Here is a 72089-nt window from a genome sequence, read left to right on the forward strand (position 1 = left end):
GCCCCGGGTCATAAGGTGGTAGGCGCATGTGTTATTAGTAATTATTTATTCATCCGAGTTGCCAGTAAGTTTGTAATTACAATAATGGGTAAAATTTCATTTCTTTTCTTGTGATAAATGGCCATCGGTTAATTACGTAAGACTAATAAGACGAAGTTAAATCTGTAATTTAACGTTATTGAAATAAAATTTAATGTAAAAAAGAATGAGAAACATTTACTATTAAAAGTTAACAATGATTATCAAACCTTCATCAAATAATTTACAGTTATTCATAAAAGCTTGTAGTTTTCTTTATTTTTTGTCAAACCTCTATAAATGTATCTTTTATTTCAGAAACATTTTAACTTATACGTGTACAGTACCAATGCTTTACGTGACTAAAGTCAGTTATAAACTTATGGAAAAAAAATTATTTTGCACGGTATTGTTCGAGTACTTCTCGTACACATTCACAAAATATTTAAGGTCTAAATATTCAGTATAACGTTTTTTTCAGAAAACATGATAAATTTCGGGGATGTCAGTAAAATAATAAGCAGAACATTAACAAACGATTAATTTAAAAATCTAAGATATGTAGTTAATGGATAGTCGACTTCTTGTTTTGTAGATTGAAATTAATATAGTAAATCCTGAAAGATGGTTGTTTATGTTTAAACACAGTTTCTTCACCACACTCCAATACTCCTTGAGAAGGGGCTGGGCGACCATCTTGTATCAAAGATACCTACTCTTTCTCCACCCCCTTTTTGTAATAGAAGGACTCTTTTTTTTTCCAAAGCGTTAACACACATATACAGCAACAAACACTTTTTTTTTAGTTTGACAATTTGTAGAAAATTTTCCGATCTCATATTTTTGATCGATCAAATGAACTTACCTGTAAGTGATGTTCGATCGTAATTATATTAAAGAGACTCGTTCAACGATTTATCAAATGCATTTTTCTTTCTTTTTTGCTATATATCACGATTTTTAGAGTTAGTACTTAATTTTTCCACTAAAGGCCCCAGGGCCCTGCACTGATAGGTCGCCTGTGAGATACGTCATTTCTATTAGAAGAAGTTAGTTTTTTTTTTTTTTTTTAATTTGCCCAATTCTTTAGGTTGTAGGTAATGATCGTCCGTTATACTTATGGGTAGGATTGGTACGTCTTCGAACGAGTCTCTTTAATATAATAACGATAGAACAGCACTTACAGGTAAGTTCGTTTGATCGATCAATTTTATTTCATTCGTCTCGTTTGAAGACATACCAAATGCAGATGTTTAAAGGCAAGGTAAATTTACACTCTACACATCAATTTTTTTCTTCTTTCTCCTTTTTTTTTTTTTTCTTTAAGGTCGCGTCTTACATGAACCGAAATGCCATACACGAACATACTTACCTATAGAGACAGTAGAGAATGATGGTGCAAGTACTGATCTTCCTCTCCTTCTCTTCTTATGCGTTGATAATTTTATCCATATATCGTTCGATGGAATTCGATAATCACTTTTTGTATTATTTTTTTCTGTCTTATCTATTCATAAAAAGTGGACGTGAAAGCCTCAATGTTTTTATTTATACATTTACTCAAGGGTTGCTTAATCAAATTTGGCAGCAGAATTTTTGCATCTCTATCCGTTTCTTTTCTCAACACTATTATAATATCAAGGGCTGTCAAACCACAACATTAGGCAAACTATAACACCACTTTTTTAATCGCATTGACATAGCAAACGAGCAAATGCTCAAATTAGTATCCCTGCCATATGTTCCCAATAATAACAGCAATATATAGAAAGATAAAGTAGAAATATAAATTATTCCCACTTTTTGCCACGAGATGATGCTAACAATTCTAAGAATCAATGTACGTCTCATTGTCTCTAGCCATTATAGTGATAATAATAAGGCAAGACTTTTGGCTGCTGAAGCCCATGGTATCCTTTTCGAGTGGTTCATTCCATGGCCAGATCAGCTTAAGGGATGAACCTACAGCAGTAATCAGACTCAGCACGTGACCTAGAGAACCAGGTCAGTTTCGCTTACCAAAAACTTAATTTTAATGTGGACGTCTGGATCTTGTCTCGAGTCACAAGAGTAACTACTTAAGATAACAAAATTTAAAAGTGATACTTTAAACTTTAAGTAAACCCTCTCTTTTTATTGCATAAATTATATCATTGGGTGCCACTTGAGTCGGATATTGGAAGCCAAACAAGAACTTAAACCAGTGAGCTAGCTAAGCCCTTGAGATTTATTATAAAGTGTATTCATCTATCAACACAAGTCAAATAACTCATTAAGACAAGACTTTACACAAATTAAAACATAAATAAGTCGAATAAATTCTCTTGTAGTTTATTGAAGGTGCGTATAACATACATTTCTTTTCTTTATTATTAATCGTAATATATTAACAAATATAATAAGTAATACCAACATGCTTACACCATGACACTTACACAATTCAAGCAATTTAATTTAGCACTAATCAGCTGTATGTGACAGATGTAAGATAGTTCCAATAAAAAAAACACATCCTAAACAAAATAACTCTAATTACTAATCATTTATTTACGTGCATATTAACTCAGTACATTTTTTACTCAAGTACACAGCATAACATTATGAGATTTTTGGTACTACATAATATGAACGATTAAGAATATATACTTTAAGTACTTGAAGATTGTCTTGTCTCAATAGTTATACATATGAAATATATTATTCTATGTATGAAAATGGGGCCTGTAAAGCCACTTTGGTTGGTTGGAAAATACTCTCATTCGAACTTTGATTCTCTATTGATTGCAATAACTGTAACACCTGAAAATATAATGATCATTTTTTATCTAGAACTAAGAACGATTCAAAGTGTATTGTAAAACTGTATTAAGACTGTATATTATTTGTTAGTCAAATCATAACTAGTGATGTAATGAGAAAATTTATGTAACAATGACACCTTAAATAAGTTGTACCCAAAATGAAGAAACAATTTTTAAAATGTTAAGGTTTGATTAAAGAGTTTATTAAAACAGAAACTCTGATAACATTATCGCTTCTTTAATAGTGGGTTAACAAATTTTTAAGTGCTTTAATAGCTAAAAAGAATCTGCCGAGAATCTTCTTCAAACAAACGTTGCCATGTCAAAAGTTCTTAGCAAAAAAATTTTATCAAAACGAAAATACCGTATGTATGTACTTTGGCGGTTAAACATCCATCTCCGATAAATTCGATCAAACGCTCCGTGATACCTTATTTAACTTTCTAAATAGATGGGGTGAAAAAATCGTCTCAGACGCAGCGCTAACGAATACGTCCTTGGTAAGTTGATAAGGGTCTATATAAGGGCATGGGATATGAAAAAATGATTCAAAAAGTTTTAATTGAACGACAATTAGCCATAAAATTACGATTAATACAAAATTGACCGGTAGCATAACTATTACAAAAAGGTTTAAAAGTCTATCTCTGACTTTATGCACGTTTTATTAAAAAATAAATATCCTAATTTTTTTTTGAGACACATTATGATAGTAAGCTAATTAATTTTATCGAGATATTATATAAAAACTGTATAAATTAGTAGTAATGTAATGACGTTAAATGTAGTTGTCATTTAGTGCAAGCAATTAAATATATTTGCAAATATATCAAAAAAGGATCAAACCGTGCCACTTTTTCAGTTAGAAACATTGACGAAATTGCAAACTATGCCAATGGGCGCTATATTTGTTCCTCTGAGAGATTTTGGCTTTTTTTTACTTTGAGATTCACGCACGGTATCCTCCAGTCTTACATTTAGATGTTCACCTTGAAAATTATCAAAGAGCTCACATAAATCAGCAAAACATTCAACAGATTCTCGAAAATCCAAGAAAAACAACGTTAATGGCGTTTTTTGAACTTTGCGTAATAGATGATTTTGCTAAAACTCTTTTGTATTCCAAAGTTGCCGCCTATTACCGATGGGACAGTAATAAGTTTGTGAAGAGATAACAGGGTAAAGATGTTCCAGGCTGGCCAAAGATTCAGCTATAGGTAGAGTTTACACGATTCATCTCACCCAGTTAAAATGCTTCCATCTTCAAACGTTACTTTAATATGTTCGAGGCCCAACTTCATTTGAGTACTTAAAAACCGTTGATAGTGCTACTTACGCAACTTTCAAAGCTGCCTGTTACGCACTTGGTTTATTGGAAAATGATGATAATCAATGGAAAAATATACTTGCAGATGCTGCTTTGTCTAAGAATCCATCCAAATTACGTGACTTATTTGCTATTATTTTAGTTTCTTGTGAGCTATCGCAACCTCAAATTTTGTGGGATGTGTTTAAACAACAATTATGTGAAGATATTTTTCACTCTCGACGAATTCAACTCAACGATTTTGAAGTTAAATTTTTTGAAGAAGTGTTTAACAGAGGTTTAATTGAAGTAGAAGACAAGATCATCTCTCTTTCAGAAAAAAATTTGACCGCATTCGGGCTTAACTCACCGATTTGAGATGAACTCTGTACTAATGATCCTTTGGAACATTCCATCAGACATGGTTGTGATCATAACTATTTATATAACTACGTTGAGCAAAATCTTCCTAAGTTCGTTCCAGACCAACGACAAGCTTTAAATCGTATAATTGATAGTATCTTAAAAAGTAGTGGAAAAGTCTATCTCCTAGATGCTCCTAGAGGCATTGCAAAAACACTCCTAAATAATCTTATGTTGGCCCACGCACGATCGGCTGGAAAACTGTCCCTTGCTGTTGCATCTTCTGGAATTGCTGCCACTTTTTTGAGTGGAGGTAGAACAGCTCACTCCACTTTCAGACTTTCATTATGTGTTTTTTCCGGAGAAGACTTCACGTGCCCAATACGCAAAAATGGCCCACTTGCAAAAATTCTTCAAGATACAACGTTTATTGTATTGGATGAGTGCACAATGAGTCACGGAGCTCACAATGCAGCAATTAATAGAACATTGCAAGATTTAAGATCGAACCAAAATTTAATGGGCGGCATTACATTTGTTTTTGCTGGTGATTTTAGGCAGACGTTACCAGAAACTTTGAGAGGAACTAGAGCTGATATTATTCATGCCTGTTTAAAATCATTGTATTTCTGGCATTATGTAAAGTCTTTTTATTTACGTACTAATATAAGAGCACATCTCTGTGGAAGAAACACGGAATTTTCGACACAGCTATGAAAAATTGGCGATGGCACGATGGAAAATAAAAACAGTTTCATTACCCTAGATCAATCCATTGGAAAACTGGTTACAACTGTCGATTATCTTATTTCTAAAATTTACCCAGACATTGAAAATTTATCAAACAAATCATACCAATGATTATGTGAGAGAGCGATAATTTTACCGAAAAATTCTACAGCAGAGGAAATTAACAAAATTATTCTTCAAAAGTTTGTGGCTAATTCTCGAGAGTACCTCTCTATTGATTCAGTCGTCGCATCTGAAGATTTTGTTAATTATCCTCAGAAGTTTTTAAACTCCCTAACTCCATCAGAACTTCCACCCCATAAGTTGAGTTTGAAAGTTGGCGCTCCGATTATGCTACTACATATCCTTCAACCCCCGAGCCTGTGTAATGAAACCAGACTGCAAATTTAAACTCTTCGAAATAATGTTATAGAAGCTACTATTTTGACAGGTCCAGCATCAGGGCAAATAGCCAAGAATTCAGATGATACCAACTGATTTACCTTTTCAGTTCAAGCGTTTACAATTTCCTGTCAAAGTTTCGTTGACGATGATAATTAACAAGTTGCAAGGACAAACTTACAATTTTGTCGGGGTAGATTTACGTTTAAACTGCTTTTCACATGGACAATGGTATGTCGGGCTTTCAAGAACTAGTGATCCACATCATCAGATTGTTTTAATTCCTTCAGGAAATAAAACTAAAAATCTCACGTATACTGAAATTTTGTGAATGAAAAAATAATTTTAAAGTGTATATTTGTATCTTTACAGCTTTAACAAATAATTCTTTGTTATATCACAACGTTATCATTTAAAAATCAACGGCCCTTTCCAGAGCCAATACCTATTTTTTGACGTAAAGAATGCTTGATACTTTTTACCATCACTTTTATTCCTTTTTTTTCCGATATTTTCAATAAGAAGTTATTTGTTCCAAAAAGTGTCAAAAATAGATGTGAAGTTTTTTAACTGAAAACGTCCTATATTATTTGTCAACACTCATGTGTTTTATTCAGCGAGTCTCGGGCGAAGCCGAGACGGGGGGCTGCTAGTATATATATATATATATATATATATATATGCAGTAGCCACAAATGGTTGACGCAAGTCTGTGTTAATCTTATGGGACGAAGCAACCAATCAGCAACGGTCCTATCGGTGTCTCATCACACCCTTAAAACTCGCTAGAGCATTCTGGTAATACGATTAAAGCATTTTATAACAGAAAGTATATCTGTACTTACAGGATCATGTGTTGGTTCAAATGATCGTAATGAACATTAAACTGTTAATAACTTTTGTTAAAAAAATGTTATCGCAATAATTTTTTTTTTAATTCGTGTAAAGTATACTCTATCAAGTGGTTACAACACAGTAAATTATTAAACGTCAGAGTTATATCGATTTGTATTTTTTAATTTGAATTTTATAAGACATCGGGGTCAAAATTGAAAAACAAAATTGTTTTTTCTTATGTATTAAAGTTCTTAGTATCCTTAAAAAAATACATTTTCAAAATTTGATCCAGCCATACTGTGAAGTTCAGGGCATCCAAATTAAATTTTAAATTGGTACGTGTTTTGTGACGTCATTTAAAATGTCAGACATAAATCATTGTACGTGGTTCAAGATCTCCATACTAGGTATTGAACTCCAAAACTTAAGGAAATTTGTATGAAAAAATGTATAAGTTAGTAATGTGGCAAAATTAAAATTTGAAGTGGCGATTTTTAAACGTTTTTATCCTATAGCTTCGTGAAAGATAGATTTCATATAAGTTTACCAGTACTGACCAATACATAATTGTGTAACGAACGAATTATCTTTGGCTACTTTTGCAATACGATGTCCTAAAAAAGAGTTTTGAGTGAAACCCACAGAAAAAATCTGGTTGATTTTAACTATTTGTTTAATAACAAAAAAAGCTGACACGATCAAACCCCAACACTGTTTAAGGAAGTGGTACCAACAATTTTCGTAGTGGCAAAAAATTTCTTATGGTATACTTCAGGTGCACGTCTGGTAATGATAGTCAAAATTATGGTTTGACTTTAAGATTGTAGCAAAATGAGTTATGCGGTTTCTATCCACATTATATACAGAGATATATTAATTTTCCGAGAGCTCATCCCGTTTGGAATCACCAGAGTTTGCTAGAAGAAATTCACATAGGGAATACGCCACCAAAAGAGACTTATTGTAAACGACACAAAATTTTTTACAGATACGTATAAGCATGTTGTCATAAGCGCTCAATAACATCATACAACTACAACATTTTTCTGTCTGATTGTCATGACTTTTTAGATGAATAATCGATATTTACAGTGCTGTAAATTAATATTTTAATTATCAGTTGGAATCAATTATCTGGCTCTACTGTACGAACTGGGATACCCAAACTGTTTATATTAATGATCGCTTTTGATTATGCAGTATAAAGAAAATGATAAAGTAGAAATTCTTAGTACGTATTTTGAATGGATAATTTAATGTAACAACTCCTTAATTGTAATTTTTTATTTTCTGCATTTTCTTTGATTTTGAACTTCTGCTGCAGTTTTGGTATATTTTTCTATCAAATTCTGTATTCGCCACCTAAGCACCGTTTAACCAAAACTAGCAACAGTCCTTTACTCGCAGGTAAAGCCCCAGTATTGATTATTTTTGTACGCTATAAACCGCTGTGTCATCACAAACGTAATTCAAGTTATGATCAAATAATGAAATAAAAACAGAGTATATTATAGACTATATTATATTATAGAGAGTTCTGTATTAATTCAAACTTTGTAAACACCTAAAAGTTCAGGAATCATGCTGGTACATCAATGATTTTATCAATATATCGATACCTCGAAAACTAAGCAAGATATCGATATGAAAAAACCTCTAGAATATTCAGCATCCTAGATTTAGTCCTTATAATCACTCTAACCTCGACCCAAAAGTGTCTGTGATATGGGACAGGCCATGGTCACCACCATAGAACTGTTATTATTGTTATTATTTCGTACAAAACCGATATTTGTATTCAAGCTCAATGTTGAGAAACCAAAACTTACTTCAAAACTCACGCTTAGTGTCAATATTTTCAGAAATCATGAATATTATAAGCCAGTTGCAAGTTACTGTCAGCGCCACCCCGGGGCTAAATGTTTAGTCATGGTAATGAAAGGAAAACTAAGAATTGCACCGTTTATTATAATAAATAATTGTATATCCTTAAATTTTATTTTTATGTTAGTAATTTTCTGGAGATTTAAAATTTTTTTTGGTTCAAAGCGTGCTGTAAATAGTTTTAAAAAATTACTTTCTACCTTTGCTACGAATCTCTTAAACTGTTTTATTATCTGTTTGACCGACGGTGATCTAAATGACTGTCCAATATCTTGTCAATCGGCAAAAAACAATTTTTTGCTTACTTAATGAACGTTTTTTGCAACTTATTGTAACATTCTAGTAAACTAAAAGAAAATGTTATCTTAAAACATCATAGATGAGGATTCTTTAACAAATGACTAACACAAAAATAGTCCATGTGAGAATAAAAAATTGTTAATAGCGTCAAACTATTTCTTTTTATTTTTTCATCGCGATGACTCAATATTTACCTGCGGGTCGGTGCTGATGTCAACTTGCACATGGGCTGTTGATAAAACATTTTTCCATAAAATAAGTCTTGTAATAACGTTTTTCCGCATTTGGAAATTGTGTAGGGCAAAGACCTCATTGTTTCTTTATAAAAAAAGCTTAAGTTACATTGTAATTATCTTGATTTTAAAGTATGAATTATTTACTGCAGTATTGTATGTTATCGCATAAGTTACGACTTGTAAGGAACCTCAAATGTGCTTTTACGCTACAGGATTTATTCCAACAAATCTAATTACAGTTTAGAAGAACGAATGTATTGATATTTTTTCTCTAATTATTTAAAAAAAAACTATTGTAAGGGTTTACTCGTATAATTATTATTTGGTCAAAAGGTGAAAAAGTAACGACAGTTTGGTGTAATTAACTACATTCGTTTCTAAAACATCGCTATGGGGCTGGCGAGTTGACAAGCTCAGCTCAGAGGGCACTAGAAAGAAAAGCCTCTTGAAAGTACATCTTTTTTTCATTTTAAAGTGTACTGACCTCAGGGAGGTATGCAGAAAGTATATCTATGTATATCTACGTGGCGCTGCATATACAGATATACTTTTTGTTCAGAAATCTTTATTTTTATTTTGCTCGCAAATGCGATAAGAGCAAGAAATAAGGAAATACCAGGAATAAGAGGAACAACAGCGAAAATAAGCGGAATAAGAACAATAATGATCACAATCACAAAAAATCTGTGGCTATCGCTCGTATCTAATATGTTACTTTATCGTTACAAAGCAACTCTAGATATTTTGGTCACTTTTGTATGTTTTTCTGAAACTTTTTTTATGTATTATCTATCTAATTTGAAGCAGAATGTAAAAATCGCAAGGTAAAGTTATGTATTAGTAAAAAATAACAATACTCTAATTAGAAAAAGTATGGTAAGCTAAGTACATTAATAATCACATCAAGTTACTGCGACTTGATGCGTTTACAATATGTTGTATCTTATTCTTCAAAACCAACTAATAATATTACTTCACGGTACTTTTTGCGATTAAAATATATTTCAACCAAGTACATGGTGTTACGTAGGATTATATAATAAATAAATTAAAAAAAGCATTTTTCTTACATGCTTCTGATAAAGTACATTTTTGTACACAATTTTTCTTTGTATAATTTTGCCTCTCAAACTTTTCCCATTCATAATGTGGACTCTGATATGCATTCCAACGAAAATTGTATTATATTAAGATTCCTAATAAGCAAAAAACTTCCACAAGTTATTAAATGCACTTATTATCTAAAAAAAGTGTATATTTTGACTGTAGAATTAAATAATTTATCACCTTCTACGTTTGTTATTGAAAGGATACACTGTATTCTATTCTATTTTTAAGACTTACTTTTACCAAGAAGTCACGCAGTATTCACTAAAAATATTCCAGTTTACCTTTAATTATTTGGAGGTAATCAAAATAATAGTAATTTACCTGTACTTTACGATGAAGTTGTTTAAATAAAAATACGTTTTGTGCTATAACGCAAAAGCTGTAGCGATAGTTTTATATTTGTCATTAACTTTATTGAATTTTTTTTCAACGGTTTGTGGCATTAACAGCTGTATTTATTGACGACGAATATGAAAAAAGAATATAATGAATTGGTTTAATATTTATCAAGACACTATTTACCTAAAATGAAATTCGCTGGATATATTTTGCCGAATAACGATTTGCCAAAAATTTTTAGTTGTATTCCAGCAAAAAAAATTTCGGAAAAATACTGTTCGGGTTGCTATACTTTCTACAAATTCATTTCGGCAAAAAATTTTTCGCCAATTTCATACATCGGTTAATGTTTTTTCAGCTAATCATAAACCTGTCATCGTTGCCATTTAACTGGGTCCCTTCATGAAAGTATACGCAAACTGATCCGGGGATTTATCGGCTATGGCCAAGGCATTTTCCAGTACCATGCGTTCTACCCTGCATCGTTGTATTACTATGTCTTCATAGAGTGTTTTCACCTGTGGTCTTGTATGTCTTTCGACGTAGACAAACTTCGAGTTGATGTACGTAAAGGGATATACCTCTTAAGGATTTAATTTGTGGTTGTTAACGACTGCCCTCTTGCCTTGAAGATAAGCAGTGTGGGATGTTCAGTTCAAATTATATTGTAGCCATACATTATTACGCCTCTTAGCTGCGAGAGCAAAGGTCATATCGGCAGATAAAAATAATTATATAACTTCTTTCTTCTCATCGGTGGAGTCTTGGGTTTTGTCCGCTATTCTCTCGAATAAAATGCTGTATAACTAGAATTTGCAGTTCGAGTAGAGCAGGATTTTCCAGTATGTGCTGTTACCGCCTTAATCTGTACACTTTTATGTACTAAATTGGCACCGGGTACCTAAAAGAAGTATTAAGATACCTTCCTGTAAGTTGACATGGGCGAAAAACTCCTGTAGCTTAATTTGGACTGTATCTTCGACGGTGACATCGCTCCAAGAGCCGTATTTATCTGCGTATGATGACCCGAAACAGGTTCTGTCAGAGGTTGTGAACCTGCGACAATTGCTGCCATATTAGCAGTACTGTTTATGCTTACTCCACTCGTGACTAGCAAGTCACATCTGTATATTCCATTGTGGTACAGTGTTTAGCAGTCATCGCAATTCACGCTTTCGATGATACTACCTACTCCATTGTGCACTACGGAGCAATGTGAGTGCACGCTGCAGTAGTGAATATTTCTTTGGATAACAACCTTACACTGAATTGTTTGTGTTTTTACCTAATCGTTAACTTGCAAAAGTTGAACGTATCGCTTCGTTGCTTCTACCGTCTTTACTGGGGCTTCACAAGGTTCCACATCCAGTAGTTATAAAGTAGTAACTTTAACGAATTAAGCCATGCGTTTACACCATTAATTCTGGAAATCTGTGGGCCAGAGGGTTTCAGCGCTCTAGATCTTGGGGTGATGCTTGAGTGGCACTCAGTACTCTGGCGTTTCCCTGCTTTGTTCGTTCGTTGTATTGTCTTTTCTGGTACTTCTAAATAACATATCCAACATTTTTGCAATATGCGCAGGGTTTGCGTTCGTCTTATCGCGTTCAGCATTCCCGTACAAAATTTTGGTGGGTATAATTTATGTACAGTGGTTTGTAAATCTTACGATAAAATAACTTATACAATTGAGTTGGGCGAATCAGGATTTTGAATAAAAAGGAATAATGAAAATCTTGTTGTTTCAGCTTAATTGGCTCAAACCGGGTGATTCTATAGTTTTCATAAATTTGTATCGTATTACACATAAATGTACATATTTATATGTTCCTATGGTCGGCGTTGCAGTTTTAGGAGGATGGCAACTTGGGGTTCAATGGCATAGGATTACGATATTACTGAAATCATGTAAAACACTTCTCATTAATAATTCAGTGCTCGATCACTATCAATTTCTTGTGATGCTGTTGGGAGTGCACGTTCTATCTTTACCATGGCTTATTTATTGTTTTTGGACCTACTTGGTGAAACAGCGTAGTTAAAAGCGTTTGGTAAACATTTAATTTTTAATTAGTTTGAAATTTGAGTCACTGAACTGAAAAATTTAACTGAAATTTCAGCATGCGTCTCCGACGTTACACCTGCATGAGGTACGTGCATCTTGTCCACTGATGGTGGTGGAACATAGAGGCTGTCCAGCTCCTTCCATCTCTCCCACAACAAATCTTAAATCTCAATATCATCAAGAATCATGACCAGTTTGTGAGACATTGCCCGATAATACTCGGGCAGTAAGTTTTGTTGCGCCAGTTTTACCACAGATCTCGTAAAAGGCGGCCGAGAATCGCGAGACAATACATGTCAACTTCGATAAAAATACCGCAATTTTTTTTGTCTTACCATGCGTGCGCCAACACAAGTCATCTCACAAACCCTCTTCTTTATACTCTCTTATGTTCTGCCTCTTGAATGACACTTTACACGCATCACAATCTTTTTACTTCTCTCTTACCGTCCAAAACCAGCGGTTTGATCCTTTAAATAATATGCATTGTAGTACACTTACAAACTCGTGGTCACTGAATTCCACGCTTCCTCCACAGTTCTTTAACTGCTCCAAAAACTCCTCAACATCCTCTTCTCTACCTTCACCCAAAAACTTCCATCCCTAACCCTTCAGGAGCTTGACGGGTTAGGACCAAGGACCGTTTACTCTAAATCCCTTGGTTGGGCTACCTCGTGAATTCGGAACCTCTTTGACCCTGGAGCTACGCCTACGCTACCAATGATCGTTTGTTTCCCACTCGTTACCCTTCAGTCTATACCGATCTTGATGCCTCTCCTTGAGGAAGCTTACTCGTCTCCTCTAATAAAGCTGTGGTTCCGGCCAGGATTTTATTTTTTGGTAGTGAGAGTGACCATCTCCCACAGCAGAGGGGTTGCCGCCGAAGGCCATCTCTGAAAGCCGGTTTTGCAAACTTGGCTCCTTGTAGTTCTTTGGCTACACTTTCCTGTTATGAGAGGGCGGGGGTGACTTTCTCAAACTATGCCTATCATTCCCGAGTCATCCTGGTCTATGTCTTTGGCCAGATTCCTCAGCATCCAACTCTTCACTTGTTGGTCTCTCACTATAACTCTAATTTTTCCTAATATGCTCCCACTTATTTAGAAATCCTCTTCTTAAATCTCTTCTTCTGTATTTTTCCTCTAACTTTCTTCTAATTCTAGGGCACTTTAACCTATTATCTTCTTTAGCACGGCGGCCCCATTCACTTGTAAGGGTCGTAATTATATTAAGATATTTTAAGCATAAATTCAACAACTGTTATTTGATGGTTCTTTTAGGTAACGTGATATATTTATGTCAGTTAGTATTAGTGGATATACTTTTAAGAAGGATAGAGGACCGTGGGGACTCGTGGGTACAATGTTGGATTTGTATTGCCCCCAACTTGTATCTCGAGATACTTCAGTCGATGTGTGCAGGGACGTAGTCAGATTCGCAATGCCCTGGACCCGTGGTGCACACGTCTGGTGGTCTTATATATTAGTGAATAAAAATTTATAGGACTCTCTTGAGTTCCTGTTGGGTGCGGTAAGTCACCGAGGAATCGGGATTGCTCCAGTTCGTATTGCCCTGAAGGTCCACCAGTTCGTTAGCTTTCTTACCTAGAGGATAGCTCCGGTTCGTATTGCCCCGAAGATCCACTCCTCACCCGAGGAACACAAAAGAGGAGTAACTGGTGTACGGGGAAGACTGTAATAGCCTCTTCGTTGCCCTTATAGTCAGTGCAGTATTTAAAATGAATAGTATAATATAAGAAATGATAATCAAATATATATGTATAAATTTGCTATTTATTGCGATAATATTACAACAGTGCTTTGAAGAGCAGAGCTCCCTAGTCAAAGCGCCGGACTTGTTGCTCATGGCAAAAAAGTCATTAACGTGGGCTTGCATGGGCCTTTTATACCCTCCAGATTCGCAGCGGCGTCGGCGGCTTTGATTAGGCGGCTCGAATGACTTGCTCATTTCGCCGCGATTCACAATCATTGTTCGTTTCGGCATACATATAAGTGTTTTGTATAGTCGCGTTATAGGCGCTTGTTTCATCCATCTCACGTATTTACATTCTAGCAAACTGGGTAGCAAGTGTTTTAGGGGTAGCATCTTGAACTCAAATTGGTGATAAGCAAATAATTACTTACTATATGAATTAGACCCTCACACACTGTCCCTCTTTTTGGTGTCGTACCAACTCTCATTTGAATATCTACGTTCAAGTCCTATTTGGCAGTGAAATATTTACTTTGATTAAATTTATTTAGTAGCACAAAACTCTATGCCAATTTTTGTAAAAATCGACTGTTGGGCAATTATTCTTGTCTTGGGATCCCCTACTTTTTTTAAGGGGTGCTCGACTATCCATTATAGTAGCCGGATTTGTTTCTCCAGCTCGCTTATAAGCTCGTATTAAATCCTAAATACCTTCTGAATCGGCTTGATTGGCTAACTTATGTTCCGATGGGACCCTTAAAAGGGCCTAGTTCTCCTTTGTTGACATTGAAAGGTTTTCCATCAGGTACTCCAACATCTCCTGGGATAATTCCCATGTCACGGGAATTCCCCTGCCAAAGGTTAGGTGATCGTACTGAAAGTTTGCTCATTTTAAAGACCCTTCATCAGGAACCTTTGCAGGTTAGAATCAGTTGGACGGATTTTTTTGTAAATGTGTAAAAAAATACTCAATCTACTTGTGCCCACTGCATTAGAAGTGTAAAAATCCTTATTTTCAGTGTACCAACTTTTTCCTGTAATATAATGAAGACATAATTGGTTAAGATTTGTTGATTGAATATGTTCAATGATCGATACTATATTAGTAACTATATAATTATGTAAAATAATTGAGTGGCGTTAGCTCAGTGGTAAGCATGCTTGTTACTAAAATAACGCAGTTCTAGAGGTCATGGGCTCGATTCCCGGTAAAAGCAGATTTTTTCGAAAACTGTTTTCATCGGGAAAAGTTCCTATGTAACCCTGGCTGTCTTGGGGCAGGTTTATTCGTGGAATTTTCATTCAGAGTAATTCCAGATTTTTTTTCTTGCCCCACAGGTTTTCGGGCTTGGGTGAATGCAAAACAGTGATAGAGCTATAGGTAGGGATTAGCGGACCTGATACCATGCGTCAGGCAGGGATCGCCAGCCTTACCGGCGAGGAGTGGTCCCTGAAACATGGGGCTTCTTAGGTGATGCTAATTAGACTGGATCTGATGCTTCGGCAGAGAGCGCTGGCTTCACCAGTGAGGAGTAGATGTCCTGGAATAATGGAGTCTTCTCCGGGGGGAGTCTACTCAGTGGCTAGTGGACCTGATGCACCATTGGTGCAGAGAGTGTCAGCTTAACTGGCAAAGTGTTCCACTGGAGATACTCACACTGTGCCCATGGATTCAGGTATAATACAAGGAAAAAGGTTTGGAAATGGGTGTGGCAATACACCCCCAGATACAGGTGGTAAGTGGGTGGCCTCCCGTGACTTGGCCAGTAGGCTGTTGTGGTAACCCAGAAAAAAAAATTATGTGAAATATCTAAAATTTACACGACAGCTACTGAGCTTTCCTTTCAATGAAGTTGATAAAGTGCCCTCAAAGTGTAATTCAAAAAATACATAAAAATAATGCAAAATTTTTTCACAATAAAAATTTAGTTACCAGTCTGTTATTAAAAAAAAAAAAAAAAAAAAAAAAAAAAACTAATTTTTTGTACCTTATCTGAATATTTTTTTTTAAAATCCATGTTTTATCATAAAAAACGCAATATCGTTTGTTAGGAAAGAAAGTATGCAAAATTGACTCAGATATTTCCAATTATTTGAGTTGCAAAATAGAATTTCAAAAGAAAAACGTCAAAATTTATAAAAATCAATTTGTTTTATTTGTTATAACTACTAATATTAATTACCAAATCTTTATCAAAGCGAATTGTCGATAAACTGACCGTAAAGTTTGTAATACAACTTCAAATTTTTACATAAAAAAATTATGTAACAAAAATATAGAAATTATTCTTCGATTTCATACGTAGTTGTTTATATGCAACCTTATAACTATTCCATTAGGGTTATGTCCGAATTATCGTGATAGTTTTTTTTTTTACGTCAATCAAACGTTTTTTGGTATAAAAAATGTCTTATAGAAAATTAAAAGATAAAAAGATTCGTGATGAAAAAGATTATCTAAAAGAAATGGAAGCAAAGATATAAGCAAAAAGTTAAATAAAAAATTGTAATTTTTTCATAAATTTTCGAATAAATAAATGAAGCACATTTTTGATTTGGAGAGAATTGTCTTTTCATTTTCCTGAAAACATTTGAAAGGTAAATGGCCAATTTTTTCTCTACTGTAAAACATAAGATTAAATCGATTTTTTTGTCTCTGGGCAATGGATTATTAATTAATCAGAATATGTCAGTCCGAAAAACTCATTGACTATCATAACGATTCTAGACAAAGACTTGATGATTGCAATTTTCAACTTCAAAAGAATCAATAAAATTGGTACTCCACAAAATTCTATTGAAGAAAACTTGAGTAACGTTCGTCGTAGGGTATACGATATAACGTGAATAAAATAACGAATCTTGAAATCTAAATTCTCACTGATTCTTATAACTTAAAGAATATTTATGTTACAATAAATTTCTATTAAAGAGCTCATTAAACGTATAAATGAAGCAATGGTCATTCATGAAATAAGGAATTCAGCAATAAATAGCTGAATGTGTAATTAGCCGCCAGTTTATTATTCCGTGTACGGGATACAGCAGGTTAGTTTGGAAAAACTTATATGCCTCACATGCTGAACCCCAACCGTTAAATGTTCTCGTTAAAATATGGCAATTGGGTACTACTCTAGGATAATATTATCAACCGTTACATATTGCCGTTGAATTCTGGCCATTAGGTACTACTTTAGAATAGTATTTACTGTTACTGGCCATATAAAGCTGATATATTTTTTTACTCAGGCAGAGTGGTATTTCATTACTTGTGCAAGGAAAGAAGGTGATATTGTTATCTACCTCCCTTATTCTTTAATTAATAGTCACTTGACTTAGAGCAGTACTCTTCATCTAAGTTTTTTCGCATTTATTAGTTATCATTATACCTTTCACGTAACTATTGTCACAATTAGAAATTTGTTATTTAATTAGGTAAAATTATATGTTTACGTTAGTTTGTTTTTCTAAGTTTTTTTTAAGTTTAAGTTCATCGACCAATAACTTTTTTTATCCAGTTTTTTTAAATTAATAATTATAATGTTAACCTGTATCTTTCTTATTTTGTGAAACAGTGTTGCTGACGACCAAGTTTACATATAAACGAAAAGCTTCAGATTTAACATACCATGCAGACATGCCTGCTAAACGGGCAAACACTCGCGAAGGAGCTCCAGAATTTCCGCATAGTGAAGGTACGTAAAAAGTTTTATTAGGCAGATTGTCAGTGTATTTTTTAAATTCTATCGAATTTGCATCAAATCGCTGTGAGACCCTATAGAGTAAAAAATATATTTTAACTCCACCTTATGAAAATATCCCTACTGGTACGGTTATAATTTTCACTTCTCTTTTGGCATCAAAAGCGATAGACAATTTTAGTAAAGCGTTCATTCTTTTATTGGCAGCGATTCCACTCAAAAATAATAAGAATCGTTTTCTCTCTACAGCTCCACAACAAGAAATCAACCCTGCACCAGTAGTACCAGTCAGGCAGGCCCTACAATTTATGTGTAGACCAAAGCTGGATTTTTCGGAACCAGAAAGTATGTTTTTTTTTTTTTTTTTTTTTTTTTTTTGGAACAGTCTTTTTTCAGCAGACGTCGAAAATAATTGTAAAACATGTAGAATATGTAATAGTTTTCGCAGTCGTTAGAATAGTCAGATTCAAATAATTTAATAAGAGCCTATACATGAACACAAGTACTCTGTTTATCACCTACTACTCCAAACTAATAAAATTATCCAGTAAGTAATTTTTTTTTTTATAGCTCCACTGGATAAAAGTTCTCATTTTTTGGCCTCAGAATGGACTTGCAGACGCTAGCTAGATTTTTCAGATGATGATGATGGTAAGAAATATTTTTGTAAAAAAAACTTTTCATCAGGTGTCGAAAACTATACGCAACCAATTTTGCTGAAATTTTTCATTCCAATTCTACATGCTTCCTAGATGGCTTAAGTTTAGTTTTGATCTTGAAAAAATTGATGGCATTGGCAAATAATAAGTTTGAAGTTTTTTAAAAGTACGCTAGCTTTGCGCTTTAGTTTAGTTGAATATGCTAGGTGGCGTTGAAGTAAAATTATAACTACCTGCAATCAAATGAAATAAGTGTGGTTATAATAGACCCGAGTAACGTACCAAATATACATCAGTCGTTCTCCAAACTCTGTCCTAAACCACCATGATTGACGAGTAGCCACTAATGTGGGTCTACTTGAAAATTTTATAGGTTTTTCTAAAAGTAATCTTTTGTACCCAAAAAATTTAAGAGATTCCTACAAATCTTATAAATGTTATTTGATGTAATTTTTTTTATATTGTTACATGTTAAATATCAAATTATTTAAATGTATGATGTACAAAATAATAGTACAGTCAAACGAGCTGCAATTTTTGTGGATATTTTTTATGCTATTTTAGTATACGTTTGACGTTTAAAGAATATCTGTCAAAAAAACCTATGTGTGATGAACGTTCTGAAAGGGACTTCTAGGATACGCCTTTCTTACAGCACAGTATAACTTTTAAAGTGACAAAATTAATGTATCATTTTTTCTTTCTTCCTAATAGTGGTGCCTGTAGTAAAATTCGAAAAAAAATCAGCTTTGAAACGGAAAGCCTTTGAGACCGTCAATTATCAAGACATGCCTGCTAAAAGAATTAAGACTTCTGGCCAGGCACTGGAATTGCTGCAACATCATGGTGCGTAAATCGCTTAACACAACAGATTTTATGTAATTCATAAGAAAATATATTTAGTCTTTGATGCAACCTATATCAAAATGGTATAATAAAGTTTAAAAAAGTGTATTAAGTAGATAGTATTTTATAATTAACGTAGTTTTACTTTTAAAGAAAAAAATCCTGAACACTAAATAGTTATAATTTTAAAAATTTGTTTTACACAAATGTCAAATTTTCCGGAAATTCACATATCTATAGTTTATATGTATATATATATATATATATATGACTTATTGAATTTCGTATCATTTTTCATGGATAAAATGCTGCATCTACGTGCAACCTCAGAATTTGATAGTGTAAAGTGACGAACTAACTCAAAGTATTATCATTAAACACTTACAGTATGTTGAAAAAATATAGTCTACCTTAAGCATTTTTGAAGGGTAGGTCGGCTCTCGGTAGAAAAAGCAGTGTTCAGTGTTCAGCACACAAGTGACATGCGTCTGGGGCTACTTAATGGTTGCTCAGACCGCAAAATAGCCACAGAAGTGGTGTCACTTTTGTGATAAAAACTACTATTTTTGCCTAAGAACTTTTTACGATCCAAAATTTAAAAAAGTATCTGTAGAAGATTAAGGATAACGAATGTACTGTTAGAAAATAAGTTATTAGTAAAGTGATACAATATTGACAACATGTTGGAACCTTCTGATCACTTCAGCTCCAGGTACGCACGATCATATGGATTGGGCTAAAGTATGGAATAAACCTTGTGGGCGAAAACTGGAATTTCCAGGTGCGTAATCTGTTCAACAAAACTAAACTATTTTTAATTTATTACTCATTGTTATTTAAAGAGAATGGAAGTTAAATATTTTTTCTCGATTTTTGCCCTATAGTGCAGTCTCAAAACAAATCACTGAATCAACGCAAACCTCCAGGTTTCGTAAGCCATCAAGATTTATTTGCCAAACTTCGGAGAATTTCCAGATGGACTCCAGAGTTTGTTAAAAATAAAGGTACGTAAATTGTCATTATGTTAGAAAATAATATGTAAATTTTGTACTTCTACAATTCAAATATTTAAAAGATATTCTTACTTTTTCACCTTATCCTTGTCAGCTATAGGTGACTCCGAGATGATAGTGTCATAACATTTTTTGTTAACATCAGTTTAACTTCCTTTTTTTCATTTCGATACTTATTGACTTCAAACACTCGTACATTTCGTGACAACACTCTAATAAATAATTGCTTCTGTCTTTTGGTGAAAACTTGTAGTTTTTCAAGCACTTTTCTCATTGGAGTTTTATCGAGCTCAACTATGTTTTTGTCATTTCTGCTCTACAGAGACGATAGAAGATTTTTATGCAGCAGCACATGAACGGACATTTTATGCGCAAGAATATCTACGTATGGTTATAAGATGTTGTGAAGAGCATAGACGCTAAATTCTGCAATTTGATGGTAAGTGGATTTCATCAATTATTACGAGTAAATTTATTACTTTTTTTTCATTCATTGTTTTCGTACTTTGAAATAGACAAGTTAATTTGAGTAGTTTGTTTCACGCAGTTTATTGAAAGTTGTGCGAAAATTTTTTGTTTGTAATATTATACAAAACTATTCTATAAAATCTTTTTTTCTGCACATATAAATCTAATGCAGATAGTAGAATATAAGACACCTAGCAAAATTATACAAAAATTTATAATTTCTCAGATAATCCGTTTATATTTTCCAGATCTAAAAGTAACAAATATTGATTGTAAAGTTAGGAGGAGCAGTTTCATGCGAACGCACAGCCTATTAGATACCACGCAGCGGTGTTCTGGAGGTTTCATGCAACGTGTAGCACAGGTATCTGAGTATCCTAAGACTTCTATGAATAATTTTTTGTTCAGCGTTACTGAAGTTTTTAAGTTAGTAGTTTACGGCATAATTTTTTCAATATTATTTCGTATTTTTTAAAATTTTGTACATGGCTTGATCAAGCACTTTCTGTAAATATGCTTCATAGAATTCAGGAATAGTTAATAGTGGACAATTCACCAGATATTAGTACACAAAGAATTTTATTTCTGTTTTGAGATACTTATTTCCGTTAACGAGTGTTACTTGTGACAGATACGAAATAGCTAAAAAATAGTGAAAAATAATATATATTGCATCTCAAACTGTATTTGTTGAGTATTAAACTAAATAACACCTCTTTATATTTGAAAGTCAATAGCCGAGTATAACAGCAAAATCGTAAAAGTGATGTCTTACAATACCAAATCCTACATTGAAAACACTTAAGGAGTCTCTTGCGTGGTTCTTACACAACTAAAAAGTAATTTTTTGGTAAAAAAAAAATTTGTAAAGAAGCTTACGGCATTAACAATTTTGTTTCTTATCGTAACAAATTTCAAGCTATTCGATGCCCGAGTTGATTGAACATAGCATTTCTCTTATGGACCCGTGCTTCGAAATATTATATGTTTGCTGTAACTGTAACCGCACGTTCTGTTTCAAAATAAGATAAGTATTTTACAGAACAACTTTTTCTCTCACAGATTTTTTCAAGTAAAATGTAGGTTATCTCAGAAAGAATCTAGGTATTTGTGTTAGAAGTAAGTTGCTGTAAGAGTCCGTACGGTAAATGGATGTACACAAAAACGTGCCCTTTTCTGATGACTTCAACTTTTTAAACCGATATTTTTAGAATAGATATGGGCAAGTCGCAGAAGCCTTCTGGAAACTGAGACAAGTAACCTATTCATTCAAGTATTAAAAAGAAAAGGATTTTTATCACTACCACAGTAATATTTGCAGGCTCATAAAAAATTTCTAATCTCTCTATAACAGTAATATTGATTGAGCAATGCATAAAATTTACCAACCGTATTTTGTACCATGATAACTTAATTTTAAGTTGTATTTATGTGAAAAGTACAATTGTTACAATCTTCTTGATTTGCACTAAGAAATGATGGAATACTCTTGTTGAATCTAAAAAATTTTAATCACTATTAACACTGAGTATAGTTTTTCTTGAACTTTTATGATTTTTTTAGATCTTAATTACAAAATAAGCATCAGCTTTCAGTGTTATAAGCGAATGGACTTGTTTTTAAATAGCGTCTATGCTGATGATGTCTTTGGAAGGAGTATGAAATAAAAGTAGAATTATTTAACTCAATGAATAATGCTTGCTTTTAATATTTACTTTGTTAATTTATTAAAACAAAAGTTACACTAATGTTTTTAACATATGCCTTGAACTATAACAAGCTTATCATATGTTAACTTTATTTATGTGATTAATGCTCTTATTTACCTAAAATTTAAAAAATCACAACGTCTTATGTATGTGTATGTATATATATATATATATACATTGTAATTTCTTGTACGGAGATTATCCTAATTTAAGATTGTACATAAATAATTTGAGTAGAAAACTTCGAAATGTAGTAGTCTGATGGAGTTTTTTATACCTGATTATGGTATTTGAAAAGCTGGTTTTTTAGTTGAAAAATTTTTAGATAATTTTTTTCCTCGTGTGTTTATTCTGTATTTTGATTATTCTGTAGTATTTAAACTTAATATTACGACTTCCCTTTCTTTGAGTATAACCCCGGTTAATTGGTGGTGGTAACAATCGGCTAAGAATATTATCTGTACCGAGAAAACTCTAAGATTAGGAACCAACACACAAACAATGATAGTGTTTATATGTCGGAGGGCAGGTTCGTTGCCCTGTGTAAAAGAGCGAAGTTGCTCAGATTGCCGATTATATACAATACTTAAAAATAATTATTATCAAGTTTCAAAATTTATTTGTTGAATAATCAATTAATTCCTGCACCATATACAGCAATTGTTTATTGATTATTACTTTATGAAATTCTCCTGAATATTCCCTTAATTTAATTAATTTAATAATTTAATATCTTTTTCAACTTATTCAATATGTTTCTAATCTAATATATTTTTTATTTTATTCCTGTCTCTTTTTAGGGTCCAGATAATATTCTCAGTTTATATAAACGATTTCAAATCTTAACAGTTATTTTTCTAGTTTTTATCTTAAACTATAAAAGGAACTCGCAATCTTACGTGGAGGAGAAGGTTTGCTTAAATAAGTACAATCAATTTATTTTCAATTATCTTATATTTATTCAAATATTTAATTCTAAGGAAATTGTATTTTCATGTATTAATTGTATTTGAGTAATTGCTATTATTTACGTTAATAACGAAAAAAGGAAATATATAATATACTCGATAATATACTGAAAATTTATCCGCCCTTTGAATAGAGAATTTTACATAAATGACAATTTGAATTTTCCCTCCTTAATATCTCTGCTTAAACACGTTAGGTTAGACTAATACGAATTTTTATTACAACCACGGAAAGTTAGTGTTAGGTAACTACCTATCCTACCAAGTCACGAAAGATTAGGCCGTTCTCAGGGCCCTTGGGTGTCTTGAGCACTGCTCAAGTTGTCGACCCAGGAACTTCGCCTAAGAACGTGATCGCTAACCCTAGTGCCTCGACTACTTGGGGATGCGTCGTCTCCACGCTTAAAGCGGTCGAGCACCGAATAGTCCAAGTAGATACCGGTTAGTGGAAGTGTTACCTGTTGGTGGTGTACAAACTTACTTTTTAGCTATCAGCCTTCGCACTTCGTCTCTTTCTCTCTCTTTGTGCTCGTCGCGGTATTATACCGGTGCACGGGAAAATTTCAGGTCTGGGTGAGCAACGGAGTTTCCGCGTCCCAGGCTCGCTGGAAGAGAAACTCCCCTTTTTATTGCGCACTGGTTCCTTTTATGCTAACGTTATTTCCTTTTCAGTAGCAGGTTTTAACTTCTTTGGGTGAACGCGCTCTAGCGTTTTCTTCACGTACTAGACGGACATTCCCCGCGAGCAGCGTTCAAATTTAAATTTTCGTGTTTCACATAGGAATTTTTTATGTATAAAAAAAATATCTACCCTTGAATTGTCTATTGGACGGATTTTTTATTAGAAGAAAATAAATATAAATGTAAAGCGTATGTTATGAATTCTAGGTGATAGAAGTCCCCCCTTGCAATATCTTCTGCCAGTAAATGAAACATAAAAAGCTTTCACTTTAACCGAATCTTATGTTGTATGAAATTAAAAATGGTTGATTCATTCCAAGTAACTTAACAAATTTTTTGTGAAAAGAGAAATAAATTTAACGAATCTCCTTTACGTCTAACTTTTTGTTGACATTGTCACGAAAAATGAAGTGAAAAATTTTATTTGTGAAAACAACAAAAATTTTTCATTTGTTAACAAAATTTATCAATTACGTAAAGTTAAATACGTAAACGACAACCCACTAAAAATTTTGTTAAGTGTTCTAAAATACGTTGAAAAACTTTGATGGAGTTATCCTTACTAAATAAGTCACTGGATTCTATTTGACTCCTAGACTCCAAGGGTTTAGAATATTTATTAGTAAAGTTATACTGGCAAAAAATTAAACTGTATTGGCTATATTTAGCGTGATTTAGCATTAAGCAAAGTGAAGTTTTGTAGCCCTTCCACCTTGATTTTCATTCAAAATATTACGAACTGGTCTTCCATGCTTTTCTTCATTTGATCACTTTTTAGCCATTTTGGCTCTATAATTAAGAAATTTTAGTTATTAGATCGCAGAATTTCTATCTACGTTTTTATCAATTATTATAACTTAGTACTAAATATCAAATACAAGATAAGCCTTTGCAGATTATCTAGCTTCCCTTCCAACTTCATTATTAACTCTTACGAATGCTTTAGATATCTGCAAACTTTAACAAAGGGATCTAACTAACTCTCTGACCAAGGGTATATTCTGAAGATGCATCTTACTATTTCCAAAGCGCTTATTTTATCAATGTATTCATATAAAGAAAGTACTAATGTGTAACTGCATTTGTCTCGCTTTATCTTGTTCTTAGGAATGTTTTTGGCTCTCCCATGTCAGTGATATCAAATTTGGACACTAACTTGTCCTTGATTTTTTCGAACTTTTTAAGAATTTGACTTGATTTGATAAAACAGCACTGCAGTATTACCTACATTACCTATGAACGAAAAGCTCAATTTTTTAAAAATCTTTTTAAGTCTAACAATACCTATTTAGGGTTTTTGATTTAATGAGCCATTTATTATTTCTTAACTTCTCATAACGTATTTGATGTAATAATATTTCATATTATTCAATGTGCATATTAAAATTTGCAAACCATAAAATAAATTTAACTTGCAGCTTTTCGTGTAGTACCTGACACAAGTTATTAAAGTTTGAAACGTGCTAAAGCGCTTATCATCAATTTAATTAAGGACGTTCGGTAGAGATAGCGGGGGGGGGTTCCATTGGCGAGGGGAAGTAGTGATGAGTGAAGACTTGGCATCGCCGCACGGATCTTCAGTGTGTGAGTGTTCATGTACAAACATATATACACACCTCAGGTGGTATATATATTTGTAATGTATTTGTGCTAAAGATGTAAGTATTTGATTTTTATTCGTTAAAGCAATGTAATCAAAATGACTAAATAATGAAAAAGACTTGTGTCAGATATATGTACATACAATTATATTCGCAGCTAATGTAAATAAAATTCTTGAATTCTTATGTGACTTGAAAAGTCTCATTGAAAGTGATATGTTTAATAATTAGGACATACTCTAGTCTCTGCGATTACTACAAGCATGTGATTTTTTTATCGAGTGTAAATTAAAAATTTCATTAAGAAAAATAAATATGCGTTATTATAATACATTGTTTTGTTATGGGTACGGGTGGAACCTATGTATATACACTCACACACACTCACACACACACACACACACACACACACACACACACACACACATATATGTATATATATATATATATATGTACATATAAAAGGCATTTAAATAATTTTTAGAAAACGTCAAGCATACATCACCCAAATAAAAATGTACTGCTGTCTATGGTTCGTTGGTCATCAAGTTGCGACATACAAGGAGGTGACCAACTTGTTTGATCTGTCAAAGAGCAATTTATTTGACATAATATCTAACATGTCAGATTTCATTGGAAGTCTAGCTTCAATGTTTATTACATGGCCTACCGAAGAAGAATCTTTGTCCACTAAACAACACTATATTCAGAAATATAATTTTCCAGATGTTGTTGGATGTGTAGATGGAACACACATTAAGATTGACAGGCCCAAGGAGAGTCCCAACAGCTATTACAACAGAAAAGATTATTTTTCACTGCAACTGGAAATTGTATGCGAACACAATCTTCGTATAATTGACATGTATAGTGGATACCCAGGCTCAGTGCATGATGCTAGGGTTTTCAGAAATTCTTCAGTGTTCAAAAGAGTAACAGAGACTGATATCAGTACGTAATCATTTTACACTTCTATAAGATTTGAAAAATATACATTATTACGCATAAATATATTTAAAAATCTCTTACAGATGGACATTTACTTGGTGATGCAGCTTACCCTTGCCTAAAACAGCTCATCACTCCTTTTAAAGATAATGGGCATCTAGAAAGAGTCCATAGAAGCTTCAGTTAACATCTATCCAAATGCCGAGTATCTGTTGAACATACAATTGGGGTTCTGAAACAAAGGTATTTATGAAACATATATGTGATGAAAAATTATTTGCATGGAAGTGCTAATTTGTTAATTTATGCAGATTTAGATGTCTCTACCATCTGAGATTGAGACCAGGTGCTAGAAGGTTGCAACTTATTAGATCTTGTTGTGTATTACATAACATGGTCTTACAAAGAGATACAGTCCACCTTGAGCCAGCTTTAGAAGTTCATAACAATTGCCAAGATGGAAGTTGTAACGATGCAGACTTCATAGACGATATTCACTTTGATGAAGATGAACGTGATAAGAGAAAGAATATTTTACAAAGATTTATGTGAATTCAAATTATTTATTTTACTAAGTACAAAAAATACTGATATGACTCTCATGATATGTGAAAACAATACTTAGAATAAACATTATTTATATTTCAACATTGTTTTATACCAGATTTTTTTTTCCTGGTTTTATCTTATTAATCTTATAATTGTATTGGTTTTATTTCTTATGATTGTAACTGGTTTAATCTTCTTAATCTTGTAATCACAGTCACGTTACATGCATGAAAGTTAATGAGATCAATAATGTGTTAAACTGGACAAAGAATTCAAGAACTTTGATTTTGTCCCCAGTGTTTGATTAAAGGTAACTTACATACTGTAGACAATAGTTTTGCTTTGGTTTTCTACAGTTTGACTTAATAGACTTTATAAAATTAAATGCAAGTTCTGAACACAATAATTATCATAAAATTTCAAAAGCAATAAATATTAAACTACAAAAATACTATAGATTATCATTGATGTCAAAATAAATAGATGCCAGAGAATATTTTTAAGCTTTTAACTTCAATTTCATTTTTTTTATCTTCAAAATTTGCTGCCTGTAATTTTCCTTAGCTTCGTACTCCTTTCTCTTCATACTGATCAATTCGTCTTTTTTTTGGTTGTTTTCAATGTGCCATTGCTCTCATAGATCTTTTTCCGATGCTCTCAATGTTACACTATACTTTGAAAGAGTTAGGGAGTCCTGCTCCCTTTTTGTTTTTCTACAAATATCCACATAATAGACAATGTAAATACATAAAATGATAATGCATCACAATTTAATAAAATCGAAGTGACAGGGTAATGCAACACTTACTTGTTTTCATTCGGTGCAATTTCTTGCATTACCTCTTCTTCACATAAATTGCTATCATTCCTTACTTCTTGTTGCGTTTCATTTAATGTGGAGGAGTTAGTAAATATTGTGTTTGCATCGATGGTTACTGAAGGATTTACTGCATGATCACTATGAAAAGCAATGACACTGAAGTTCGGAACGTTCCGGGAACGAAATTTGATAACTAAATTAATCACTTTAAAATAGAGCGAAAATGAAACAGAACCACTAAAAACAGCATAAGACACTGCCAATCATATATATAAGTCGTAAAAATAATAATTTTCCATGATTATACCCGGACCAAAGAATATCATACATGTGCCTATGCTAACTTCCAACTCATTCAAACTTCTGAATTTCATAACTCGAAATCCAGAACGAAGGCCCAGCCAAAAATGATGCACATTGTTTATTATTACATAAACAACGTATAAAAATTTCAATATCAGAAAAAAAACGAAGGGGCGGGTAGGTTTTCAGCGATTTTCAACCTCACGCGTATATCGAGAACGGCCAAAGTGCGACTTCTGGATTTTATAACTCGAAATCCAGAACAAAGGCCCTGCCAAAAATGATGCACATTGTTTATTATTACATAAACAACGTATAAAAATTTTTATATTACAAAAAAAACGAAGGGGCGGGAAAGTTTTCAGCGATTTTCCACCTCACGCACATATCGAGAACGGCCAAAGTGCAACTTCTGGATATCATAACTCGAAATCCAGAACGAAGGCCTCGCCAAAAATGATACACATTGTTTATTATTACATAAACAATGTATGAAAATTTTAATATAAAAAAAAAACGAAGGGGCGGGTAAGTTTTCAGAGATTTTCCACCTCACGCACATATCGAGAACGGCCAAAGTGCGACTTCTGGAATTCATAACTCGAAATCCAGAACGAAGGCCCCACCAAAAATGGAACACATTGTTTAGTATTACATAAACAACGTATAAAAAATCTTATATTACAAAAAAAACGAAGGGGCGGGAAAGTTGTCGGCGATTTTCCACCTCACGCGTATATCGCGAACGGCCAAAGTGCGACTTCTGGATTTTATAACTCAAAATCCAGAACAAAGACCTTGCCAAAAACGATGCACATTGTTTATTATTACATAAACAACGTATAAAAATTTTAATTTCAGGAAAAAAACGAAGGGGCGGGTAGGTTTTTAGCGATTTTCCACCTCACGCGCATATCGAGAACGGCCAAAGTGCGACTTCTGGATTTTATAACTCAAAATCCAGAACGAAGGCCCCGCCAAAAATGATACACATTGTTTATTATTACATAAACAACGTATAAAAAATTTTATATTACAAAAAAACGGAGGGGCTGGAAAGTTTTCTGCGATTTTCAACCTCACGCGTATATCGCGAACGGCCAAAGTGCGACTTCTGGATTTTATAACTCAAAATTCAGAACGAAGGCCCCGCCAAAAATGATACACATTGTTTATTATTACATAAACAACGTATAAAAATTTTAATTTCAGGAAAAAAACGAAGGGGCGGGTAGTTTTTGGCGATTTTCCACCTCACGCATATATTGCGAACGGCCAAAGTGCGACTTCTGGATTTTATAACTCGAAATCCAGAACGAAGGCCCCACCAAAAATTAAACACATTGTGTATCATTTTTGGCGGGGCCTTCGTTCTGGATTTCGAGTTATGAAATTCAGAAGTTTGAATGAGTTGGAAGTTAGCATAGGCACATATATGATATTTTTTGGTGCGGGTATAATCATAGAAAATTATTATTTTTACGACTTGTATATATGATTGGCAGTGTCTTATGCTGTTTTCAGTTGTTGTGTTTCATTTTCGCTCTATTTTAAAGTGATTAATTTAGTTATCAAATTTCGTTCCCGGAACGTTCCGAACTTCAGTGTCATGAAAAGCATTGAATAGCTCCCTGTACATAAAACCTTTTTATCTTTCATCAATTGCAAAAACTTTTAAATGCTTAACTTTCTTTTCATAAGGTATTGTTAGGCGAGCTCGTCCTGATTGCTTGGGGCCCTTATTATCTATTTCCTTTTTATAGTGTGTTATGGGGTACTGCCGACGCGGAGTAGCGAGGCGGACTTGACAACTTTGACCGGGCCTGTGTTGCCCGGGCACCCTCGACGACACCTCCGATAAACTTTATACGCGGGTCTCGCTCTCCGAGACGCCGCAGGTGACGAGTATCGCGACGACTTCAATACGACACACGGGAATCGGGCATGCACAAAAGGAATCACTCGGGATCAAGTTTGAAATAAAACGACATATTCAATTAATTAAAAAGGATTACACTTCGTTTTCGCGGGTGCCAGTGTAGTTCCCGCACGTCGAGCGCGCTGGCTTGGCGTACTCACGGCGCGAAAACGCGAACCGGGCAGACCTACGCGGGCTAATCGAGGGCCGCTGCCCTTTACAACAGACTGCCTGTTGGCAGGTACTTACGCGGGGCGGGGTGATCGCTCCTCGTAGATGCCTTGGGTAGGCGGAACTAGGCGCTGATCGTGCTGATAACGCAAAGGCCAGTAGGCGTCCCTACTGGCTGCGTGTGGAGGTCAAGGTCGTCAGGCCTGGCCTTGGTCTGACCTTATCAACGGGTTCAGGATCCTGGTCACGGCACCAACACTTTCCGTGACGTCGACTTATTTCCAAACGCGCTTACTTCAACTTGAACTTTACGCACCAAAACAACAGGAAAACAAAAAGAGACGGCAACGAAGGAAAAACTCGCTTCACGCGCGTTCGCTGGCCCAAGCTAATCTGCCGCTCTCTCAGCCCTTTCTCCTGTTCCCCTACTTTCCCTTCCCGCTTTCCCACTTCAGCCCTTTAACGCTCTTTCCCCCTTTCCCTGCTTCCCTACCTGCCCTAGCCTGCTAATGTGGCCTAACGGTGGGGCACCGTTACACCCCCCCGACTAGACGTTGGATGCCGGGGTATCCAACTCTACCTCCTAGGCGCCATTTAGGAAGGCTGGGGTTTAAACTAATAGAGGGAGAAGGAAAAAGGCAGGTAAAAAAAAATACAACGTCAGCTATATATTAAACAAAAAGGGCACTATTTATTTCCGTGAGTGGAAAAAGAAAAACAGAAAAGGAATGAAAAATGAAAAGAAAAAGAAAAAAATAAGAAAATAAAAACAAAATCATATTGGGGCTGTCAATTCGTGGCTGGTTGATCCTAGGACCGTATCACTTACAGGTCCAGCCCCCATTCACGTGCTCGTAGTGAAAGTGTTCGGAGCGCCTTGGGCACTCCTTGGACCGTTTTACCCCCTGCAGTCCACACATATAGCAGCAGACGGGGCGGGCGGTGGTCCCTGCCGCCTTCGCCTGGACCGCACGGGCCCTGGTCAGGAGGCGTTCGGCCTCCTGGCGGAGTTGCCGAGCCTCGGCGTCCGCCTTCTTTTTTTCTTCTTGGCAGCGGGCCTCCTCGATGCGGCGACGCTCTTCCTCTGCGAGTTGTTGGCGCGCCTCGACCCAGGTGTCATTGAAGGCCGCAAAACAGTTGCGGCCGATCAGGGCCGTCCCCTTGGCCTTGACGGTCTTGGTCGTGGAGCCGTGCTCCCGAAAAAAGGCCTTGACCTCCGTGAAGGCGGTGAGCGCCTTCTCCCGGCTCGCCACGACACATTCCCGGGCCTCGTTGAGCCGCCCCAGGATGCCTTCCCTGTGGCTTCGATGGCCAAGAGCTGTGGCACCTCCGTGGCCTCTGGTGTTGGTTGGACCGTTGACGATGGGTCGGCCTCGTCCTCGCCTCGGGGCTCAATGGCCAGTCGCGGAGTTATTCCTACTTGGGATCTGAGGCCTCGTTGAAAGGCCTCGATCAGCTCGGTCCTCTCCTGCTCATCAGTGACGTGCCTGAGGCGTCTGATAAGACCGCCCAGGCTAAGGTGTGTTGCCTCCATCTCTGTAACAATACTGCCCTCAGAAAATAAAAGAACCAAAAAGTGGGGAAAAAGAAGAAAACACAATTAGTTTGGATGGAGGCGCTTACAAAATTAAATTTTTTCTATTCTACGGGGTTGCAGCCATCGCATATCGCTCGGCGTTTGACCCGTTGTTGGGCATGTTCGGACGTCGTCGCGTGGTCTGCCTTCAATTGCAGGCGTCGTAGCCGCGGCGGATGGCTTTGACGCCACTGTCGCTTTTCGCGGGCGGCCTCGCTTTGGCCTGGCTGATCCGGCAGCCTCGCTTACATCGGATGGATTCGCTAAAGGCGGGTCGCGCTTTGCCTGTTTGCCGCTTTCCAACGGTGGTTGAGGAGCGCTAGCCACTTCTTCTTCGGACCCCGAATCTTCAGGAGGGTCTTCTCCCGCCGTCGCTGAGGGTCTGCTCACGTAGGGCTTCAGCTGCCTCACGTGAATGGGGCCTGATTGCGTGCCTTCCTCAGATTCCAACTCGTACGTGTTGGAACCTAATGCCCTCCGGACGGTAAAGGGGCCGGCGTACCTTGGGGCCAATTTCGCTGCCACACCTTGCGTTGCCGAGGACAAGACGTGGTTCTCCTGCCATACCTGGTCGCCGGGAGCGTAAACCACGTCGCGATGCTTGGCATTGTAATGCCGAGTGGCATTGGCCTGTGCCTTATCGCTTCGCTGATTTGCTTCTACGTGCAGCATCGGCAGACGCTCCATGCGCTGCTTCCAGCTCTCTATTGCCTAATCCTTTAGGCGTTGCTGGGCCGTCGAATCGACCTGTCGGCGCATCGTACCTGGGGCGTACGGTTCTCTACCGATGTTAAGCATCGCGGGGGAGAAGCCTGTGGAAGCGTGCCTCTCTGTGTTGTAAGCGAACACATGTGCGGGCAGCTTCTCGTCCCATGACCTATGATTGGCTTCGACAAAAGCTCGAATCATGGTCTTGATGGTACGGTTCAAACGTTCAACCGGGTTTGCCTGCGGGTGATACGGCGGCGTAAGCATGTGCCGTATGCCCAGGCTCTCCAAAAACCCATCGACGTCTTTGTTCCGGAACTCGGTGCCATTATCCGTCAACAACGCTTCCGGGGTACCATGTCGACAGATGACGCACTCTCTCAGTGCGCTGACAACAGCCTTCCCATTGGCTCGCCGTAGCAGTACGACTTCGGCCCACCTCGTAAATAGATCCTCGATCACGAGGATGTATTCGTGGCCGTGCATTGTCTTTGGTAAGGGGCCCATCATGTCAGTGGCCACTACTTGCCATGGAGCAGTGATGATTTTACGCCCCACAAGTCCTGGGGGTAGCCTCTGATCTACCTTGGTTTGTTGGCAAACCAAGCAGCTCCGCACGTAACGGGCAACATCCTGGTAGTATCCCGGCCAGTACAACCGGGAGACACGCGCGAACGTCTTCTCGTGGCCAAGATGGCTGGCAGATGGTGTATCATGACACTCCTGAAGCACTTGGTCGTGCTGGCTTTTAGATACCACCAGTTTCCAGGCTTCCATGTCACCGAGAGTTTCATCAACCGTGGAATCGGGGCGATATGCATACAGGTATCCCCCGACGATTTTCCATCGCAGTTGATCCCATCGGTCGTCCCGTACCTTCTGTACCATCTCCTGGTACCAAGGATCTCCAGCCGGGGGTTCCCACATGAGTGCTGCCACAGCGCCACTCTCATCATCCTCATACAGTCGTGACAGGGCATCAGGTACGCAATTTTGCGTCCCTTTCCGGTGTTCAACCTCGAAGCCATGACTGTAAAGTTCTATGGCCCATCTTGGCAGTCGTCCAGTCGGATTTTTAATACTAACCAACCACCGGAGACTACTGTGATCGGTCACAACCTTAAAGCGTATCCCTTCGATATAGGGGCGGAACTTTCGCGTCGCCCATAAAACCGTGAGGCATTCTCGCTCTGTCATACTATAATTGCGCTCAGCCGGAGTCATCGAACGGCTTGCAAACTCCAGCACTCTTTCCTGCCCGTTGACTATCTGGGACAATACGGCGCCTAGTCCGGAGTCGCTGGCGTCCGTTTGCACCACGTACGGACTCTTGGGGTCGGGTCGTTGTAACACTACTGAGGACGTCAGCAAAGCCTTTGTCTGTTCGAAGGATCGTTGCTGTTCATCCTTCCAGTCGAACGGCTGATCCTTACGCAACAGCCTTTTGATCGGTTCTACTACCGTCGAATAGTTTGGCAGGAACTAGCGGTACCATGAAACCATGTCTAGGAACCGCCTAAGTTGTTTCAGATTCTTCGGAGCCGGAAACGCCGTAATTGGTTCCAATTTAGCCGGATCCAGTCGTAAACCATCTCGGTTTACGAGGACGCCGAGGTATCTCACCTCGGGCTGACAGAACTCACTCTTACCTCGATTGAGGGTGAGTCCTGCTTCGCGCACGCGTTTCAGCACATGCTCTAGCCAGTTGAGATGCTCCTCGAATGTCTCTGTGACAATTATTATGTCATTGAGGTAGGCTTAGGCATAGGGTTCGAGCTCCGGCCCAATGACGCTGTCGATTAGCCGCTGAAACGTCGCCGGCGCATTACTCAGGCCAAACGGTAGCCGTTGGAACTGAAAGAGTCCCTTGCCTGGTACGGTGAATGCTGTCACCGGCTTAGCTTTCTCGACTAGTGGTATCTGATGGTACGCGCTGCTGAGATCAAAAGTTCAGATGAAACGTGCTTTTCTCAGCTTGCGAAGGATGGTATCCATATGTGGCAGTGGGTACGCGTCGAGGGTTGTCACCACGTTTACCTTCCGGTAATCGACGCAAAAACGATACTTCCCATCCTTCTTGCGTATCATTACCACGGGGCTTGCCCAGCCACTATTGGATGGCTCAATCACGCCACTTTCGAGCATCTCACTCACGTGGGCGTGGATTACCTTCTGGATCTTATCCGATACCGGGTAGCACTTCTGCTTGATGGGTCGTGAGGTCGTGACCTCAATCTCGTGCTCGACCCACGAAGTGCATCCTAAGGGAGCTTCACGTTCCACGTAGCGGTCTAGGAGGGTCTGCAATTCCTTTTGTTGTCTGGACGAGATTTCGTCCAGCCCAACGGCAGCGAGTCGGACCTCATCGGTCCCGTCACGCCCACTACCTCTAGAGGGACCTTGGTACCTGTTCCTTTCAGCACCAGGACTCTATCAACAGGGTCATGGACGGTCCCAAAAGCATTGATAAAGTTAGCCCCGACGTAGCAGTCAGCGTCTAACTCGGGCAACACTGTGACGTCTACGTCCCGTTTCACCCCTCCCAACTCGAAGGGTAGGGTGACGAAGCCTAAGGTGCGTGACGGTCGTCCGTCGGCCATAGCCGCGCTTCTTAGCGTGGGGCATAGTTGCCGACGACAGGAATTGGCTCTCTGGAGCCCGACTGCTCGCATGACCGTGTGCGTAGTGCCAGGGTCGTATAGTGCTCGCAGCTTGTACCCGGCTATTTTAAGCTTTAGCCACCACCAGCGCGCGTCCTCCGATGTAACCGCGGCCTGTGAGGGTTGGATAGAGGGAAGCAGCGTAATACCCTCGTTTACGTCTGCCTCCTCTCGTTTCCCTGCCTTTTATTCGGGCAGTCCCGCGCATAGTGGCCAAGATGGTTACACTGGTAGCAGCACGACTGCGACTCCTGCGAGGGAGACCTGTCTCTCCGGGTGCCAGACTTTTACGTGCCTGACCCCTCGTTCGGGTTTCGCCTCGGTGAGCGCGAGCCCGAATCTCGGCGTCTATTCGCCTTGGGCGAAGGAGGCGTGGGTGATCGTCGCCCCTGTTGACGGGGCCCCTTTGAAGCGCGAGAATTCTGCTTTGGCTCATTAGCATATTTAGCCAGGCCTGTTCGACGTTTCTCGACGTAGAGAAGGTCAAGCAGCAGCTTCAGCATGTTTTCGTCCATTTCCGGTTTTCTGACCTTTTTCTTGGTCAGCTCATCGACTATTTCTGCCGAGTACTCATCCATCACGTCGAACCCCGCAATTTTTGGAGAATTAGCCAGTTTCTTTGGCAGCTCCTCAATTGCCTTTCGAAGGGCAGCTTGCTCGTTCCGGATAGCCGCTATTTCCTGTACGCTAACGCTCAAAAAGGTTGGGCTTCGCTTACACCCGCAACCCTGGGATGTTTCTTGGCCTCAGTAGCCTTAGCCTTGGGCTTGTATGCCGGTTCTGGCAGGTAGAAATTTTCCAGTGGGGGTGGCTCACGGAACGCACTCCTGAGTTCCAAGAGGCGTTCAGCCTCAGTGGCCCTTCGCAGCAGCTCTGCCATGCTGTGAACCTCGTCTCGTCGGATTAGATCCTGTAACTCAGGACTCATATTCCTGTGGAATAGGTGTAACTGATGTTCTACCTGCCACGGAGGTTGAATTTGCCGCACGATATTTTTAATCTGCGTTAATAAATTTCGTATGGGCTCACCAGCGTACTGGGTACGCATTTGCACATCCGAGATTAGGCGACGTTGCACTTCTTCGCCTGAGCCATACCACTCCTGTCCTGTGGCTACAAAATCAGCCCAGCTGATCCACTGGTCGCATTCGTTGCGAAACCACGTCGCTGCGATGCCAGTCATGAGCTCCGGCAGAGCTTGGAAAAGCTCTGCTTCCGTAAGCCCCGAAGTTGTGCGGCACTCCGTAATGTGCGTGAGGAAGAAGTCAAAGTTGTCGTGACTTTCCCCCGTGAACTTTACATTCCATCGCCGGACAATTTGTCCTAAGTCATGGCATCCGGGGTTGGCGTACGACCTACCTGACCCTGACTGTCTTTCCGCCAAGGGCGGGAGACTCCCCTCCAACCAGACTGGACGTGTGGGGCCAACTGGTGCAGCTGAACGCGGGGGCAGGTTAAAGTACGACGGGTGTGTTGACGCGCTCACCGCATACGTGTGTAGCCACGTCGTGAACGTTTGTGTTTGCGTTGTGTGCGCTGGTGGCGCAATCGGATACCCACTCCTTTGCGGGTAGCTTACCGATGACGTGTATGCGCTAGTTGCTGCGCATGATGGGCAAATCGCTTGTATCCAGCTGACTGTATTTGGTGGCCATACGTGTCCCATTGTCGTGGGTGGCGGTGGCGCTAGAATGTGTGCCGACGCCGATGCTAAGTCAACGTTGTATCGGCCGCTTCCGAATGGTGCCTGTGGACCTGCGAGATTCGCAAACGCTTGTTCGCCAAAAATAGTTTCGCGCCTTTTCGCTGGCACGTTGTCGCTTGGAGATGTTACATTCCTCCTTTGTGGCTGACTCTGGTTCGATGCCACAGCCAAACTTATTCGTGTTAAGTTCGCGATCTTTTCATTGGCTTTTAATAGCCTATCTTGCAGCCATCTATTCTCTCTTTCGAGAGCTTGCTCTGACTGAGTTGCACCATTTTCGTCCGAGTTCTTGATAGGCGAGGACGTATTGATGAGGAGCTCGTCTTCATTAGTCACCACTGGCGGGACATCCAGGGTTTCAGCCTGCGTGTCTATCATTGCCGCCGTCGTTGTGGTTTTTAGGAGGTTATTCACCTCCTCACTGTCCCGCACTATTTGTAGCGGGTGTATGATGTCCGATCGCTCGTTTATTTTCTCAAACTCTTTGCAGGCTTTTGCTATCATGAAGTGACGAGCCTCCATCCGTCGTATTATGGCATCGTTGACATCCTCCACTGGCTCAAAATCTTCGGGAACGTATTTTCCCGTAAGCCACTGGTACAGGCGGTGAGCCCTGACTGCATTGCTGCCAGTCGTTAGCAGCTCGAGGTTATTTAAAAAATTCATTCCCAGGTCATTTTTTATTAATGACCTGATAAATTCATTTACCGCAACAGCTTCCTACTGTGGTATCGATGCCATAATTCTTTTAATACTAAGTGCGCGCTATACAAAAAAAAAAGTTTTCGGCAGTGAATGTACTGTGCTACACGCAGAGATTAGCTTGGAAGAGAGAGCTGACAGGTAGGGGGAGTTTGCGTCAAAGCGTTAGTTGGACGCAACTTTCCACCTAAATTTGTGTTTTAAGGCTTTAAATTAAATCAATAATTTATTATAGCTTTTTATTACAAGCTATCAGCTGCAGGAAAATCAACTCCCTCAACTCTCTCTTTTGTGTGTGTATGTGTGTGGTACAATGTTAAGTACAATTATGTTTAGTGTACCTGCACCCGTACACTACTGCCAGTGTGCTCTTTGCACTACGAGTCACGAGAAGCCAACAGCCGTGTATACCTATATACCGGCGTATACGTACTATGTGATCTACTTGCGCTGTAGATCAGCGTTCGTCGCCTGTGAAAATCAGATTTCACAGGCTTAGCTTGTTGGCTGTCGGAAATAATATTTCGTCTCGAAATATTATTTCCCTTCTCGCTCGCACTCGTATACAAAAATTTTGAGTGCTGAAAGTCAGCAAGGAGTCAAAATTGTCACGTAAACAAAGCAGCTGCTTTGTTTACACGCGCGACCTATACGAGTCTGCCGGCGTCTCTCGCGTGCGTTATACGCGTTCTCCGCGCTATATACACGATTTGTTGTGTTTATGTTTTGCTGTAGCTACTGCTACATCACCTATTCTACTATTGCTATAAATATACCTATACGCGATACCTAACCGTGGGTTTTGTCGAGCGCCAATATTACGGGGTGCAGCCGATGTGGAGTAGCGAGGCGGAACTGGCAACCTCGACCGGGCCTGTGTTGCCCGGGTACCCCCGGCGACACCTCCAATAAACTTTATACGCGGGTCTCGCTCTCCGAGACACCGCAGGGGCCAAATATCGCGGCGACCTTGAACGTCGTCGCCTCTCGCGACGACTTTAACACGGCACAAAGGGGGATCAGGCACACACAGAAAGGAAGCACTTACGAGTAAATTTAAAATAAGGAATGTATTCAAGATAAATATAACGTATATAAAATTAATCGTGGGTGTTTAGGTGTGTGTGTGTGTATGTGTGTACGCTCGTCGAGTGCGAATACTCGACGAGCACGTGGCGCAAACTTGCGAACCGGGCAGACAACGCGGGCTAATCTAGGGCCACTGCGCTTTACAATAAACTGCCTGTTGGCAAGTACTTACGGCGATGCGGGGCTGCTCCCCGACGACGCCTCTCGCAGGCCAAGTCTACACGGGAGCAGTGGAGCGGCTACGCTGAGGTCAGTAGGCGTCCCTACTGGCAGCGTTCGAAGGCCGAGATCGACGGTATCGGCCTTGGTGACCATGAGTTTGTATTTGGTAACATCAACCACTCCTCGCGTGTTACACCTTTTCGTATAGCATTGGGCTGGCTATCGGTTGGTCGTCGACGCGACTATTTTCTAGGATATCAGTCATACTCTTTTATAGCATCTTCTCACCCACAATACTTATCATCTCAATACATTCATACAACTGACCTTAATCATCTTCGTCGATCTGCTCGGCAGCACCAAGAAGCCCTGGTATGTCCAAGATTCCACACTGAAACCTGCAGGCACTCATTTCTCATCCAATCCACTCTCCTTCTAAACTTGCTGGGCATTACAGCTTTCGACGCAAGGTTAAAAAATAAATTTCAAACATTTCTTTTTAATAACTTGCTTGATTCTGATTCCCAAGATTGGAACCGTGAACAAGGCATTATCTCACGACTCTAAAAACATTTTAAAATTATTTTTAATAAAAACAAACTTATACAATCTTACAATACTGTTAAAATAAGTCTAATCAATTACGTTAAATTTATTTATTGCCAAATTACACGATTATTACTATTACCAATTTTATTAATTATTTTGACAATTCTAATTATATGTATTTTGCGAACTATTAATTTTGTCAACTTCACTGTATTCTTAATCCACTGTTATTAATTATGTTGATTAATTGTTATGTATCCTATTATTCTATTAATTATCTGTAAATTATTTGAGAACCATACGTGGTTATGCCATAAGGTTTGAATAAAGAATTAATCTAATCTAATCTAATAACGATAATCGAAACGATCAGAACGGTTAGATTCGCGAGGGAGCTCCGCACGCTAACAGTAACAGTAGTCGACTAAGTAAAAATGCGCGCGAATACGCGTGATCGAGTGGAAGCAGCGCGAGAGCAGTGCTACCATCAATACCATCATTCATCGCCCGCATGCGAACACGCCGCGAACTCACTCACACATTGCGCACGCGCACTCCGTTCATGTTATGACGTAACACTCATTACCTTCCTAAGCTATCAAAATCATTCACCCAGCCTTACCTATGCTTGCTATTTTTCACATTATGTAAATTAGCTTCAGTGTTACCATTAGTATTTAATCTTAAGTGAACATTTGCTGCAAACCTTAGTCTTTAAGTTTTAGGTTATAATTTGCATTACCTTTTAATTCAATTTGGCCAGATGGGGATCTTCCCCTAGGCGTAATAAATTTCTAAACACACTCTAAACACACTCTCTCTCTCTTTCCCTCTCGCTCGGTTCAGGTGCGTAGTAGCTGACTTGTTTGTATTTGCTCCCGTGTTTTAGCCGTTTCCTGGTGCCGTTTCTGATACTTCCGCTGGAGTTTTCACAGGTACGACATCCACTGGGACTCGGACAGATTTTCACCTAGCTTTTGGGTGCTTGCAGTCGCCTGATGGTCCGAGTTTTACGAGTTGAAACCTTATCTGGCGCCATAACCTCAAAGTTGGGCTGTTTGCTGTCCGTTGGAAATTCACCTGTGCTGCGTCGGACAACTCGAGCAGTAAGCGCTAGTTTCATGGTGCGTCCAGGTACGTGGATGGCAGGTGGTCATTGGGTGAGGTGGTGACGGTTGGTGCTTCCCGGAGGAACCATTCTGGATCATCTCCTGGGTGTTGGAGGCCAGCGCCACCTAGTGTATCGCAGTAGTGTGTGCTGCATTACCATTTGTTGGGCAGGCTGAGTTTTCTGGTGGCAGCTTACTACTTTTGCTGTCATACGTTCTGTGCGCTGGTGCCATCGCTGTGCATTGCATGACATTAGTGATAGTGTGGGTTGCGTCGATCTCTGTGTTGGGCTGTCTTTGTCGTGCTCGAGGCGCTGATGAGTGCGAACTCCGAAAATTGTGCTGGGTGCTCGCGGCAAATTGTAAAATGTGGTAAATCGTGCCCTGCATGCAATAGATCGTACCATAGGGCGTGCCTCCTCACGTGTCTTAGTAAGAAGCAAAGACAGGGCTGCTGTGCTCGCGAGTTGTTGCATGAAAAGCAGGGGCCGAGCGACGTGCAGTTACGCCGTGGGCAATTAAGCCAGCAGTACTCTCACGCTAGAAATTTTGATTTGGGACGAGACACTAAACCGGAGGTTCCTGTATTAGCGGGTGCGATGGATGCAGCATCGACCGGGGAGGGTGTGCAAGATCTTAATGACGATGATATGGATGAGCATTCGTCTGTTGGCGCTCCCTTCGAGCACTAGGGCACCGGGGAGGGCGAGTTGCCAGACAGTTGGGAAGACTTTTCGACAGCTCAACAATTTGTGCACCTCTACAAGGCCATCAAAGGTGTGGGACAGGATACGAACAGGGAATTTAAACACCTAGATAAACATGTAAAAGCAAACACGGCGCAAATAAGCCAATTACAGAAGGAGAATACGGATCTCCGAGCTGAACTTGAGAGGGTTAAAGAGCGGCAACAAAACGCGGAATCGGCATGCGAGCTTAAAATCACGGGTCTGCCGTCGGCTGCAAATGTGAGCGCACGTGATTTTATAAACAGTATTTTTGTTTTGCTGAACCTGCAAGCATTTCTTGGATGTAGCTGACACGCGTTATGTAAACAAAAATAAGCGAACCGATGGAGCGGTTGGTACGAGTGAGAGAATAGTGAACACGCTGATTGTCAAGTTTAAGTCTACTGCTGTGCGCGATCTTGTGCTACAAGCGAAGAAATTTTTTGGTGAAATTAAACTTAGCTCTCTTTACCCAGCCTTGCAATACGACAATAAGATACATTTTTATGAAATGCTCACTCCTGGCACTTTCGCACTGCTCATGAAGGCTAAAGACAAAGCTAAAAGTCTAAACTACATGTAAACATGGGCTAGAAATGGGTCGGTATTTGTCCAGTGCGATCGTGGTACACCGCGCCTGCACATTTTCACGGAAAACGATTTAAGCTTGATACAATGGCTACCACATGCAAAATCATCTGCACCCACCACGTGGATCAGGGATTCAGTACGTGTAGCACATGTAAATGTCAATTCCATACGCAAACACCTTAATGACATACAAATTCTAATTGATGAACACGATATCGACATAGTGTGCATTTCAGAGACATGGCTGACGCCGGTACAATGTTCCTCTTTGTTCGATATACCAGGATTCGTTTTGATACGAAAAGACCGTGGTTTGCTGGCGGGTATGGGAGCGCGCAGGTACGTCCAGGGAGGTGGAGTGGCATATTATCTGCGTTCAGAGTTCGATTTTCGCGTAATTGCTGCACCTCAAATTATGAACATTAACCAAACAGAAAATTTGCTCCTTGACTTGCGTTTGGGTGGTGGGCAGCGTCTCTTATTGGCATCGGTGTATCGTAGACCAAAAGGTGATGTTCTCACCGAATTTTTTAATACTGTACAGAATGAGGCACGAAATTATTCCAATATTATACTTACCGGTGATTTAAATTCTGACCTCCTCTCAGACAACTACTATTCGCGGCATTTGAAGGGCCTTATTGGCGAAAACGCCTTTTACCTTGTACCGTTCGGTGCGACTCATCATCGTGACGCGTCTCATACGTGGCTGGATGTTATCTTGGTTGATTCCGGCGACAAGGTGTTGCGCGTGGTCTCCTCTCCTTCCCCATGTATAAACGGTCACGACTACATATGCGTCGACTACTAGGTGCGGGTCTCCAGGGAGTGCCCCCAGTGCAGAGCACGTGATTTTCGAAATTTCAACGTGGAGGCTATTGTCGAGAGTATTGCTCCCTGTCTGGCGCGTGAGGATCTTGAATGCGGTGATGTTAACGAGATGGTTTTGAGATCGTCCAGGATTCTCAGGACGGCTTTGGACACTTGTGCGCCCGTGGTCACTAGACCCTTGAAGCGTCCGCCAGCCCCTTGGTTTACCGCGGACTTACGCGCTGGGTGTAAGGATCGCGATCGACTGTATGGGATGGCGCGTCGAACTGGCAGTGCGGAGCTGATGGCTCGTTACCGCGACTTGAGACGCGTTTGGAAGGTAAGGATTTGCCGAGCTAGAGATGCTTACATGCGAGATGCCTTGCGGAGGGAGCGTAGTCCGTCAGCATGCTGGGGTATCTTGCGCCGGTACGGGGTCGTCGGTCGGGCGCGGACAACAAAAATTAGTGGGAATTACTACATGAAATGGCAACTTATTTTTCGGAAATGTCCTGCGTTAGGCCAGCGTGCTCACGGGTCGAGCTTGAGGAGATGGTTGCGGGTTCGTCCAGCGATCGCGCTGGATTCGCCTTGTCGCCGGTTACGATCATTGAGGTCGGCCAGGCTTTTGTCAGGTGTTTGGGTCGTACCCGTGGTCAGAGTCATGATGGACTTTCACTTGCGTACTTCAAGACGGCGCAGAGGGTCATTTTTCCGCTCTTAACGGCTATTTTTAATCTGTCGATAAGTAGCTGCACGTACCCGGCTGCATGGAAGTGCTCCCTTGTCGTTCCTTTGCCCAAGGTGGCCCGACCGTTGGCGCCTTCCGAGTTTCGGCCAATTGTTAACCTGATACATTTCGCAAAGGTTTTTGATGTTTTGATCGCGAATAGAGTCGCTGAATACCTGGAGGGGAACGACTTGCTATCGCCCATGCAGTCTGGTTTTCGCAGAAACAGAGGGACGCAATCTGCCCTTTTAAAACTTACCGATGATATTCGCGGGGGTATGGAAAACGGGATGGTCACCATATTCTTTTTATTTGACTTCCGTAGAGCATTTGACTCCATAGACCATGCTGCCCTTTTGAGGACTATGAGTTGTCTGGGGTTTGCTGGATGTACCTTGCGATGGTTTTACAGCTACCTTACGGGCCGTTCTCAGGTCGTTGTGGGTTCAAACGGCGCGAAATCTGAGTCTTATCCTGTAACGTTGGGAGTGCCTCAGGGCTCATCAACGGGTCCATTACTTTTTCTTGTGCTTATTAACTTGATCTTGTCTGTCCTCCGTCATGCAACAGGGGTTCTTTTTGCGGACGATCTGCAAGTGTATTTATCATGCAAACCTTCGAACCTAGTTGATGCTGTATAGCGGCTAAACGACGATATTGAGATAATTGAGGGCTGGACAGATGCGCACAAACTTAAATTCAATCACGGGAAATTGCATGCGATTCTTGCTGGCACTGTTCAAAGTCTTGTGCGTATAGATACAGAACAGCTCCCACCACTTAGAGCTGGTGGACGAGTGATACCATACGGTTAAGAGGGTTAAAACGCTCGGCGTTATGCTCACGGATGACCTGAGCTGGAATGCGCACGTTGCGGGTATCTGCTCACGGGTCCATGGAGTACTTTATCGCCTGCGATACCGTGCGGGTACTTTATCTAGCTCCTTTAAGGCGATGCTTGTGTCCAGCCTTGTCGTCCCACATTTTGATTACGCTTGTCTGGTGTATGGTGGTCTATCAGGGTACCTCGCTATAAAGCTAGACAGACTATTTAATAACGTTATCAGGTTTATTTTCAACCTCTGGCGAGATGCATCATTACAGCAGAATTACAATAGGCTTGCTTGGCTGCGACCTAGTATTAGGTGGGAGTATTTTTTGGCCGTAACCACGTACAAGATTTTGACCACACGTGAACCTGGTTATTTGTATGCGCTGTTTCCTCCACCAAAAGATGAACTGCGGCGTTCTGAGCGACTTGCTCGATCTAACTTTCAGGCTCCACGTGCAATTTTAAGCTCGTATGTAGCTTCTTTTTCCCAGAAGGCCATGAAACTCTGGGATCAAATTCCAGCGAGCGTTAGATTGAGGGGCACACTCGGTGCGTTTAAAGTGGTCTGTTACCGCTATTTGTTAGCACAAACTAGAGAATGACTAGTGAGAGGATTATTATTAGTAGTACTATTGTCCACGCATGTATTTCCGTTTTATTCTAAATTATTCTAATTTATATTGTTTATACAAACTTATACTGTTATACAAACGTATATTGTTAATATTATACTGTTACATTATATTGGCTTTACTATATGTAAATACGCTGTATTACAATGAGAGGAAATTAGGTGTTTATATATTACACATTACTGCGCACCATTTGCTCTGAAAGCGACTAGAGAGTACAATTTAAGATTACGGCCAAGCCAAGTTAAGCTAAAACAGGAGCGAGAATTGTGCGCAAATTGTAAACGAGTTATACAGTGTCACTAGTTCCCTGTACTTCTTGCCAATGTAATCGTGCGTCTAACTTGCGTTCAAGAAAAAATCAATGTAATTTTATGTATTTTTCTTATTTTCTTTTTTGTAATAATTGCTTCTGCCATACGGATGTCTATCATCCTTGGCATTTAAATAAATCTTGTTAAATTCAAAATTCTCACTCATGTATTATCCGAATTTTTTAGTACTTTTCAGCGTGTGGCTACCGGATTTTCAGGCACTATTATTGCGGGTGATTTGAATTCGGATCTCCTTAGCAATGATTATTACGGGACGCATTTGCGCGGCCCCCTCACTGAAAATTCCTTGTATGCTGTCCCTTCTGGCGCTACACATCACTGCGTCACCAAGGATACCTGGCTCAATGTTGTGCTGGTGGATTTTGAGCATACAGTGCGCTCATTTTGGTCATCTGACGCCCCGTGTATAAATGGTCATGATTTTCTATGTGTCGACTATGATATTTCAGCGCCTCGAATATTAATGAAAAATACCATACGCGATTTCCGGGGTTTTAATGCAGAAGCATTTTGTATGGATGTTCGTTCGTGGCTGACGAGTGCGGAGATGGTCAGCTTGCCTTTGGATGTCGATCTTCTGGTGAATAATTTCAGCAGTGTCGTGCTCCCCCTCCTCAATGCTTATGCCCCTGCGGAGTAGCGCAGCACCCTTCACACGCCTGCCCCATGGTTCAGCCTACAATTAAGAGCTCGTTGCAAGAGTCGTGATAGAATATACAAGGAAGTGAGGAGGATGCGATGTGCCGAGAGGCTTGCGGAGTATCGTCATGTGAGAGCTCAACTAAAGAAAGACATATCGGCAGCGCGTGATGACTACGACTCAGCAACTTGTTGGAGGTTGTTGCGCTGATTCGGTTTGCTGAGTGGTACCCTTGATTCTCCGCTGACTCGTATCGCACCTGAGGTACTGTCGCGTCATTTCTCTGATGTCACCTGTGTGCGCCCGCCGTGCGGTATCAGTGAGCTCCAGCTCATTTTAGCTGTCGTCTCGGCTGATGGGGTGAGCTTTTCGTTCCAACTCGTATCTTCATTGGAGGTTCACCAGGCCATAGCCTTCTGTATAACGCGAACTAAAGGCTGTAGTTTTGACGGCTTATCATTATCTTATTTTCGTGGCTGCTAATCTATCGTAGCTCCCTTCTTAACATCTTTTTCAACCAATCTTTCACAACATGTAGTTATCCAATTGAATGGAAGAAGTCAGTTATTGTCCCTTTGGCAAAGATTCCCCGGCCAGCCAGCCCTGATGACGTGAGACCCATTGCGCACCTGGGCCACTTTACGAAAGTATTTGATGTGATAGTTGTGCAAAGAGTTTCTTCCTACCTAGAAAGACATAATTTAATATCTCCAATGCAGTCTGGGTTCAGACGCCATCATAGCATGCAGTCGGCGCTCCTGAAGATTACCGAGGACACTCGTCAGGGTATGGAGCGTGGCATGATAACTTTTTTTGTTTTATTCGATTTTTGAAGGGCGTTTAATTCGATTTATCATGTTGTACTTTTGCATACCATGGTTGGTATGGGCTTCTCTGCTGATGCTATTAAGTGGTTCCACTCATATTTATCAGGTCGGTCTCAAGCGGTGCTGATGTTAAACGACGGTTCCACGGACTTCTTGCCTAGTAACTCGAGAATACCGCAGGGATCTTCCACGGGACCTATCATTTTTCTTATTTTTATTAATCCTGTGCTGTTGGTGCTGCGCCATAGTATGGGCATGCTCTTCGTGGACGACCTGTAGTGCTATATCCAGTGCGTCCCGTCTGATGTGCCTCGAGTGATTCACTTGTTGAATCAGGACATTAGCGGTGTGGTGGCGTGGGCGGATGAATTCGGCTTGGGTTTTAGTTGGAGCAAGCTTAAGGCTATCTTGCTTGGTACCCGCCAACAGCTGATTCGCGTGGACAAGGCGGCGTTATCGCCTATCAAAGCTGGCGAGCATATTGTTCCCTTACATGATTGTGTTAAGGATTTGGGGGTCCATCTTGCCGATAACCTCACTTGGAATAAGCACGTGGCCACTGTGTGTTTGCGGGTACACGGTGTCCGGTGTAGCGAGTTTAAGGCAAGGTTGGCTACGGCCCTTATTTGGCCGCATTTTGATCATTCGTGCTTGGTTTTTACGGGACTTTCTGGGTATTTGGCCACTAAGCTCGACCGCTTGTGCAACACTGTTGTTTGATTTGTTTTTAACTTTAGACGTGATGCTCCATTGAGGCCGCTTTATGCTAGGCTTAAGTGGTTGCGCCCTGGTGTCAGGTGAAACTATTTTTTGGGTGTCAGTACGTACAAAATACTTACTACAGCGAGATCAGGTTACTTACATGATCTTTTTTCTGCGGTAAATGAGGGACTGAGGCGTTCTCAGAGGCGCGTTCTCTCTTCGTTTGAGATACCTCGCGCGACACACGTGTCTTATGTGCAATCGTTTTCGCAATCGGCTATGCGGTTTTGGGACAGTATTCCAGTACGCATCTGGTTGGCTAAAACTCTGCCCGTTTTTAAGAGCTCTTTGCACGAGTATCTATTATTTAGTGAGAATTAACATGGCACGAGGTTTGTTCTTGCGATTTTATAAACCGATAGTAAACTAGCTTAAATTCGAATAATATTTACTTGTTACACATTTTTCTTTTCACATCAATTGTTGCATTCGAGCACTATTAGTTCCTTAGTAGTTTATCTGTGATTAGAGATTACTCTGTTTTGCGTTCATTTGTACATTTATTTGCGCTTGTATTCCTGTAACAATTGATTGTAACACTATTGTACTTATTATTTTATAATACACTATTTTGTAATTATGGTGATTTGCCATTCGGGTGTTTCACTCTTGGCATAAATAAATACGTTTTCAATCAAACAATCTCTCTCTCGAGGTGAAAGATATTTTAAATAATTAAACAGATTATTACGAGATGATCCAATAAATGCAGAGAGTAACTCGAGATGGCCACAGTATTGTTGGTATGAAAAGGAAAACCACAAATGCCATTGAAGCTCATCACGCTGATCACCTTAGAGTCAATGGAAATTGACTGTTAGCATGGAAATTTATTCGTAATTTTACAAATGATTAGACTAAAAATGCTCATTCAGTAAATGAAGACTATTTCAAATCAATAATGAAATTATACTTCATTTTAGTTAATTTTCTCGTAGAAGGAATTTTTTGAATTTAAAATAATGCAATGGAAAATACGGTAAAACTAAGTCGAGGTAAACGCTTCACAACTTTGCCAAGATATCGTTCAAGGTTTAGGGTGAGTCAGCTCAATTGAAGTAAAAAATTTTTTTATATTCATGATTTAATTTAATTTTTTTTACCATCCACATAACTTTGGAAAAAATCCCTCTAAAAAAATTTCGCTCTTACACGATCACAATTCTTATTTTATTTTCTTAAGTAACTTACTCATGCAAGAAAAAACGGTACTTTTTTGTACTACATATTTTTATGGCTTCTCCTAGGTTCACAAATATTTTTTGTAACTATGATATAATTTAAAACCGTTTTTATAGTTTGGTGATAGTATACAAAGAATTCTATGTGATTCTTGACGCTGTATGGAATCTGAAAGGTAATAGAACAGTGCGAATAGCACAAATGAGGCATCCAGACGATAAACTTCGCCAACGTTACGAGTTTGATTTTAATAACGACAATGGTATTTTTACTCACTTGTCGTTAGTAGTACTTCCATTTATTATTCATTAATTATCTTTATTCGTATGTTAGCTAATTTGATAAAACAAATCAGGGATCTGGCATTCAGTGAAATGTCATTATTTGAAGTGAATCCATTGAGAAACTTTAATGCGGAAAATTTCCAGAAAAGAGATGACAGTCTTTATCGAGCACATTAATTCCGATAACGAGCGTGCAGCAAAGCTTCATCCAGAGCCACCAGCAAGAAACCAACTAAGACCAATGAGAAACAATCATGTTCGTCGTCAAAATCGGTGCCAAAGAGGAGGAGTAAGGGGTGGTGGAGCGAGGGGGGGAGTAGGACTCAGAGTAAGACGACAAGAACAGACACCAATTGACGCTCCAGCTAAAGCTAAAGATAAAAATGTGATAAATAAACTATTCGCAGCACTGATGGAAGTGACAGTTGAGGTGCCAGTCCAAGCTACGGAAGAGAAAATACCAGCAGCGCAACAGCAAATGCGACAGCAGGGTAATTTTATCTTAAATTATTAATTTAAAAATATTTGAGTATTTTTTTAAGATAGAGCTTTAATTACAAAAAGATCAAAAAGTGTGATTCGTCTTGATGCAGAAGCAATAACTGATTTTACTTCATGTGGACACTGCTGCTGCTGTTTAGTATGTGCAGCTATTACGTTTGAAGCAAATAATCAACTCTGCCCTTATTGTGGACATATATTAATTGAATACTGCAAAACTTTTATTATTTAAGAACTATTATGATGATATTGATGTTATGTTCCATAAGCTTTTTGGTACACGTGTCGGATGTTTTAGCCCAACAGTGGTGGGAAACAAGTTTTGTTAACAATCCGTTGCTCCAAAACGTGAAAAAGAGATACTTTTATTATCGAGGTGGATGGAAAAGAGATGTATGAAAAGGACATTTCAAACTTTGCAAAGCTCGTGTACAGTGCGTAGACAGAAAACTTTTATCCACCTAATACAAAAATTTGAACCTTTGGTATAACATTAGCATTTTGTACATGGAATGATAACAGCGCTGCTTTGATTACTTGTGTAGTGTAGTTTAAAAATCTTTCTGAGGATTGTTGTCAAAGCTTAGTGTACGATGCCCTACTTTTTGACTTAATTTTGGGGCCAAAGTGTATGCGCACTTCTTTAATTGTAAATGAAGGAATTTGGTTGCAATATTGGTGGCGATAGATCTTCAACAACCCAAAATTATTATCTGACTTGTATCCTCAGTGAGGGTACGTAAGTTCTATTTTTGCCCAGTAAGGGTCGATGGGTGCAAAAACTTAAAAGTGACAGTGAACGCAAGGAATATTTTGACCGTTTTTCCGTAAATTTCACTATGTGATTGGAACAGAAAAAGCGCAATCTTTTACATTTTAACGGCAAATGTCGAGTTGCTTCCCAAGTAGATGAGAAGGATCGAGTTGCATCTCGGTGATTTTATCTCATACTTGAGTTGCGTCCTCGTTGATTTTATCTTATGGTCAAGTTGCATCCACGTTGATTTCATGGTCGACTTCCGTCTCAGTCACTAAGCCGATGAGTCATAACAATTTTTGTAGCACACTTTATCCAGGCTTTGGACTTGAAATGTACTTAACACGAAAATTTATGAAAAGTGTAGATTGGTAAAGTAATGAAAATTATAAAAATGTTTATCAATTTTGTTTAACTTACTTATCCTTACTTAATTAAATTTAAACTTTATACAAAAAATCAGTATTTCCTAGTACTGAGTAGTGAACACGTAATATTACATGTACATGATGGAATTTTTCAGTAGTGAAAAAAATAAACCATTAATTCAACTGTCAAGTTACACTTTTGGTTTTACATAAACTTTTAAAGAACGATATTCAACGTTGAAAGTGTACAGTGGAAAGTTACTCGAGTCATTTAAAACTCAGCTCCTTTAATGAAATTGTTGAAGATGCTACAGCACATAACCATAAGAATACTGATGAGGCTGCATTAAATATAAGAATGTTGAGTAATGCAATCAAGTGCAAGGCTGTCAATGATATCTCGACGCGCCCATCTAAATTATTATTCAACGAGTTGAAAAAAGACGACATGAGTACTGAACTCAGAACATCAAACTTACCTAACATTTTAGTTTTGTTAAAAGCTATTTTTAAGAGGTTACTAATTAAACGTTGATTTTCTACTTATCTGCTCATGTACTTTTCTACCTTAATCTTCCACTGTAATAATAAATGTTAATTCTCAACTTTTTATTATACTTTGTACTCTCATTATTTTTCAAATTTTTATATCTTCTGCATTTCCTTTATTTATTACTTGTGATACATGTGATTACATTTATTACACATATTTTTTGTATTACTTAACTTATTATGTGGCACACTGGGTGTGCTTAATGATTTCACAGATATAGATATACTAACCAATCGTATTCTTGTGCACTGTGCTGGTGCATTTGCATGTGTTTTTCACTGCGTAGGTCTTTATGGGACGAGTTATGGGAGTAATTAAGTTTTTATTTTTTTTTATGGTGGAAAAGGTGTTGAACACAAAAAGTTATCGGTGTACATATTTTAACACTATGAAAGTTAGGTTGTTATTTTTTTCATGTGATGAAATCGTTTATTAACTACTCGATACCTTCGAAACGCTGTTTTTATCCTTAACAAACGATTTTATCACACGAAAAACATAACCTACTTCCCATAATGTCATAAATATATGAGCTCTTACAACTTTTTGTGTTCAACACCTTTTTCACCACAAAAAAAATAAAAAATTTAATTTCTCCCATAAGGCCTGCACTAATTTTCTTCTAGTAGTCATGTATATATCACCGTGTCTCAAAGAAGACGGTTCTGATAACAAAAAAAGGGGTAAAAAATCGTAAGCATGTCATAAAATTTTCCTTTTATACTTGCTTAGCGTTCAGCCTTAATTCTATTCTTTATCATGTAATTATAAAGGTTAAAACGTTGTAACGACTTCACACAGACGGGGATAAGTCGTGCTGAAGATCGTGTTACAAACAGTCGAACAAGGGCCAGTCAGTGGTACTGTTTTCTTCCTCACCAATCACCTTTTAGTGAATGACAAAAAGAAGATGCCCTGAAGTGGTAGGGCAGAGCATGAAAACGCAGATGTTACTACGCTTGTGTAGTAAGTTGAAAACGTACGGTCAAGGAGTAGAGACAGTCAGAATTGATACTTCGTTGGAAGTTGTGTCTTTTCCTTGCAAGTTACGTTGATACCAAGCCATTGATATTCTACGTAATAATAAATATATATCTAGATTAATTTAACAGACAAAAGATTTACAACATTACATTAAATAAGTTAAGTGCGTTAGTAAGAATTAGTAAGAAGTCGTGCATGTTTTATTTACACAATACTTACTAGCCTCATGGAACGAACGGAAAGGGTGTATAATTTTGTAGGGCATAATATTCGTAAAATCTGCAAAACAGTTTCTCAAAAAGCATGATTATAAAACTGATAACGTATCCACCAATCAAAATAGAAAATATGGGAAGGACATCTTGCATACTAGAGAAATGATATGATTCTTTCGTATCAGAAAATTTGTACTTATGATTTGCTTTTATTCTCTTCATTAAACCATTTTCATTGAACCTACGAATACTAAATACATTCCGTTAGCATATAAATAACACTTTTTTTTTGTTCAAATAAACTTACTAATGGTTGAAGAATCCAGTGAGTGGGTCGTTTTTTTTCAAAAACATACTTCCGTATAGCCGGCTTTCAAGAGGAATGCTTGCTAGTGGACAAGGCGTCACAAAGGACGATTGGTCAATTAGTATTGAACGTGTGAAGAAAGCTACTTTTCCATTGCAGACCTTGGATAAGTTAAAAATATTTTTCATTATGAAACTTACAAATGCAGTTCTGATGAGTCAAATAAAAATTTTTCACCATGCAAGGCTAATAACTTATCTTTTAAATGCATTTTTATTTAAAAACTAAGAAATTTCGTATACTCGATGTCCTCGTAATATTATAAATCCAAACGTATAAAAAATTCGCACAAGTATTTGATTTCTAACGCTTAAGTGCTGTAGTGCTCTTTAACATTTGCACTGCGTTTAGTTCAGAACGAATTATTCCATAAGTTCAATTTTAAGCATGTTATTCGTTGATAATTTTCAACGCTATTAAGGCTATTTAAGAGAGTACAATATTTGTGGAATCAAACCCAACTTCGAAAAATTTTTGATTGATCTACATTGTACTCTCTCTCAAAATTTAAGTCGAATGGTGGATAAAAACGTGCGAAGAAGCTTGTAAACATATCGCAATTAAAATATAGCCTTGTGAAGAGCCAATTTTCAACGATCTTTACGTCAAGTTTAGTACTTCAAGTGAACTTAATGTTATTTTACGCTCAAACATAACTTTAAGAAAAATAAATAAGTGATACAAAAAAGTTTATGCATAGAATGGCATTTCAAACAATACATAAGAGGATCGATAGAAATGCAGAAATGCAGATACATTAAGAGCTTCAACTACAGATATTTTAAAGTTGTAGATATTTCACGAAATTATTCCCAAAATGTTTTTTACTAAATAATATCATTTTAAATTTAATTTAGTTCACACAATCATTATTGTTTATCATAAATTTTTTTAATTTAAAAACTGCAAAAAAAAAATTTAGACTGCCAAGCACATTGAAACAGCAATAATGAGTGCAATAAAAATTTTTCTTGCAATAACTTTTTACGATAAATTTTATGCTTTAAATTTACTGCATCGATTTGGGATTAATTATGAATTGACGCATCCACATCGCTTCGGAAACCAAAGGTTTTGTTAGCGTACTGATGTCAATAATTTCGATTGAAAATGTGCATTCACAAACTTTACCAACATGTAAATATTCATAAGTTCTTAAAAGTTTAGTAGGTACTTGAAATTTAAGCATATAATCCAGTGGACATATAATATTTTTACGCGCCTATGCTGATTTTTGGATGTGTGCGCAAAATACATGTGTGTAATCCATGATGAATAAAATAGTGTTCCTAACGCAAAAACTATACTCAGCATTTAAAGTTTTTTCATGTATATGCATACACTAGCAGCCCCCCGTCTCGGCTTCGCCCGAGACTTAGTAAATAAAACACTGTAGTGTGTTGACATGTAATGTGAAACATTTTTAGTTAGAAATTTAACATATATTCCTGATACATCTCAGAACAAAAATCTTCTTATAAAAACATAATTTTTGGGAATCCATATAGTTTATTTGGTCAAACAATAAGGTGTAAAAATTCAAAAAAATAATCATGCTGAAAAGTACCGTGCGTTCTTTATGCCATAAAATAATCGGTGGCCATAAGAAGCCGTTGATTTACAGTTTTTCCCGTGTAATTCACGAAAACGGCTATTTTTTATAGCTGTTAAGATTTTGAACCCCCAAAAAATTTATATTAAATAAAATTTTTTTTCTCATATCTCACAACCTTATTACCAGAGCAACAAAGTTCTGGACCTTAAACCCTACATTTTTATTGCCACAAAAACACAAATACATTTTCTACTCATTAAAAAATCTGAAGTAGGATCTTTTAAGATTTCAGAGATTGCTGTGAGGGTACAATGGAAAGCTAATCTCTCACGTAATGGACTCTTTAGTTGTCGATTTTGACGCTGCTGTTTCAATCTCGATAAATTTTCTGCGTCAGTTTCTTGACGCCTCAAATTGTATTCATTAGATACATTTGAAGTTTTCTTTCCAATATACCCTTTTGCGACTATTGGCATGCTTACGACCTTTGTGACCCCTAAAGGCTATTTTCAGTCAACTTTGTTAATTTTAATATATTTAATGGCTAGGTAGTTCGAAGTCCGATGGCCCTAAAAAAGACCGGTGACTTTCTTCAGTTAACTCTTTCTTGACTGCAGTTAACAGCAATTGTGACTGCCTGGATACCTCAGAGTGATCTTCTCTGGCTTGCTGTCGAAGACACAGACTGATTGGGAGAAAAATTACAAAGTCCGAAGCTTTGGGGCTAGTCGTAGTGCTCTTTTCCAACGTCTCCCGGTATAACGTCGAAGACGTTGGTGTCTAAAGCACCTTTTTTATTTGCAGATTCAGTTGTTTTGGTGATTTTAAATGGGGAGATTGGTTAGTGATACTTGTCCAGTGGAGGCTGTCCCGTTGGCTCAAGTATTTTTTTCCTTCATAGCTGTTATATAGGTTTGCCCAACGCAGACCTTGGAGAGGATCAGGGTCCGTACCATATAACTATTTTTCTGTACATCGGCCTATGTTATAACATAGGCCTGTGAAGCAAAAAAAAGTTATATGGTATGGCCCCAGTGATTCCTGGTTGAATGCTTAGAGTCGAGAGGGTAGTATAAGGTCGTCGGTCACCGGGTTTTCCAGCCTTGCGAAGAACAACTCCGCAGATGACGTCTGCTAGTGAATGGCTGACTTGGTTTAATAGTGCCCGTTTTTAGTTAATGTCTTTTAGTCGACGAATCGCTTCCGGAAATGGTAATAAAAATGTATTTGTTGGCAAGGTAGTTTACACTTAGATGGATCCTAAAAAGAACCGATGAAATTGATGGTTAAGTAGGGAACGTAAATACTTATAATGGCCCTAAAAAGCGCCAGTGGTGAAACTTCCAGGCTATTCTTATTCCTGATGATGAAGAGCTGGCTACGGTTGCTTGATTCTTACCCTGGAAGTCTCGATATACGAAGACTGTGATGGAGGGAGGTACGCTGCTGACCAAAGAATATCTCGTCTAGGGTCGTTCCCCGGATAACCAACCGCTCATCGTTAGACGGGAGCATGTGGGTAAGCGCATTGGGGACGCGACGACCAAGATGGTAGCCGTTGTGGCTGTCCATGCCCCTTAGAGTTCAGAGCTGTTTTCTTCCCTTGCTTACATTTGTAGCCACAAATTCTCTAACTGCACCAGGTAGGATGGTGGAACTCCCTTACAACTCTGATGAGTTGGAGCAGATGGTGCTCTGGCTAGATGTGTCTCCTGGTATTGTGACAGAGACGGCATAAGTTGGAATTTATTTTTTTATTTTTTTTTATCGCACTCCTCGAGATTCAGGGTGAAGGAATACCTAGGTCCCTTCCCCCTTAGAGAAGAGGGTCGTCCGCAACCGGGATACCCAGCTGCCGGACTATCATCAGCATTCTTTATACAGCTTGTTGAGCTGCCGAAGCTCGACTATACCACTATTGATTCGCTCCGGCCTATTATAACCACATTCATTTATTTATATTGCAGGTAGCTTCGATTTTATGTCGACGCCACCTAGCGGATTTTACTGAACTAAAGTGAAAAGCTGGTGTAATTTTGCAAAACTTTGAGCTCATTTATTGCTATTGTTATTAAATTTTTTAAGATAAAAACTATACTAAAACCATCTAGGAAGTATCATGAATCAGTGTGCAAAATTTTAACAAAATCGGTTCAGTAGTTTTTGCGGTTAGCGATTACAACGGTTTTAGCGCTTCTGCTTTATATATTAGTAAGATAAGTTTGATAGTACAAAATAGTAATGTTACTTTCGTGGTAGTTACTCACGTATTGTTCACGCTTGAACATAACAAAATTTGCTATTGATGGAACGTTCACGTATCCATTATTTAAATTAACAGCGTCATTTATTTTTCATGCATTCAAAATTTTTTTAGCGTAAAACCCTTATGATAATGTACATGCGAAAAAAAAATTATAAAGTTAACCCGGTTTAGTCTAAATCATGACTCTAATTCTTTAAGCTTGAAGTACTAGGTTAATTTATTTATCACTTAAATTATTGAGCATAAAATATTTTAAATATGCAAAATTAAATAAAGTTCAGCACTTGAAATATTAAGTGATGAAAATTAAATACCTTTAAAGAGGTACCGCACCAAAAAGAATTAAAGGTCAGTCTTCATTGAAACGTGATTTGTACCTAAAAGGAAGTGTTTTTGTGATGAAGTAAAAAAAAAGAAATAATTACTAGTAATTTTTTAAAAAGTCCAGATTTGAGACTATAATAAAGTTAAACGAATGTTATTATTAGTAACAACTTTTTATTAATTATTTTTTTTCGTCATAAATGTCATCATAGAAACATTGAAAAAAGTAGTAACTAGAAAAAACACTTATGATTTAGTAACACTATCCAATACTTGTCTTTGACGATTCATTAAAAACTAATAGCTATTAATAATCATTAATAAAGAATCATTTTCATTCTGTTATGTTTTAAATTAAGTGGAAAAAAATATTATAAAATAATACAAAGTAATAATCTTTATGGGCATGGCTGTACTGTTCGACCTTGCGAACAAAGAAAATATCAACAAATAATAAGGATTAAAAACTTTATACAAACTAGTCATCTACAATTGTGAATAATAAAAGTCTTATTACTTGTCTCAAATCTAGACATTATAATCTGTACTTTTTTTAATTTTTTACTAATTTTTAAAAATAAATTTTACTAAATTATCTAATACGATTATTTCCGCTTAGGGAAGTAAAACAATTTTTTACTGTTAACATGGTCTTTTGAAGAACCGTAAAAAATAACATTTCTTCTTATCTTACTAATATATAAAGCAAAGTCGCTAAAACCATTGTAATCGCTAACCGCGAAAACTATACCAAACCCATTTTGCTGAAATTTTGCATACTGATTCTTTACACTTCCTAGATGGTTTTAGTATAGTTTTCATCTTGAAAAAATTAATAACAATAGCAATAAATAAGCTCAAAGTTTTGTAAAAATACGCCAGCTTTTCACTTTACTTTAGTAGGATCCGCTAGGTGGCATCGACATGAAATCGAAGCTACCTGCAACAGAATTAAATAAATGTGGTTATGATACGCCAAAGCGTTTCGGAAACATCTACAGTTGTCTACCGGCAGTTCATCGAGCTGCATCGAAACTGTAGATGATAGTCATGCAGCTGCGTATCCCAGTTACCGACGACACTCTTCTTCAATGGGCAAATGACCTAGGTCTACTTCCACCTTGATCCTCCAGGATTGACGAGTACCACAAATAAAAAACTAGGCAAACTGACAATGTCTCCGCAGAATTTCCGGAGATGTGTCTAGCCAGAGCACAACCTAATCCAACACTTCAGAGTAATATTGCCGTTGCACCATCCGGCCTGGTGTCGTCAGAGAATTTTTACTGCTAATGTAAGCCAGTGAAGACAGCCCTGAGGAGCACGGACAGCCACAACGGCTTCCTTCTCAGTGGTCGTCCCAAAGGCATACCCACAGAGAAGATATTCTCTGGGCTCACTTTCCCGACTAATGATGAGCGGTTGGTTTTCCGGGGAACGACCTGAAGACGAGATATATTTTGGTCAGCGGCGTACCTCCCTCCATCACGGTCTCCGTACACAGAGACTTCGAGGGTAAGAGGAAAGCTACCTGCAGCCAGATCTTCATCATCAAGAATAATACTAAGAAATAGCTAGAAATTTCACCACTGACCCTTTTCAGGTCCATTATAAGTACTTACGTTCCTTACTTAACCATCAATCTCATTGATTTTTTTAAGGGCCACCTAAGTTTAAACTACCTTGCCAACAAATACATTTTTACTACCATTTCCGGAAGCGATTCGTCGACTAAAAGACTATGTTAACTAAAGACGGCCACTATTATACCAAGTCAGTCATTTACTGGCATTTATCACGAGCGGAGTTATGCTTCGCAAGGCTGGCAACTCCAGTGACCAACGATCCTATATTACCCTCTCGACTCTAAGCATTCAACTAGGAATCGCCGATCCTCTTTAAGGTCTGCGCTGGGCGAACCTAACGGCTATGAAGGGAGATAAAAAACTTGAGCAAACGGGACAGTCTTCAACGGGTAAGCATCATGAACCAATCTCCCTATCTTAGATGATGAAAACAACTGAGTCTGCAAAAAAAAGGTGCTTCAGACACCAACGTCTTCGACGTTATACCAGGAGGCGTTGGAAAAGATCTTTACAACTAGCTCCAAAGCTTCGAACTTTGCAATTTTTCTCCCGATCAGTCTAGGGCTTCATTAGCAGGCCAGATAAGATCACCCTCAGGTATTCAGGCAGTCACGATTGCTGTTAACTTAAGTCAAGAAAGAGTTTACTTAAGAAGCTCACCGGTCTTTTTTAGGGTAATTGGAAATCGAACTACCTTGCCAACAAATATATTAGAACTTAAGAAAGTTGACAGAAAACAGCCTTTAGGGGTCACAGAAGTCTTAATCATGCCAAAAGTCGCAAGAGGGTGAATTGGAAGAAAAACTTCAAATGTATCTAATTAATACAATTTTAGGCGTCAAGAAACTGATGCAAAAAATTCATCAAGTTTTGAGCCGCAGCGTCAAAATCGACAAATAAAGAATCCATTGCGTGAGAGATCAGCTTTTTAATCAGTACCCTCACAGCAATCTCTTAAATCTCTCAGATTTTCAAATAAGTAGAAAATGTATTTGTATTTTTGCGGCGATAAAAATTGTAGAGGTTAAGCTCCAGGACTTTGTTGCTCAGGGGTCGTACCATGTAACCATTTTTCAGTACATCGGCCTATGTTATAACATAGGCCCGCGCAGCTAAAAAAAGTTATATGGTACGGACCCTGGTAATGAAGTTGTGAGATAAGAGAAAAATTTTTTTTTTTTTTAATATACATTTTTCGGAAGTTTTGAATCTTATTAGTTTTAAAAAATAGCCCTTTTCGTAAATTATACCGGAGAAACTGGAAATCAACGGCCCCTCATGGCCAACTATTATTTTATGGCATAAGGAACGCACGGTACTTTTCAGCATAATTAAATTTTTTTCTAATTTTTACAGCTTATTATTTGACCAAATAAACTGTATGGACTTCGAATGAATATGTTTTTAATAAGAAGATTTTTGTTCTGAGAAGTGCCAGGAATAGATGTAAAATTTCTAACTGAAAACGTTTCACATTACATGTCAATACACTTCGGTGTTCCATTTAGTAAGTCTCGGGCGAAGCCGAGACGGGGGGCCACTAGTTTATTTAATATAGTGCTCTAATAAACACTAAGATTTCCAAGAAATCTCAGTCAATAATGAATTATCTACTCAAGGTTTACGTGAAGCAATTAAATTGATTAGTTTTTCGTGACCAACGTATAAATATAGTATGACAAAACTCCAATGCCAAAAGGTAGGACCTTGCATATTTCTCACTTAAAAAAGGCTAACAATCAGACTGTTTATTTGGACCTTACCCTTCTGGTGCGAAACCTCCTCAAAGTATTTCATTGATAAAAAGTAAAATAAGCTTTTTTGACACGCCGTGCGTGGGGACCTCGATTATAATATGAGCCATTTGTTGTGGCTCTAAAGACCTCGATTTACACACGCGACCCACAACTTGTGCTGCGCACTCGTGCGAGTGCGTGTGTACGTCGAGATGTTTGCAGAGCCACATTGAAAAGTTGTAAGTATACACCACACGTGCGAGAGGTTAGGTGATTAACACACGCGTGTCTTCGCACACTCGCCAGCGCTCGTGTGTGAACTGACACGCGTGCGTCAATCACCTTTCTCGTGCACTAGTATCGTAATATACTATTTATTTATCTATGAAAATTTGTTTTATTATAAAACGAAAATGCATTCAACTTTCAATATTTTGAATGTTTCTTATTTTAAATTCAATAGTAGGACCTGTTACAAAAATTAAATATATTTATGTGTTTTTTATTTAAAAAGTTTGGATTATTAGTTTGTACATTTTTGACGAAATATTTTCAAAGCCCAAGACAATAATAGACACTTAATCAACTTCGTAGTATAGTTCATTAGTTCCTTTAGAAAATAATTGAAACTAAGATGTAAATTTTTTATAAATACCTGCTGGATGGCTTCCATGTTATTTTTTGGAAGATTAGCGGAATTTTTTATTAGTAGACTTATTCGATTATGAATCGAATCAGATGAGTTCTTTCAAAATAAAGGAAACATGTTATAATGTATCCAAATTTGCTTTCAATTTCACTAATTCAAAACTTACCGATGTGTAATTATAGGAGAACGAATTTTTTACACTGATGAGTTTATATGTTCCATCTTTCTTAAACTCATGTAAGTTCTGAAACGGTATATTTAACTGTGGGATTGTAATGTAACTCGATAATGATCCAAAATATACTGAGGTAAATATGTATGTGCACATCAGTACCGATAAGTATGCTAAATTTAGCGATGGTTGATTTATTAAATTATCTATAAATGTTGTAATATATTATTTGTAATGGTTGTTAGCTGCAAAAAATTTTGAGAAATGAACTTAAATTTTGGAACTACAAACTTACCTGTTAGTCCCTGCTGACAAAAAATTCCCCATATGTGCATAAAATTATCAAATAAGGTATCATATCCTGAACGTAACTTACTTTTATGTTTAATTTTTATGATACTTGTTGTCACCATCGAAATAATTAAGGTCATAATTAGTGCAGCCCACGTACGGTTACTGAAAATCTAAGATTAAATTATTTCCATCTTTTCTTTCACTTATAAAGCTCTTACTATTTCCTACCTCGGGCGTTTTTGAGAGGCTGGTGTGCCCTGGGTAGAAAAAATAGGATTTGCTACATAACCGTCATCGCTCCGTGGCTACCTTACGTCCCTCGAGCCCTGCTCCGCAGGTCCCTTGGGCCGCAAAATAGCCCCAGAGACGATGGCACTTATCCGACGAAAATTACTATTAAGCTCTTAATAGCAGTTGATTTATTTTTGGGTATTTCGGAGGGAAAGCAGTATTTTGGTCAAACAATTAAAAACTGTAATTTTTTCTTTTATCATTTTTATAAATCGCTTGTAGTCCATAAGTATATGAGAAAAATATATCGTAATATATACATGTGCACCCATATAGGTATAACAATAAAATTGTTTTTTAGTGGTTAAGCTATTTTATCTCACTTCCTCCACTGTGCCTGTCTCCGAACGTGGTTTCCAGGATGACTTTCATTTTTTTAGAAAAGCTTGTATCAGATGTGGTTTCATTTCTCCACTGATCCATGTCACTCCATTTTTTTATAAGGAATCAGCCCTCCCACTTTTTATACTCTTTTTTAAGTAATTATAAGAAACTCATAAGTGTTAAGCTTTTCTATGCAGACAAATTGTTTAATAATAAAATGTTTAACTATATTTAAAATACTGTGTGAGTCACATTTTAACATTTTCTTTTAAAATTGAACACAAAGATTGGTTTTAAACATTGAACGCAAAAAGCTTTGTATTCCAAAGTGGTTGAAATTATTTAAACATGAGAAATTGAAAACTAATTGTGAAGTACGAGTTAATGAATTACTTTTAAATACTTGAAATTATAATCTGGGAATAGAAAAGGGAATCCTATAGCTCTAACAAGGCTCATTTAATGTATACAAACGTTATGAGAGTTTAAATTTTAAGGAGAAAAATCTAAGAAAAATGTTTAAAACAAATAGTTAAATTTATGCAAAAATAAAATTTTTTCATCCAAGACACGTTTGCCACATTTCTTACCCTAGCAAAAAGTATAAGTATATTTGAAAGAGCTACAAAAGAAATTTTTTATTAATTAATATGAGCACTATTACGTCAATTTTGAGCTATTTTTGTAAACTATTGTTATTACAACCATAATAATCACGGTTTAGATATAACTGTATATTTTTAAACAGAATAACACGATCTATAATTTTTCTCGACCACGCATAAATCTTAAACATAACTTGTAGCGAAAAAACTAATTAACTAATTTTTTGACATATTGAAATGTTTTCTTGAATTTTGAGAGCAGCAAACTAGTCTTTAAAAAATACATTAAAATATGAAAAGCTTGTATTTTTTTAAGATCTACAACTTTAGCATTCGCCATTTGTTGTATAATATTAGCCTGATGCTATAATCCACAAAAATCTAGATTTTAAATAATTTTCAAATGTTCATTGTTTCCTAGACTGGTAAGTCTTCTGAATAATAATTTGAATAAAAATGTACGATAAAAAAAGTTGTATTTCAATAAGATCTGCATCTTTTTCGACTATGTATACAATTTTAATCAAAACTTAAGGATAGAGAAAAAAAATGTATGTAGGATCATGTTCTTCAATATTTTCTTTAATTTTTAAGGTACAAAGATAATCCTGGTAATATAAATAAAAATATTTAAAAAATGTAGTTCTTTTTAGGATTAGCTTTGGACTGTGATTTTTTATACTGCAGCCAAGAAACTGACTTTTTGCACCTGAAAAATATAGATTTCAGGCATAGGACTTGCTTGGAACTTGCTGCCCTATTTTGAAGATTGTTAGCAAAAAAATTCATTTTTTACAAATTTAACACTTTCTTCTTTGTTTTGAAACTTTCACGAATCGTTTAATTAGTTCTCAAGGAATTCATACGTTTCCTTCCATGAAAAGTTTAACACAAATTGATAACGAATCTTAAACAGAATGTAATCATATACTGTTCCAAAATCTTTTGTTAGCAAAAGGTACGAATTGCTTTATTAAAAGAGAAGATTTGAAGCTGTTATAATACTACCACCAGAAGGGCTACCTCTCGAATGCAAAACATCCTAATTTAATCGGATTTATTTTTGTGAAAAGGCAGAATTTTTCACCATCAAATTTTCAACTATGTTGTATACTGCAATTTTAGATTCAGATGTGGCTGTTGTATAAACTTTTCAGACATACCATTAACAATAATTTTCAAAAATATCATTGGATTCTGTTGATAATTTTTTTTAACTATTAGAACCAAACTTTTTCCTTTTCAAAAAATTTTGGAAGTATAACATGAGTCGAGTAATGGCTTAATTTACAAAATAATCGAGGAAAACTAAAAAAGGAGGGGTCTTTTTTATATTTTAAAACATATTTCTTATTATTAAATCTGTGAATCGTTATTTTTTTTTTTTTTTTTTTACCAATTTCTGAACGGAAGTTTTGTTTTTTGATTAGAAGAATCTTGGAGTATATGTTTGATTGCAGCTAGCATCTCCTAGATATCACTGTTTAAAAGTAAAAAAGTTATTAAGTAAAAATTTTTTACCTTTAAATAAGTAGACCAAGGTATGAATAAAGTGGATGGCATCTTGATAAGCAGAACAAAACAATGACTCTCAATAGGAATGGTATAATCAACTGCTTTCAAATACTTTTTTTTTATAATCTTACTCAAAGGATAAATCCAGCTTATGTCATTTTCGTTTTTCGATTTAAGAGTTCCGTTACTAATCACGTGCTTTTCGTACTTCAGAGTCAAATTCATGATTGATCCAAACTCCTCCACTATTTTAGTATACATATTAAACTTGTAGTTATACTTAAATTTTTTCGCAAGGGGATATGCCAAGTTTTGTGGTTTCTGTAACAATAAATTTATAGTAGAAACAAAAATTATCAAAATGTACATCATAGAAAACGTTATTTACCTCATTGATACGAACTTTTGCTGAGACACCCGTTAGATTTCTTCGTCTGTCGAACAAAACTGGATTTTTTTTTATGAGCAAATGAGTATTTGGAATCCACCGAAGGTATTCTTGCACTAGTATCCGGTTGGCTATCCCTGTAGAGTACCATTCTTTTATTTCTGGATTATCTCCGCATTTTACCAACATTTGAACAGCAAAATTCAAGCCCAGAAAATTTTCTTCTGGACTTTGGCAGAAATTTCTCATCCACTGTGTCATTGATGAATCAAATATCAAAAACCAGACATGAAAAGCTAAATTTTTTGTTTTTGTGAAAGACGTAAAATATAAAAAGTCATCTTTAGTTTTCAACATTATGACGAACAGTAGTTTTGAACTGCTTCTTATTTTGGAAAATTTTGCGAGAGTATATGGTCCTGCGACGGCAATCGAAAAGTGATGCTTTTGTGAAAGTTGTTTGATAATTTTAGTTGCGACATAAGTAGCTGTTGCATTAAAAACATAAATAATTTTTGATCTAGAAATTTTTTATCTGATGCTCGTTTTACTTACTTTCGTAATTATTGTATACTACAACAACACCGGTCATTCTGTAAAACTCTTGAATGTCCACTATTAGATCTGAGTAACTTTTTACATAATTTGTTTGATTTTTTCCTAAAACTAGTGGTCTAACTAATAAAGTAAAAGCCAAACAAATTAACGGAGACATTTTACACCTTACGTAATCAGAATTAAAATTCACTTAGAAGTATATATTTTTAGTAATGTAGCTTGCTTTATGAAAATGTTGTTGAACTTAAAGTCCAAAGTTGATGTAATTTTATACTCGTAAAACTAGTTTACTTTGCTCAAGTTTGAGAATACGTAGGGTTGTTGACTGAGCCTGATTCTTCTAGGTATGTACAAACATATTTAGAGGAATACTTACACCAATGTAAGTATGAAGATTCTTGTTGTTTCGATAGAGGGAGGGTGGAAGGTGACGTGCTAAATTGGGAATTCCGATCGAATCTTATCAATAATTTTGTGAATTGTTTGACTATAAGCGAGATACTTTGTTCACAGCTTGAAGAACGAAAAAATGACACAGCAAGAATAAGTTTAACTTTACCCCAATTCAAGTGAGTATCAGCGTCTCTGCAATGGATCGATTATATTTATACTATATAATCCAACATTTTACCTAAAGTTAGTTCGAAAATTTCTGCCCATTTTTCAATCTGAATCATTTTTGAACTATTACTTATCGCTTTTTTGAAAAGTTTTAAGAATCAAACTTTTAGCTCAGGACACGATATCATTGAGCGCACACAAGAAATCTGTGGATAAATCAAAGTTTACCTATTAAATTTTTTCCATGTAAATTTAATTCATTGACTTAAATTATCTTAGAGTTGTATAACTAAAATGCAGTTAGTGGAACAAGTATAAGAGTTTGCATTTTTCTATAATATGTAACTTTTTTTTACAACGAATTGGCCTCTTTTATCTTCATAAGGAACTTCTGAATACAGTTACGATTTTTTTTTAATTGAGAAATCAAACATGTTTTGATCATTACTGTAAAAAAAAGTTTAGTTCATTACAAGTACTTAAGTTAATATTATTACTATATTGTGACGTTCTCTAGTATTTGTATGCAGATATAGTTGCCGAGAATAGAGTAATTATGTTGACTATTACGAAGTCGTGGGGTCGCGGTTCAAGCTTGTACTGCAACGTTCTGGTTTGTTAATTATACATTATGAGAATATGATCGCCCGCCCTTCTAACATCCCATGTAAAGGTGACGAAGTAGGAGACTATGAAATTTTTTGGTGCTTGTCAGTACTCAATATTACGAGTACATCAAATGGTTCAAGGAAAAGTTATAGCATCCTTAACCCAAGAGGGTGTGTAGTGTTTATAAAAGTATTCATAAAAGAATTAATAACGTACGTAGAAATAGTCACATATATGTGATTAATTCCACGTACGTTATTTAATGTAATTTATTCTTGTGTGCTGTAATTTGAATACACACACACACACACACACACACACACACATATATATATATATATATATATATATATATATATATATATTCAAAATGTATGTCTCAAAATGTTCTGGCACTTGACGTGGGGCAATATATACTTGTAATAAAATCCGATGATTTATAACTTTCCGTATAAGCACTTAACATAAGTATCAAGAGATCTTTTTTTCCTGAAAAGGGCCCAGCTAATAGAAAATTAATAATCCAGATCGTAATTTGCTAATTTTTGTATTTTTTAAAAATAATTGCACTTTGAACAAAACATCTTTCCTCAAAAAAACTTTTGCAAAAGATCACTAAGCAAACTAGAAGAATAAGTAGTTATCACAATTTGAAAAAACATAAAATAAATAAGAAGTTATAACTTTTTTAGCTTAACAAAAAATGAGTAAAAAATCTCAAACTTGCAAACTTTTACACTTGGTTAACAAATTGCGCCTTAAACAAATTGTACCAATTTAATTTTATTTCAATCAATAAATTTCGATTCTACCCAAAAACAGTATATTTATTAGAGTATCCTTAGTCCATCCACGGACTTTTCAATGTATGCGAATTTTTACCTGACCTCAGACTTCTTTAAACTATTAAAATAGCAAGTTGCAAATGATGTGCATAAGAAAATGTACAAAAAATATCCGGTTTTTATCCCCCATTTTAATAAAAAAAATTTTTTGAGGCACACTCTTGACATCGGACTCATTTTATTCGCAACGCCCTGTACTATGAGGAAAAAATTTTGAACATGAGTTTCAGATAGGGTGACACTCTTTTTCTGCGATTTACATGTTAAAATTATATTTGTATGTATAATATGTATCGATAAATCAGTTTCAATAGTGTGTCTCAAAATATTTTTTTTATTGAAATAGGGAACAGATATTTAAGGAAAATTAGGGAAGAGATATTTTTTGTGTATTTATTCACATACATTCAAATTACAGTATACAAGAGAGTGTATGTCTCAAAACCATATTGATATCAACATAAGATGATAATTAGCAGATAGACTTATAATAGAATGGCTTAATAATTGTCATGTTACATGGTACGATTATGAAGCCAACGGTATAAAATGATAATAATTAAATAATAGCTTTAAATCGATAACTTGCATTTTTAATCATAATTTAAAAACAAAATACATAAGTACTGGCGTAATGCATAAGCAAAAGGTTCAAACACAATGCTTCACCAAGTACGTCGCTATAGGCCAGTAGTAACGTATGAGATTAGTCTAGAGGCCCGAGAAGCAAGGTACATTTGACGTACCAGGCAGACGATCTAGAGCTACTTAAATCTAGTGTTGCTACTTCTTGCTCGTAAATACAGCAGACCTCGGTTCTCCGGTGGCTCAGTAATTGCGCCGGGCATGGGAGATTCGCAGGTATAGTCATTGGTTGATTTCGTGGTATGATGTTGTCTCTTATCCAGTACCTTGGACTTCGCAATACGCATTATCGCTGTGCTACTTTATTTTTCAGTGATAGTTTTAAACGCTGAATAATAAGTTTCAACATACAAATCTTAGTATTATTACAGCAGTTTTTGCAAAAAAAAAAAAAAAAAAAATTTTACTTTTTTTTATAGTAGGAGTGGCTGATGGTCACATAGCCTCTTTTTATTTTGTGGCAGAATAATAAAATAATTAAAAAAAAATAACTAAAATAAAAGAATAGAAAAAAAAGGATATGAAAAATTCGCTGAAAAATTTGTGGCTCTTAATTACAATTAATACGATTGTTATGTGGATGAATGAGCAGAAAAAAAATTTAAAAAAAAATTAAATAACTTATAACTTAGGCTGGCTTTATTTATACTCCTTTTAGTATTCATCTAGTATTCTACTTTAATGGCTCCATAATAAATGAAGGGTTAATCTTTCCATGTTAAAAATATAAAAGAATGCTCCTTTTGGCCTTCAAATTACAGTTTATGTATAGTCTACGATTTAAAAGATTAGCAATCCGATAACTACTCTATCGTGCTACCATCAAACATAGTACCAACGAAAAAATGCAAATATCTGGTATCTCAATGCTATCAAAAAAGCTTGATATTTCTCTATACTCATAAACTCATCGTCTTGATTTGCTGACACACCTCCAGTACTCTATTGTAAACTAAACGCTTCAAATAGTTTGTCATCTAAGGAAGATAAATAAAAATTCTTAGTGATCCCATCTTATGCAGTAGCAGTGGGCGAACAGGTCGTCGACACAAAAAAGCGTTTAGTCTTGGGAGAGCCATCATTTTTGGCATCGTTCGCATCAGTTGAAGGTAGACTACTTCGTTCCTTCAAGCGCATGCCAGGTGGTAAATTAGCGTAACGCTTTTCTGCAAGTGATAGAGAATTTTTTTCGTTGAAGGCAAAAATTTCTAATTCGCTTTGAGAGAACTCTTATGATTTTTGTTCCAATGAAACATTCTCGACGGGCTTTATTATTGCAGGCCACTTTTTTTGGAGTTTGCGCTACTTTGTTGTTTTTTTGTGGGCAGCGAAAATACCCTTTAAAATTACCTAGCTATAGATATCCTTGACGTTTGTGCTAAAACTAGAGTGATATTCTCGTGGTTGGACTATTCTGGTGGTTGGTGGTTCTGATTACTGCTTCACCGACTCAAAAAAATAACCATTCGCATTATACTCGAGCATTTTATCACTCATCCATATGCACGCGTCTCGTTTGCTTGGATACTGGATCTTATTACTACGTATATTTGACATGGTTTATATATTTGTACTGAGAAGAATTTTGCCAGTTCTTAAGACAACAAGGGATTTACGGAGAAATTTGATGGAATCTATCCCCGAAGGTAGCACATCAGACCAGCTGTTTATTTACTTATTTGAAAGGTGTATAATATGGTCGTAAGGCCATTAAATAAAAAGTTCCTCGAATTTTTTCACTCCCTTCGTCACACACAACGTACGCATTATCGTGAATTTGTACGACTTTATAGAGGCCTTCGTAAACATTACAAAATTTAGCGATCTTTTCATTCGTAACATTAGACACATTTAAGGATTTCAGGATTTCACTAAAACTAAATCATTCAACTTGAATGTAAATATTTTTTATTCTTATTGCATTTATCGGCATGTTTCTTTAAAAAATTATGCATACTAATTTTTGCAAAGTGTACTTTCTCATTGTATGCTAAATCAACGTTCAAATTATCGATTGACAAATATTTTTTTCAAATGCGCTTGGGCTTTTCATTTAAAAAAATTTCACCGTTGTAAATTTAGTTCCATGTATCGTCTTATTTATAATACTCATAATAAATTCTATATAGTTAAACCAAGTATTATGTTTATCACTGGGACATGCTCGAAAGAACTTTGCAAGTTCACGATGTATACGCTCGACAATGTTAGACTGGGGATGTCTTACGCTGGAGAAAGTAAAAAGTATATTTTTTTTCTTGATTTTATTCAACCAAATTTTAAAAGTGAATTGCGTACCGTGATCTTGCACAATTCTAATCGGCTTGCCGTAATTTGGTACACAGTTTTTAAAAGTACATTTTATGAGGTTTTGTGACGTAGCCTTTCGTATCGGATATAATTTACAAGTTTAGAAAAAACATCCATCGGTGACAAAATATCTTTCCAATCATATTTGGTACTTGGTAGCGGGCCATAAAAATCTATTGAACCAGTTTATGTGAACCAATATGCAAATACAAGGTATGGATTTCTGATATGTATTGTAAAAGAAATTCACTTGGCAACACACGATTCAATCTCTCATTCTCTATTTAATATAAATAATTGTTTACCATAATGAAACGTTTATAAATACACACATCGTTTTGTTCGTACAAGGATATAATTTGCATTGTATGATTATCATTCTTTTGTAATTCCTGAAAATTTTTTAACGACTCATGAAGTAACGCACTTGGTTGATGAGCGCATAATAAAGGAATGAAAAATTCACTTGGTTCTTTGTTTAAAGGAGAATTTACGCATCTTAGAAAAATTTTAAAGCTTCGTGATCTGTACGAAACAAGATTTTTTTGCAGCCCGTAAATACGTATGCAATTTATCAAGTGACCAAACTAACACTAATAATTCCTTTTCTGTCGCAAAATTATTACATTCACTGTTACGCAAAGTGCGACTAACAAAGGTAATTATTTGTTCCTTGTTTCAATTATTCAATTGAGATAGTATGGTTGTAGCGATTTGTTATCGCCTACTTGAGAGAGAAAAAGGTGTTTCGTCCCGAGAGCACGCCAGGACTCATCAGTAAGGCTGATGACGTGCTCTCTGCCTTAGACACAGGAGAGGTGTGGGCTCAGATTGACTCGATCGCGCTTATATAGTAATCGTGCGGGAATTTCGCCGCTTGACGGGAACGGGCTATTAGGGGCTTGGCCACCTGGCGAGTAGAGCCTGCAGCGCGAGAGATGTGAGACGCCACATGGTAGCGATAGCAAAATCACTAGCATCCGTGGTAAGTATATATGGCTTATTTAAGTTGGGAAATTTTAATATTACGTTCATTGAATGCCTTTTTAACGTCATCGAACGCCTTTTGTTGTTCTACATCCCATGTAAAGAGTTGATTTTTTTTAAATAATTTGTTTAGCGAAATAGTATATAGTATGACTCGTATAGTTTTTTACAAATTTGGTATGAAAATTTACGAATCTTAAAAATGATTGTAACATGTGTACGTTTTTTGATATTGGAAAATTTTTAATTGATGCAATTTTTTCAGGATGAGGTTTAATCCTTCAGCCGATAATATGTGTCCCAAGAATTCAATACCATGTTGGAAAAAATCAGATTTTTTAAAATTGATGCATAAATTATGTTTTGGAAACGTTGAAATAAAAAATACTTAATGTGACTGTTAAAATTTGGTGAAAAAATTGCAATATAATTTACAAATTGTAATGTAAAATTCTGCAAGTCAAATAATACCTTATATAATCCACGTAATAGCGCTGCACCGGTGGTTTTTATACCAAAAGAAACCACATTATATTCATACACATGGTGATCCAATTTGAACGCCATATCTTTTTTTAACCCTCCGCCAAAGGTATTTGCCAATACGAACTTGTCAGATCCAATTTAGAAATGAAATTGGTATTTTGACATCTAGGAAATAATTCTTCCATCCCCGGTGGTGATTAAAAATCCTCTATTAATTGCTTGTTAAGTTTTCTCGCATCTAAACATTAACGCACAGTATTATCTTTTTTGATTACAATTCGTATGGGATTAATATAAGGACTACTCGATCCACAAATAATATTTAAATCCAACATTTTATATATCTCATCTTGTACTTGTTGACGATAATTCAACGGGATAGGGTACTGTCGAGAAGAAAAAGGACGATCTTTTTCAAAAATTAACTGGTGTTGATACGTATTTATTGTACCTGGCCGCTTTCCAAAAATATTTTTATATTTATTTACTAATGTTTCAAGTTGTGATTTTTGCGAACTTTTTATATTTGTATAAGAAAAAAGTTTTAAATAGATTTTTTTTGAGGCTAAC

Source organism: Copidosoma floridanum, unplaced genomic scaffold (assembly GCF_036245765.1).
Source record: "Copidosoma floridanum isolate Cflo_tuat_1 unplaced genomic scaffold, Cflo_Japanese_pri ptg000030l, whole genome shotgun sequence".
NCBI classification, from domain to species: Eukaryota; Metazoa; Arthropoda; class Insecta; order Hymenoptera; family Encyrtidae; genus Copidosoma; species Copidosoma floridanum.